Raw genomic sequence first — 72,089 nt, forward strand, 5'->3', positions numbered from 1 at the left:
GCTCTTGTGATTTCGAAGAATGGCTTGGGGAAAATGGTTTTATTTTGTGTGCATTCCATAGAATGACCTATTCTCCAGCACCTTTTCACAGTGTTTCCAGAGTGCATGTGCCGAAATAGTAACTGTTGCGAAACACCTTGATTTTTAACTGATATAGATAAGGATCTGCAGGCAGCATTCCGAGTATGTACTATGGTAGATCAAAATACCATGTTTACAATGAGAATGTACCGATCAACACACAATGATGTGAAGTGACACTTGAGCAGCCAGATAAAGATATTTAACACATAAACATTCTGCCTTGAGCTCCTATTCTGTTCTTTGTTTTTTGTTACTTGCAGGGGCGGATCCAGGAATTCTGTAAAGGGGGGGGGGGGGGGGCGTAACTAATATTTCTGGTGCCACTCCGGGTTTCATTTCATTTTTTCTTTTTATTTCTTTTGTTTTTTTACAGATAAATAAAAGAGAGAATAAATAAAATGAGAGAAATAAACGCTCTTGTTATTTGGAAGAATGGCTTGGGGAAAATGGTTTTATTTTGTGTGCATTCCATAGAATGACCTATTCTCCAGCACCTTTTCACAGTGTTTCCAGAGTGCATGTGCAATTATGTGAGCCGAAATAGTAACTGTTGCGAAACGCCTTGATTTTTAACTGATATAGATAAGGATCTGCAGGCAGCATTCCGAGTATGTACTATGGTAGATCAAAATACCATGTTTACAATGAGAATGTACCGATCAACACACAATGATGTGAAGTGACACTTGAGCAGCCAGATAAAGATATTTAACACATAAACATTCTGCCTTGAGCTCCTATTCTGTTCTTTGTTTTTTGTTACTTGCAGGGGCGGATCCAGGAATTCTGTAAAGGGGGGGGGGGGGGGCGTAACTAATATTTCTGGTGCCACTCCGGGTTTCATTTCATTTTTTCTTTTTATTTCTTTTGTTTTTTTACAGATAAATAAAAGGGGGCGTGCGCCTCTTGCGCCCCCTCTTGATCCGCCACTGCTTGCAACATTGATTTATTTGGTTGTCATCACCAAAAGGAGTGGCAGAACGGGAGGGGGATGCAGCATTCAACCCTCCTTTTAGGCCTTCAAAATTAACATAGAAAAAATAGCAATAATGATGAAAAGAAATCAAAACAGAACACATTACTCTCTTTAAGGTTTTGTCCGTAAAAGTTCCGCCGCCTCTGATAAGTGTCGCAAATTATCATTGTGCGTGTTTATACAGGAGCCTCTCGCATCGGCGCGGATGAGCCGGTATTTTACCTCCCGCATGAGCGCTTATTTCTCGTGTTTATACAGAAGTCAAAATACCGGCTCATGCGAGCCGATGCGAGCGGACCTCAGCTGAACCGGACCTCTCGAATTTTGGGGTCAAGCATAGGTCACGTTCGCAGTGCAGTTTATTGCATGATGGGAAAAAAAGAAAAAATCAAAATCAAGATAGCGCCGGCCAAGTCATCAGGACCACCAAGCTTGAAGGTCATTCTTGTAACGTTCCTCTTGACAACCACCCGGCCAAATGATCAATTGAAAAAATAAACAACGAAAATAATGGCGCAAACAAAAATGAAAGAATGGGACTGATTCTGCGGCGATCGATTAATATCGATCATGACAGATATTAAAATACACGCTTTCCGGTTACCTCTCGAATTTCGGTCGTCTGTATAAACACACAGCAAAATACGCGAGGCTCCTCTCGCATCGGCCACCTCAAAAGGTGGCGGACGGAGCCTCTCGCATGAGCCTGCATTTGGCGGCGTATGCCGGCATACGCCGTGTTTATACAGAGCAAAATTCGAGAGGTCCGCTCGCATGAGCCGGCATGAGCGCGTATTTTGCTTCTCTGTATAAACACGCTCATTGTCTCTTTAATTGGCAAGTTTCTAACCCTTTCTTTGAACGATCTTTCTACAGCTTGTGAATGGTCCCAACCCGAATCTTGTCTGCCCAATGGACAGGCCGTCATGGAGACATATGGCTTCTCAGTGGTACGTAACCCCCCCCCCCCCCCCCCCCCCAACCACCACCACCCTCATCCCTACCAACAACACGAAACAACACTCTTAAAACATCCGAGTCAGAACTGACCCGGAACTGGGTCCGTTGAGGTCACACACCGTTTCGGGTTAAAAATGACTTGGAATTTGGTCATGAAGACCCCGGAATGGGATCACCCTGACCCAATTCATGACTCTGAATGGGTCATATCTGACCCCATTCCTTGTCATTTCTGACCCGGAACGGTGTGTGACCCCAACGGACCCAGTTCCGGGTCAGTTCTGACTCGGATGTTTTAAGAGTGAAGCAACTCATTTTTTTTTTCTTGATTGATTGTTGTTCAAATCTAACAGTTGAAACAGATAAATGAATAATTAAAATATCCTTATTAAATATCATTCCACTAAAATGAAAAGCGAATACGAGCAGGCGATATTTATGCATATACGCAAACATAGGATCCCGAGTTCTTGCCGTTCAAAGGACAAATTAGTAACTCTAAATAAAGCAGAAATACTGGAGACCATCATCATGATAGACGCTTGACGAGGACTATTGCCTCATGAGAAACAGTATGAGAAACAATCGACTGAGCATAGAACAGACATACAAACTAAACGAAAGACAAGATGAAAAAGCCGCGTTAACAAATCTAGAGTGGTGATTAAAAGATAATTATTGTATATCACGTGTTCCACTCTTAACCGTTCATTTCAAATTGGCTGTCCAGGTATAATTTTTCGACCTCTAAAAGGGCACGTTATTACCTCCTTCGACTCTGCTTATGTAATTCATCATTAGTATATTTTCTTTGGATTCGAAAACCTATAAACTTATCAATCGTATGCGTGGCTTTGTTCTTGCGATTTTTTTTTTGCACAATATTAATGCAGGAACTAGTATAGTAGCACATTTTTAACCTTTGAGTCAAGCTGACGAGATTATGTTTTTGATAAGTCATTTCATACGTTATGACGAGTATAGTTTCAGGGTTGAAAGGGAAAGAAAACGGTGCTCATAGGATCTTTACGATCTCATGTTGAAAGGAAATCACACATCAACCGATTTTTGCGTTGATGTATTGTGTTGGAATAAAAATATATAGGGAATCGTGTTGGATTTTTTTTTTCATTTTAAGTTTAAATGCCTGTATCTATTTTTAGCTGTTGATACTTTTTTTTTGATAGATAGTCAGCGACTGACTTGACTGCATATATATATATATATATATATATACATATATATGTATATATATATATATATATATACGAGAAAGAGATAGAAATATCCAAATCGTTGAAATCTGCATACTCCTACACGCGGAGGAGATATTCACAGAACACCAACAAAAGTATACCAACAAAAAGAAAAGTGTGTATACAAGGCTACAACCACAAGAAGATATCTGTGTATATGAAGCAATACATGAGATTGACAATTGTGTATATAAGGCTGCAACCTTAAGAAGATATCTACACGCAATATATCAGTAAATTTGGTTCCATGTTTATGTATAAACAATATTTCGTCTAAACTGCAAAGATGGCCAGCATTCAAAATATTATGTAGTTTCATATTCATTAGACAAGTCATTATCGTTATTATTCTCTTTTATGATGTTCTCACACCATGATTATCTTTCTTTTTCCCACAGTCGGACTACACAACGGATTTCCTCTTGATCTCAGGACAGGTCATCGCTTATAACGCCCTCACGCTGACCATTCTCAAGATGAAGATGAAATACAAGTGGTCCGGCTGAGAACAAAAGCTTTAATCAGAGGGCTTGGAGATATTTGGACCTTATCTATACCTCACGTCAGATAACATCTCTCCATACATTTTTCTCCTAACAGAGAGAGAGAGAGAAAGAGAAGAGGGAGAGAACGAAGAAGAGACAGAACGATATTCTTGGGCAACGATAAAGTTTTTTTAGTCTTTTGTTTGTTGATAGAATGGGTGGAGTATATAGAATGATGTGTATTATTCCGAAGGTTCGTTAATCTGTAAATGAAATAAGATTCATTATTCGGAAGATTCGTGTTTCCAAAATACACAAAATCCGTTTGCTAGCACCTATATAGATGTTCGTTAATCTGAAAATGAAACAGAGTTTTTAAAATTCCCTACATATCTGTTCCGTAATTTCGAAGTTTCGTTATTCCCAAGGTTACGCTTGGGTGTTGTTAATCCGAAAAGAAAAGAAGGTGCGTACTGATAATAGCTAACGAATATTCGGAATTACGAACCTTATTCCGTTTTCGAATTAAAGTCACCTCGGATTAACCAGTGATAACGTACCCGTTTTTTGTTAGTTAGTTACTTAGTTTGTTTGTTTTTGGATTCAAGGACGTTTGGAATGATCAACTTTATTCACTTTTCAGATAAACGAACCTTCTGAATGACGAACCTTTTGGAATATCGAACCTTCGAAATAACGAACTGTTATCGCGGTAGATAGGGTCCTTTAAGACTAAGAGGAGGAAGTTTCGTTCACTCTTTTAAGTTAATTGTTCTTAGCGTGTTTGTTGACAGTCTCGTTCTCGTAGTAGTTACTGGGGTGTAACTATCTGGGAAAATGCTTTAAAGGTAGGGGATACCTTTTACAGACCTCCCAAAATGCAGCAAAACATTAAATATGAACCTCAGGGGACTTGTTTAGGCCGCTGCTGAGAAATTTGGAAGTCAACAGTTATCTACAATTTGAATAATGCACAAAACTCAACTACTCAGTAGTTCTGTGTGTCAGCCACACTTAAGCCTTTTTGTTGCAGTCTTCTGTATTTCTTATCTATAAACACAAATCTAAAAGTATAAGAGCTGATGTAATAACATATAGTGTGTGGCAAGAATGTACATAGAAATTTTTGTAAGTTTTGATGAACTTTCTTCGCAAAATATACATGATGGACACACATGCAGTGCATGGGTCTGCAAAGGTAGCCTAGCAATGTACTGGAATTTACGGTGAGCCCCGAAAAAAAATCAATTCAAAATCTAACGGTCAATAAAAGTGTACTAAATGTTACCCTCCACTTTAAATACTTTATGGGAGTTTCTAAAATGATACTCTCTTCAACATACCATTGTATTTATACAACTCTTCATTTAAGGCATGCAAATGGGATTCCCTACCTTTAAAAGGTGACTCTCTTCGGTAACTGGTATTCTCGAAAGTGCTGATTAGGGATATGTAATTGTCCGTTGGAGAGACTTTACCAAGAGGATGAATATGTCATATCACTTGGTGGAATCAACCGGAGATGGTAACCTGACATATTTCTTCAACTTCAACCTTGAGGACACAAAAGTGGTAACGAAAATTTCATGTATACAATGTAAACCTTGCATAATAATCAAAGTTACAGGGTACACTTAAATCAGTCTATGGAGAATGTGATATTCACATTTGAAGCTTATTGAAAAAAAAAGATACGAAGGAAAATATAAAACAGCATTAATCATGCTGACTGTGAGGTAGCTACTCAGAAAAGAAGTCAGCACATACACACGCATGTATACATGTATGAAACATACATGCAAAATCCCTCAAATCAAAATGACTACAAAAACTCGGACTTTCTCTGTGAGTATCATGCTATTCCCAAGTACGCAACAAATGTTTTTGCTGCCCAGTTTGTCTGATAACACCACCAACAAATAAAGATCAATGGGTTCGAAAGAAATGAATTTTCTGCTTTAAGGATTTCCAACACAACTTACCCTAAATTGACTTACTTCGAAGGCATGTAAAAATCAAGTATGCATAGCTATCTACATTTTTAACGTTACATGAATTACCTAGATATAGTCTGTATCATTACAATAATATTTGTAAAAAGTGTGTTATTTTCTTTTTTTCTCAAATTTTCCCTTCAATGTGTAAAAGAGAAAGTCTGAGATATGCAAATTGCATCAGGTCACGTGTGTATCATACCCGTGTATACCCGTGAGAAGCAGGAAAGAAAAGAAAAGTATGTGAATTCAAAAATTGGAACACTGTGTTTCAGTTTTATGTGTATAATGTACATGACAACTTGACCGTTACATAGAGACTGTATTAGTGACCATATTTATCTTCATTGATGTTATGTGTATGTTATTGTGCAGGAAAATGACTAGCTTGAATTGCTAGCAGCACATTTTCGTTGTATCATTTCATTATGATCATCAGCATTACATTTGCGTTTTTATAATGTAAAGCACAGCAAAATATTCCAGTCAGGTTATCTTAGAAAAATAAACCTTCGAAGTGCACTACCAATTGACACCTGTTGTGACTCATTCTTCCTTTTGTCTGAACCTAATACCTTACACCATGCAGAAAAGTCGGATAAGTACACTTTTCAGGATTGTTTATATATCTGTACGTCAAGATCATTCAGCAAACAAATTTTGTTAAGAATATTTGCTCAAACATAACAGCATGGACAAATTTGTATCTGAGTGGAACTTATAAAAGCGTGACATCACGAAAATTACCATTTTAAAGGTAACTCGATTATACATGTATAGTTATATAACCGACTAACAAGACACTTTGTAGGAACCTATTAGCTCTCTTATGTACAAAACTGCAATCACTCGTATAGGAAAATGAACAGTAAACTGTGACCGTATGAACGCATTTGAACTGTTGAAAAGAATCGATTTCAAAGAAATTTTTCTCGCGGTAATGAATGAAGTGAACATTATGATTTTGCCACTTGCGTTGGGTCGTGAATAAATGACGACTAGCAGATTGTCTGCCAGATGCAGACATAAATGCCGAATATTAAACAAGCAGTTTCATTTACGTGATATGTTGTAGTGTCTTCTTTTTCCAGAAATCTTGTTCAAGTGACTGGTACCTATATTTGAAATTTTCTAGGTTTGTGTGATTTCGTTTTATATTGATAAATATCAGTGAGTCACCAGATGGTATTTCATGTCCTCTTACGCAGTGCAAACATCTCTATAACAGAGCAATCTTTTCAGTGTTATTAACTGCTGCTATATAAGCCCACTGCACGGTCCGTTCTTTGAATCAGTGCAGATGTTATTAAAAGTACAACATTGATGACTTATTCTTTTTGAGCAATTAGAATTATCATCTTGAGATTAGCTTCCTTCCAGATTTAGTGATCACTTCTATGTTGATCTATCGCTTTTAGCAGTTTAATACCTAGTTTAAATGCGGATTAGTAATGTAAATTGTAAACCTTTACACATGAATAAAAGTTAAACAGTTACATTATGTTTATTATCACGACCAATGCTCGATTAATCATGCCTTTCTGAATACAAATGTGACATATGCATTCTATAAGTTATCTGCACATGGACAATATGTGGTATGTGTGATACCACCTCTCTGTAGTCCATTATCTCTATATTATGATATTTACATAATTCATTATACACGCGGATATATATTTTTATGCACACAAGCACACACATACACAAACACACAAAAAAAACAGCATAAAGGAGGAAGTTAAAATTCGCCCATTTCTCCGCTTTCCTTCTTCTTCTTCGTCTTTCTTTTTTTTTGTGGTGAAACATTCGTAGTGAAATTTAGTGAAATAGGCCTTTAAGTCTAGTCTTAGTAATAGACCACATACACACGAGGGAAATTAATCAGTTATATACTTGCTAATGTTCCCTTGTTTTTTTCTTCACTTTCAGACATTCACTGTCGATGGCGCTTTTTTATTTGATTGATTCCGTGTACTCGTGCTTGTCACTCTCACTGAGCTAGAGTGCCCAAAACAATATAAATTTACTTACCCGGGATTTTAAATATTAAAACTACAGTGACCAAATAGGAAAGGTTAAACGAGTCAAATAAAAACTGAGCATACGGCCTTTAATTTGGAGTAGTCCTAGCATTACCTGTCATTTGATCAGAACCCTAAAAACCCGGTCTCTATGATAACTATAAATTTAACAAGACGTGAAGTACACAATTCAAATTTAATGCCCTACATGGAACCGCAGTATTAATTGGAGCGCAGTAATTGATTTTCATTTCCCTTTTGCATATAGTTTTTCGGCACGTGTTCATGAAACTTTTGAGTCTATTAAAATTGCAATCGAACAAGAACTGTTTGCGAACCTCGGCGATAGATAGATGATTTTTAGTTGCACTTTATTCTTGTTGACATCCTTCACAACGGACTCTCATTTGAAACCGCCTTTAATTAATTATAGAAGAGTCGTGTACGAATGTCTGTTTCTTTCCTCTCGTCGAGGAGCATTAATTTTTATGCACTTTTTTTTTCTCACCTCGAGAGAGAAATCGTAGGCGCCCTGTCGGTCACGAGAAAAGTAGACAAGGGCGGGAATCGTATCTTTCACTTCAAAACGGACAGTAATATCAGGCTGAAAGTGGCATACCTTATCGAGTCCTTCCCTAGGCTTGCCATCATAATACAGAGGACGTCTTCTCACCTGTTTCAGAGACGCAATTCTTCAACATCATGAACATGGTAAGTTAATGTGCCTTTAAGAATATACGGGAACCAGATTTACTATACATTCCCTTTATCTGTCTATTGTATACGCATATCAGATTTATACGCCTATCAAATTTAGAGGACAATAGTATAGGTTAAAGCTGTTTTCTTATCTAGTGCTGAAAATATGCTAACCTATTATTACTATCATTATTATTATTATAATTATTATTATTATTATTATTATTATTATTATTATCATTATTATTATCATTATTATTATTATTGTTATTTTGCTGCCCTCTTATGGGCGCTATATAGCTGTCCAAACAAGAAATCAGCTTGGATGACATTTAAACGGCACTGTTGAGAAAATAATACTACATCTTTGAGTGATATTCCTCTGTTCTGAGCATAAGTTTAATGTATTAGATAATTTACTTCAGCCCCGGTAAATCGGATAAGTTAGGTTATAGGTCTTTTTGTCTTAGTTTCTTTGTTTCATCCATTTTCAATGCTTACCAGTCTATCAATCATATAATTTCTTGTATTACGTGTGGGGGGAATGCAGCCTACAAGCTCAGCTTTTTAGCATTCCTCCCCATTTCCAACATTTTCCTATACCTACAAGTTTTCTGTAAATTTATCCTTTACTTTGTATGATGAAATTTATGCACTGTATTCAATTTTTGTAATATATTTATATGTTTTTGTTGGAAATGAAAAATAAATGAATGAATGAATGAATCATTCATTTCAACAGTCAGGAATCCCATCAGGTTTCCTTCTTTATTAAGCTTGATATCTCTTTTACCTTATTATTTCCGATGACGTCAGTGTGTCTTCAGACACCATTGTCCTGCGTAATCCGATAAGGAAAAGAAAGGTAAGATTGTAAAATAATGAGATGATACATAGCGTTACTGGCAGTGACTGGTAAATCAATTAGAAACCAACCTGATGCTAGAAAACCTTCAAGAACAATGACAGGTATTAAAATAGTGTCTCAATCTATGCCTACCAGAGCTTCTACTTGAATCCAAGGATGACGTAGCAATGATAATAATTATATGCCCATAATATTCATTCATTTCTCCGTTTTAGAAGCTGGGATTTGTAAGGGTTTGATATTCAATCAAAGGATCACCAAGATTGAGGATTATTGAAGTGATACAAAATAAGATGATCGGGCAACAGTCTCATGATTCTTACTCCTGGCAGTGGCGGATCCAGAGGAGGGCTCCCCTCTTTATTTTGTTTTAAATAAAAGAAATAAAAAAGAACAACTCGGGGAGGGGGGCATGTGCCACCCCTTCAATATTGTAAAGGCGCCTCCCCTTTACGCAATTCCTGGATCCGCCCCCTCGTGAATTCCTTCTGATAAGACAAGAAGTCTATATTGCTTCTTCGTTCTTGCTTTTAGTTTCCTCATTTCAATTTGTGTGCAAGTTACACTAAGATTTCTTTCTTGATTTATAAATGCTGATCACCGTTGAAAGGTCACGCGAAGCGTTGCAATCCTTATTACTCACTGCATACTCACGTCACTCTCCCAATAACGGGATATTATTCATCAGAACAAGCTTTCTTTTGTGTATTGCAGTCACCTCACATTGTCAGAGTGTGCGTGCTGGTTGCCATAGTGATAACCGTCGACGTAAAATGGGGTGAGTTTAATTAGAACATCAGGCTTTTGAATTTTTTTTTTCATACACCACTTTAAAGCTTCATGAAAAATGCAAGCAAAATACGAGCGTTGGTCATCAAGGCGAATGAATAGTGTAATAGTTCAATTCAATTACTTGGTTTTAGCGGTGTGGCAGATATAATGGAATCTGTCATTTAAGCAGACAGAGGTTATCAATTATTCAATGTAGAGATATAATTTGGTCCATTATCATGTGTGACGTGGTCATATTTGAGATGAACTTTTCCTCCCTAGGTGGAAAGAAAACGTTTTCAGGAAAGACAGGTCAAAAAAATTTGGACGAATTAAAGATTTCTTGGGTCGATGAGATGAACAAAAATTCTTCCCATTGTTGTTCAAATCTCAGCGAAATCTAATTCATTGCTCTTTAAAGGAATAGATACTGACTTAATTAAGTTTAAAAAGTAATTTCAAGTAGTTTCAGTAGAAGTTTAACTTATGATGTGTTGTAGCTTCTTAAATTTATTAGTATTTTCGACTGTTCCATCAAGTTTTCTTATACATGAGTTGAGAAAAGTTGAAATGATTAATTGATACTCTTTATATGGTGTTGTCAATGAGCGACGAATCTTCAGCCGAAAGTGTATGCAACAAAAGTTGAACATTATTAAGAAGAAAAGATACTTATTACATTAACAAAAAATACCGTCACTTCTATATCAATACAATTCTTTCTATACACGTGATTGCTTTTATAGTTGCCAAGATTGCAACTGTTATTTATTCTGCTGCTTCTTGTGTACATCCACCTGCACCGCTTTTTCAAAATTAACATCTAATAACATTGAAGTATTAACCTCTCTATTCCCGTTTCTTGTCATACGCGTGTCCTTTCCTTTGCGTCAAAATTCCACAAAACCCCTTAGTGTTTGGTGAATGCAGACAAAACTACAACCTGAACTACACTCTGCCGATCTACATCAGATGTGAAGTTACCAACGTCAGTGGCATGGACGTGCAGCTTATTCCTAAATTCACGCGCCCTGAAGGTCTTGGAGCCAGAACCTGCCACGAAAGGAGAAGGGGCGGTATGCCGCGTGGGTACCGGGTCTGCCGCATGCCGGGTAACGGCTTTGTCTTGTGCCTATTAATTTGTTCGCTGACTTGCTCTCTCGCACGTTTGACTGATTTGATAAATGACTGACTGATTAAGACATTCGGTTTTCTCACTGTTTTAAGTGCAGCATAAAACGATGGTACAGACGTTCTTTTAATACTACCGGTAATTAATTGATTACAAGTAATTTATTTAAGTCCTTTCCTTATGAGTTTTGGAGTTGCAACAATGGACGAAAGACGAAATACGAAAGACACCTAAAATACGGAGAAAAAGAACGTGAAAGAGACTAAATCTAGAACAACCACAGGCGGAAGGAATGCAGAAAATTCAAGACAAGGTAATGAAAAGGATAACGTCTCCTGCCTACGATTTGTGCATATTGTACACAAAATAATGGTGCGTTGTAGTTTGGTATTAGCTGAACAGATGCAAAGCAAAATGTATCGACATAAATGTTTAGAATGAACACAGCAGTAACAATGAGCAATGCACAAAGAATTTAGCTGGATATCAAAATGAATAACTCGGTACTATACAGTTAACACAGAGAAACACTTAACTCTCTCTTCAGAATCGCTGAAAGTCACGTCACTTCGTCAGTGTCGACTGGTTAAACAAACGGAAACATTGCTGCTCAAACATTGTGTGTTCTATTTAAGAACGCTAGTTTTGTAAAAACCTGCATTAATGAATTATAAAGGTACATTTTCTTTCAATGTGTCGTTTAGATTGTTTCTGGAATCCGTGTATTAACGGCTTCTGTGAGGAGACAATATCTGGTTACACCTGTCACTGTCCACCGGGGTTCACAGGGGTGCACTGTGAAACCAGTGAGTATAATCTCTCCCTCTCTCTCTCTCTCTCTCTCTCTCTCTCTCTTGTGCCTGCAGGGGCCGCGGATTGTGTTCCAGGGATAGGGTGATCATGACCAATGGTAGCCCAATCACAGGTCAATGCATACGGAGAGAATCTACGGACGAAACCTTTGGAAATTCCCCGATTTTCTTTTCGTTTTTTGACCAGCAAAAAAAAAAAGAAGAACAAATAACAAAACAAAACAAAACCCCTGTTACGTGGTGCTTTACTACTATCAGAGAAGTGGGTCTGGTAGTTGCAAGCAAATATTGATAATAAAGCGTGAATTTGGCTCGCAACCCAATAAAATATTTTTTTTTGTCTTTTCTCATACAGGTGTCATAAGAATTACTTTTTATTTCATCTGTGAAATAGTATCTGTGAGACTAATAGTTTGAATGGTTAAGCTTATTCAGTAAACCTCCACCAGCAATCATTATTGTTATCATAATCTCTTCTTCTTCTTCTTCTTCTTCTTCTTCTTTTTCTTCTTCTTCTTTGTTTTCTGCAGCAGCTCATCGGCCTGCAACACAACTCTCGGTGTTAACAGCGATAAGAAGCAGTCACTCCAATCCATTCCAGCAAACATCAACGACTCCCAATAGTCCACCCGACAAGGTAACCATTTCCGCCGATACACATGCGCCAAATGAAGAGACTGGTATGAACACACCAACACTGGGTTCAGCAGGCGTTGGTAGTACCACGTCCGTGGGTGCAAACACCATCGATACGAATCCTAATGAATGGTCTGCTGGAGACAACGGAGCAGTGGGAGAGGTTCCCATAGACATGATAGATTTCATTAAGCTAATGAGCCGACAGTCCAGCACAGCACAAGACCGGTACTCGATAACCGAATATACAGACACCAACGATCCTGTGCAATCAACACCAGGAATCGATATCAGTTCCTCTTTACCGATACAAAGCAGTGCTACAGACCCACCTGTCGATACGAGGAGTCAAACAGATAGTAGTATCGGTACGGACTCCTCCACGATTTCCACAACAGCCGATACAGTCCCATCCGCGCAGACGACTACCAATGTTACTGCGCCTGCGCAAACATCGCTGACGTCAAATGCTTCATTGGCTGAATTGGGTAGATACATCAATAAGTCTGTGTCTATTTGATTGTTTTTGCACTGATTAGATAGTTCTTATGAGAAATATGCCTAAAGATAACATTTTGTCAGATGAAAACTCGTCATTCCTAAGCAATAGATCAGTGACAAAAAAGCGAAAAATTGTCCGGATGAAAATTTGTGATATAAGATGGTTTCCTTTACGTCATTGTCAAATCATATGACCTCTGGCGCATAGCAACCTGTTTTATTGGTTTGTGTGTACCCAGGGAATTCGTTTTAGAGATTGATGTGTAAAGGTGTCTTGTCATAAGAAGGTTTTGCACAGAGTAGGAAGAAGGAGAAGAAGCAGATGAAGGATAAAGAGAGAGAGAGAGAGAGAGGATGTCATTTTTTTTTAAAGAATCATTGAATGATTTACAAGGCCGTTGTAACAGTATAAGACCCACATTTAGGTGCCGCTTCCCTGTTTCATCAATAGCCCATACACATAATGTTTAATATTCGAGATGATAAAAACAATCAGTTTCTCAGTTTTCACTTCGTTGATGCATTTTGTCTCATTCACACACTTGATTGCCAATATCACTCTCTACCAGTGTCTACAGAAGAAGGAAATGTACCAATCAATCATGTGTGTTTGTTTTGATTGCACACGCTTTTCTTGTTTACAGGAATAGTGAAATACAAATGCAAGAAACGTACCTACGACAAGGCGCTGGAATTCTGTCAGCAGCGCAGGTTTATTCTGCCCGTAAACACGTCCCAAATGGCGACCGTGATCACCGCGATGGACACCGCCTGCCGCAACTATAGTGGGCCAATCTGGTTGGACTGTACGTGCTGCTGGTCGGATGCGGGGAATCCCCTGGCCAATTCCAGGGGTTTGCTGGTATCAGAGTGGCGATGCGGAGCGAACTCTAGTATTCCCCTCTACTGCTTTGGCTTGGACGTGACAACAGGTAAGACAACTTTGTTTGTTTGTTTGATTTTTTTTTTTTTTTTTTTTGGGGGGGGGGGGGGGGTAAGATTGTTATTTCAATCTTTTTCATCACCATTGTCGTGCATCTGACTCGGTATCCAGGACTGGTATCTGTTCGAAGGTGACTTCAAATTCCGCTTTAGTGATTCGCTACCATGTTACAAGGAACTCTGGTAATATACCAAAGCGTGCAAAATATTTGATCTGAATCGATATAATTATTGTCATCATTACCATTATCATTGTTATCGCTACTGTTGTTGTTGTAAGTAACAGTAGAAGTAGTGGTATTGGTAATAGTATAATAGTATTATTATTAGTTGTTATCACTGATGTGATTACCAATACCATGATAATTCATCTATGTTAACAGTAGTAATAGTAATAGTAATAGTATCAGTAATAATAGTAGTGGTGATGATAATGGAAGTAGATTTACGTATGGCGGTAGAATCATTATGATTATCATAATCATTATCATCATAGTCATTACCACAGTCCTTGTATTCACCAATATGGGATGTTTAAAGGGGCGATACATGTAATATTGGTTGAGATGAGAATTAAGCTTTTATTTTTTTGCCAGATATTTAGAAACCACTTTGTGATATGTTAAAGAGCGTACCATTCTAAGAGGAATTTGAAGTTTATTTGATCAAAATCGGTTTTGGGATGACTGAGATATTCAAAAAACAAAGTAAAGCAAAGCTTTCCTAACAAAAGGTGGGTCCCACCTTTTATTAGGATCACTTCGTTTTGGATATCTATGCCATTTCAAAACCAATTTTCATCAAACCAACTTGGAATTCTTCTCAGAATTATATGCTCTTTCACATTTCATCAGAGGTTTCTCAAAAAATCTTTTATCTAATATATATATATATGATATATATACATATACATATACATATATATATACACACACACACACACACACACATATATATATATATATATATATATATATATATATATATATCATAAACAAACATCAGAAACCTGAAGTATCATTCCATCCGAAACTATACCATCCCTTTAAAGCATTCTATAGATCGCAACTATTAATTGACTTTCTCACTCAGTACAGTTACTCCATTCCAAGTTCTTTCCAAGCGTTTCTTCTCTCTGTCTATTGCGCCATGTGTACTCGATGTCACCAACCATAATTAAGTCAAACAGTACGCTATTCTTGATTCATGTAAGCTTTCATTTTTCACATTATCCTGTTTCTCAGCGTTTGATCCGAGCTTCTCATCGGGCCGCTGCCTTACTGTGAGGTACAGCAACGGAATAGAGCTGGTTCGCGAAGGGTGCTCAAACGGCACAAAAAGACGCGTGGTGTGTGTGTGAACACGTTGGGACTCTACTGCTGCAGTACCCATGACACTTCGTTTCAACAAACGGACTACGGCATTTAAGATCTTAAAATACCAATAGCGAAAATATTACACTTGGAAATAATAATGTCTTTTATTTTCACTCTCATTATATCGATATAGTGAACACGTTTATCTATATACATTTTGGGTAGAATTTTCGTGGACTTTACTGATATTTCGACTTGTACGAGATCGTCCTGAGCGAGACTGACTGTAATTATTATGTGTGTTATAAACGTATGCTATCCATGTGAACGAGGACATGAAAGAGGCATGCATAACTGAATTTAACGTGGACTTGCAGAATAAAAGACAAAATAAATGGATTACTATTTGTATTCAGTGGTAAAATGAGATTAAGAATCATGAACAATGTTCATGTAATAAAGGTTGTAGATTAAAATGATGATAATCATATGGAGTTATGTTTCTAATTTGACAATAGGAAGGTTTGCGTGTCATTCTCATATTGAGTTGTCCATATTAAGTGTCCAATGTGTGCGTTCGGATGTGTGTTTGTATGAATGTGTGTGGATATTTGAATATCTCAATTTCGTACACCTTCCAGTAGGCGTTTGTAGGCAAGTATGTACATGTATATTATCCACACACACACACGCGCGCGCGCGCGCGCGCACATACACACACATACACACTGTGTATTGTGTATTATATGTTTGTATGTACATATAAAATAGCGTGCATACATACATAATTATGTAATTCTAACACAATTGAGATATTATCTATATCACTCATGACAAGTTTACATTCGCAACTCGATGTCGGTGTACACAAACTTATGGGACACACCTCGTAGAGTAAATAATATCTTTTTAAGATATCAAATTGTAGATAGTTTTTGCATTATTTTGACAATTTATTCCACAAAGAGACCAATATAAACAATTCATTCTATTTCAGGTGAAATTTGTACAAGTCTTAAACCCTATCAGCTAGAAATTTTGCTGTTGTGAGAGTAGCCGGGAGATAAAACGGCTCATAGACTAAAACAACACGCCTTTGACTTTGATTTTGATTTTTTCTTGTGAAAGAATCGCATAAATATGAACGAGCAATATGCCTCTTACAGCTGAATAGTTACTCTGAAAGACGCCCTGAATAGAATGAATGAATCCCATTTGAAAGTCAAACAACGATACCGTATTGTCTCATTCCGAAAATCCAAGCTTTACCTCCAAGGACGAAAGTCGCATGAGACGGCAATATATTGCTACACGTTATTGCTAAAGAGTAAAACTTATCAAGGGCTTTCTTTGCGCAGTCATGTATAGTTCTGTTAATCATCGTCAAACAGATGGGATACGTTGTTTCACCTTTACAGCATATTGCTAAATAGAATTTTCTGTTGAATTCTGAAAGACTTTAAACTCGCTTTATACGTTATAAGCCAGTTTTGGGCTAGCTCGTGTGCACATGGGTACGAATGAACTTCCTTTCTTTTTCAGAGTTGGTAAGGCACATCATTCGTTTTCAAAGTGACAAAATGCATCAGCTAGCCCATTGTGTATATATATCAAATTATTCATCAGCTATTTTCAAAGGATGAACTTGTGCAGACCAAAAAAACAACAACAAACAAACAAACAAAAAAACCACCTTTTCTGCTCATGCACAAGATGGAACACCGAACTGACTTATTTTAAATCCTGTGTTCACCTTATTACACACTCTAGATGTGCAAAGCCTCTCAAACTTCAGTAGTCCTTCTGTATTGACGGACAATAATCAAACAATAATTAAACTTAGCAAACAATAATTTCATTTATTAAATATCGTACTGAAGGATAGGTGGCAGGAAGTTGATAGTCTACCCCTACGCACCTTGATCACAGATTTTTTTTATTTTTTTTTCGTTTTGCTGCTGTTTTTCCGTGCTGGAAAGAACACAGAGTCTCACAGTGTGAGAATCACAGTGTGAACACAGTGTGAACACAGTGTGAACACATTGTGAACACAGTGTGAAATCTCTTCACACTGTTAAATTCGAGTGTTTAACAGTCTGAACACAACACGAGCCGTCAATTCCGTGTGAAACAAAGCATTACTATGTGAACACTCCGTGAAAACCACAACACAGTGTGAAATCATTTTAACAATGTTGGAGCGTTTCACATACTAGTAGTTGACTATAATTATGAACACACTGTGAACACACTGTGTTCTTTCCAGTAGGGTTAAGTCCAAGATTGTCTGACCTAAGGAAATGTCAAAACCTGAGTGAAATTCCTCCGTGACACTGAATGCTTGTCGACTCCTTGTCCAAGGATTTCTTACAGCTGTTTCTCATTGTGGCCTATTTGGCAACGCAGAAGCAGTTAAAGAGCCTCTTTTTCTCTGTTTTAATACATGCTTTAATACCACAATGAAGGTGGAAGGTAAATGCGAGTATGTGTTAATCATCGTCAAACAGATGGGATACGTTGTTTCACCTTTACAGCATATTGCTAAATAGAATTTTCTGTTGAATTCTGAAAGACTTTAAACTCGCTTTATACGTTATAAGCCAGTTTTGGGCTAGCTCGTGTGCACATGGGTACGAATGAACTTCCTTTCTTTTTCAGAGTTGGTAAGGCACATCATTCGTTTTCAAAGTGACAAAATGCATCAGCTAGCCCGTTGTGTATATATATCAAATTATTCATCAGCTATTTTCAAAGGATGAACTTGTGCAGACCAAAAAAACAACAACAAACAAACAAACAAAAAAACCACCTTTTCTGCTCATGCACAAGATGGAACACCGAACTGACTTATTTTAAATCCTGTGTTCACCTTATTACACACTCTAGATGTGCAAAGCCTCTCAAACTTCAGTAGTCCTTCTGTATTGACGGACAATAATCAAACAATAATTAAACTTAGCAAACAATAATTTCATTTATTAAATATCGTACTGAAGGATAGGTGGCAGGAAGTTGATAGTCTACCCCTACGCACCTTGATCACAGATTTTTTTTTTTTTCGTTTTTCTGCTGTTTTTCCGTGCTGGAAAGAACACAGAATCTCACAGTGTGAGAATCACAGTGTGAACACAGTGTGAACACAGTGTGAACACATTGTGAACACAGTGTGAAATCTCTTCACACTGTTAAATTCGAGTGTTTAACAGTCTGAACACAACACGAGCCGTCAATTCCGTGTGAAACAAAGCATTACTATGTGAACACTCCGTGAAAACCACAACACAGTGTGAAATCATTTTAACAATGTTGGAGCGTTTCACATACTAGTAGTTGACTATAATTATGAACACACTGTGAACACACTGTGTTCTTTCCAGTAGGGTTAAGTCCAAGATTGTCTGACCTAAGGAAATATCAAAACCTGAGTGAAATTCCTCCGTGACACTGAATGCTTGTCGACTCCTTGTCCTAGGATTTCTTGCAGCTGTTTCTCATTATGGCCTATTATTGGCAACGAGTTATTGGCAGTTAAAGGGGATGGCTAGTAACAGATCAGTGGGAATCAGGTGGAATGCTGGAGGATGATTGTTCAAATCCTTGTGGGATTCATTTAAGAGTACATTATATGTCTATTATTGTGTGAAAATTATTTGCTTCAGAATGGTTTCATATTCACGTAATGTGCAGTTTAATGTTTCCAGGTTAGCGTGCCTGGTCAGTGACGAGGCATTAATCTGCACATTACTTGAATATGAGACCGTTCTGAAGCAAATAATTTTCACACAACAGGAGATATATAATGTACTCTTAAATGAATCCCACAAGGATTGGAACAATCATCCCTCAGCATTCCCACTGATTCCCACTGATCGGTTACTAGCCATCCCCTTTAAAGAGCCTCTTTTTCTCTGTTATATAGTTGCTTTTATACCACAATGAAAGTGGAAGGTAAATGCGAGTATGTCCGATTCAGAAACGTCATAAGATGGACTGTTTATGGTGTAGCAATACGCTAAAGAATGGTATTAACTAAATCAGACCTCGACTGTAGTGAATGTAAAAGATGATATCACCATATACTTAATCTACATAACTTCACAACGTTTATAACAAAGCTTTCCATTCTAGAGATGTCATTTGTAAATATATTATACGCAGTTTGACTATAGTAGCTGATCAAGATAACATACAACTCTAAATCTTCATAACAAATTCCAACTTTACTTCTCGACATAAAGTTCCATTTTGAAAATGAAAGACTAAGAAAGATATCTAAGACATGTATGTAATACATAACATTATATCAGCAACCACTATAAAGTTCGACTCCAGATTGCTTCTTGCATAGTTTATAAGAGAGGAAAAAATTCAGCCCCTTAATTATTCGTTAAAGTAGGGTCTACTTCCGGTCCTACAGAATTTAGAGATGGGAGTGGGGTGTTGAAGGAGAATTGGCAGAAGACACTACCTCCCCACCCCACCCCACACACACCCTTTTGTTCTCTTTAGACCAGATCTTCTCAGCCAGTGGGCCCCGAGATCCCGCAGGAGGGCCGCCATGTCTTCCCATAATAAATATAAACAAGGTTTGTATTGATCTACACATGTAACTGAGCCTCCAGAAACTTAGCAGGAGCCAAAGTGGACCTCCGGCTGTAAAAGGTTGAGAAGCGCGGCTTTTTTAGACCGTTCCGGCCTAACAGCAAATTCGCCATTAGTGCGGTGACCCATCCGCGCATGCGTATGCTGAATGCATGATTGCGGCCGCGGCGGGCGCCAGCCGGTCGAATTATTAATTATATACAAATGATGCACAGGATAGAGCGTGTTAGTGAAGGTGCGAAATAATCCTGTGCATCATTTGTTTTATAAAATGGGTCGAAAACTAACAGCATTATTCACGTACCTTTGTGGGTCAATACCAGTCAGCTACATGTAGCACTCGCTCAAAAGTCAAGATGTCCGAAGATGTTCGTCCCAAACATTTACGCATGTCGCATTCGGAAATCTCGCACATAGGTACTGTACGTACGTATAAGAGTATACGTACGCCATACGTGTTATGCACAAGAAAGACCGCCGGCTGTTGTGGCAGCCCGAACTAGAAGTTGTTTACAGGATTGACAGCGCGTATAGTAGCGCGTGACGCACTTGTAACAACTGATTGAGTGCGCACTGCTAGTGTAAACATTGTGACGTACGTCAGGCCGTGCATTTACTGAGAAATTAATGCACGCACACGTGACTCATTTCAGCGCTTCCAATTGGCTACATTCTTGAACCCATTTTATAATGCATTCTACTACGCCTACGCGCATGGGACACAGCAGTAATGGCTGATTATGCTGCCAGGTGGAATTGGTCTATACCATCTCCGCGGGGTCGTGCTTGAGCTCGTGTTCGAGGAAGAGTTGGACCCACTCCAGCAGGCGGAGTTTCCGGGGGACCTTCAGCTGAGCCCAGCCCCCGCTCGATGATTCCAGGAGGTGGACCCTGAAGTCGGAGAAGGCCTGGCTGTCGACGAAGAAGACCCGAGGCGGACCCAACTCGTTCGACTCTCGGCAGGAGTCGTAAGCACTCGCTGCGCTTCGGAGATTTGCGTCGAATTCGGCGGTAAACTGCACGAGACATGAATTATTAGATTGATTAATATCTACTAAGATTTATAACGAGTGAGAGATAGATAAGTACATGTAAACACTTTGCATGAATATATATATATATTTTTTCACACACATATATTTGATATATGCCCTATGTATAAGAGAGTGGAGTCGAGCTCTGTTTCGAGCTCACTATCCTACGACTTAGTATATATGTATAACTGTATATATATATATATATATAATATGTATAATGATATAATATGTATATATACATGTATATAAATACATATATATACAACACTATACGCAGAGAATCTTTCAGGGCCCTGTTTCATAAAGCTGTTCGTAAAGTTACGAACAACTTACGAGCGACTGGTGATGTGCTATACTTATCAGAATTTCCATAATTTAGCACAAGAACAAATTACCAGTCGCTCGTAAGTCGTTCGTAACTCTACGAACAGCTTTATGAAACACCCCCCTGGATTGATGAGCTTTATTAAAGACCCTCTACCTAAACGGAATCAATACGGAATCATAATACCACCTCTTCACATCACCTCATCCACCACAATCAATGGTCAGAAATTGATATTTATGGGCAATTGTAAGTATGTATGTATGTAAATATATTATGTGTTGTAGCTGATTATTTGAATTATTGGGAAGTATTGAGTAGATGTTGGATGAATGTGTATTATATAGATACAGATGAGTAGAGATAATTCAAATGTGAGTATATAATAGATATTTTATTGTTTGTGATGGTTAGAATATTGTTTAGTTAGATAGGAATTGAGAATTTTAAGTAGCGATTTAAGTAAATGTATGTAGATATAAAATATGTAATGTATTAATGTATATGTATTATTGGGAAGGTTGAATTGTTGTTAAAGTAATGTGGGTGTATGTAAGTAGGTATTTGGATTAATAGATCTATGTGTATGAATAATTTATGTACGCGGATGTGTATGTATGTATGTATCATAAGAAGTGTATTAATATGTAGAAATTGTAATTGTAAATTGGAAGTTTTTCTTATATTGTCGGATGGTTAAAAAACTGAGCATTGGTAGTTTATGATTGATCAAATGAGAACGAGCTTCAGTACAGAAAGCCCCCCCCCCCCCCCCCCCCACACACACACACAAACACATATAAGGTACACCCGGTCATAACTTTTGCACAGACAACATCACAAGACCGCACTCAGCACCAATACAGTAAGTTTTGTTCCGAGATTGTATTTAGTAATAGTATATTCGGTTTTTTTTTTTGGTTAAAAATGTGTTGTTATTGTGTATGTTTTGTATCTATTGGTAGGTTGATTATATTTTGGAATGTATAATATCAAAGGTTAGTTAAGTTTAGTATGATTTTATATCTAGGTTGATTTTGCGCATACGTTGTCGTCATTGACTGTGTAGATCCTGAAGAAGGGCATTTCGCCCGAAAGCTTGATTATTAAGGGGTGCAACCCAACATCAGCCACGTCTATGTGCACGTTTTGCTGCCAACATATTAACCGTCCTTGTACCGCCTCGCCATGTTCTGGTTAAATCCTTTGCTGTAACTATTATATATATATATATATATATATATATATATATATACATATATTATATATATATATATATATATATATATATGTGTGTGTGTGTCTGTGCGCGCGCGTGTTTGTCTATTTCTCACTCTGTCTCTCACTGTTCTTAATAATTATGTACAACATACATTATGACACTATGTTTGTTATAATAACATTATGGCTATTTATACAACACCTCAGAATGATGTCGAATTGTGATTGGCCAAGAACATGTCACATGACATTCAATAGAAAATACCTATCAAACTCATTGAGAGTGACAGCCATACAATAGGCCCCTGGCATGGGCCTATAGCACGGCTCGGAGGTACTATAGCACGGCTTCGCGGGGGGCTACTAATGCATGGCCGCTCACAGAGTTCTGTGGCTCACACCCGTAGCAAAGCGCCAGCAAACTACATTGTACAGTGTACGTGCTGGCCGGCTGCGCTGCGCTGCCGGTAAGTCTCACAGACCAGGCGCGGCGGAGTACTGCAACGTTAACGTGTACGCGCAGTTACTTTACCTAGCTAGTTGCATGTATCGCGGCCTGTATACACCTAGCGGTACTGCTGTGTTTTTACTTTTGACTCTGATCTGCTACGTGGACCACAGTGATCCCAACATCAAGACTTCATTTCAAGTTGAGAAACCGTAATTTGATTATTTTTCTGTGTTTTTATACAAAATCATTTTCGGAAATAGACAAAGTCTAGACCTACTACTAGATCTACCGACATCTCAGATCAACCTAACAGTCAGGCCTAACTCGATCTAACGTTAGCGTAGAATGGGTATAGACCCTGCGGAGTTCGTGATTCCTGTGACTGTGTGGTCGAATCATGACGAGTGTTTGAAAGCAGTACACAGGGTGGTTTACAATTCTCTGCCTAATTGTTACATTTATTTTTGGGCCTTCCTGAGTTGGCGGTCACTAATTTTGTATTGTGATTGTGGACAAGGTGTTGTATAAAACGAATAATTTATGATTTTGTTCGTGCATTGGGGCACGTAATACCGCACTCGGCGCGAGATTCGCCACTGGTCTATTCAACGCGGCGCTACGCGCCTTGTTGAATAGACCAGTGGCTCATCTCGCGCCTCGTGCGATATTCGTGCCCTATGCACTCACAACTCATAAATTATTCGTATAATGATTTATGGTATGATGATATCAGCAAACGCACCTAATCAAAGTAATTATTTCAGTGTAAGCGGTTCACCCACCAAGTGAACTGTGAAGGAGTTGATCTCATAGTATTACCAACTAACATATTATCATTACGTGTTTGCGTTACTGGCAGCACGCCATCCATATCATGGTAAGTAGATAGCATCAACTGCATGCTTTGCTGGAATGTTCAAGTTGCCTCGACTGAAGGTTGTCAAAGTTATCCAACGGAACAGTGAACGCTTTGTCAAAATCAGACAAAAACAACTCACTAATTTTAGAACAAACCCTGTTGAAACAGATGTAAACTTTGATATTGGAAGGGGTGATGATCATCTTCCTTTCCTAATAAGTCTGTCAATGATCTTTGCAAGAAGTATGAATGAAGAAATACCTACTTTAGAATGTCTTGAACAGTCTTTGAAAGTCTTTCAAACGGAACAGTGGACTCTTCATCTAAAACCAGACAATAATAACTGTCGTGGAATTTAAAACAACCTCCGACCTGCTGAAACAGATCTACTTATAATATTGGAAGGGGTAATGATGTATTCTCTTCATAAATCAGTCAGTGATCTATGCAAGGAAATTGAATTAAGAAACACCTACTTTGGGATGTCTGTAACCTTTAAGAAATCATAAGAGTTTTGAATTTACAACTAAAGAATAATTTGATGCAGTTAGGCTTTTTGTTTCAGTGTCATTTAGAAAATAAGACCAATGATGAATGTTTATATGCAGATAAATGGAAGACCTTTCACGCAATATCACCGTTTATACCTCGGCATCATACTACAGGCGTACTTCACGGCAAAGCCAAATTTGACAAAATTTGCATGAAGTGAAAATCTGAAGTCTTAAAAGGTTGCATTTACCTGTTGCAAACGTCACGAACTTTTACATGGTTAAAGAAAAATGTCTGTCAACATTTGTGTGAAATCTTACTGTAAAATGCCTCAAGGGTTTTTGAAAAGAAATGAAAGATTAACCTTAAGTTCCTCGACAATACGTTCTCTCTTGTCCCGAGAACAACGCTCGATTCTTTATTTATTTACTTATTTTTATTTATTATTACTATTTCTTTTTTTTTTTTTTGGGGGGGGGGGGGGGGCAAATAGATTCACTGGAAATTCATAGTATTCTTCCCCCCCCCCCATTATAAAGAACTTGGCAGTTTTATCACACTGAGGAAAGGACTGAACTGCCTACCTCTGCAATACATCAGCTTATGAAAGGAATCTAAATCTAATGTTCAGGATTGCAAGAGGAACAAACGAACTTTTACACAACAACATCATAAACCACAAGCTCACCTGTTTGCATTGATCTGCGCGCGTACCGAATTCTGACCCTTTGGACACAGCGAGCTCAACGAATATGACGTAGTACATACTATGTGAAGGGGTTTTCTCATCTGCAATAAAAGAAAGGGAAACCCATATTCTGTAATAAGGAACACACACAAAAACTCAATACAACATTTGATGACTGCTTGACATACTAGTACCAGTATCCCTCGATTTCCATGGATAAAGAGCGCCACCATATTACAACATGTTGATCGGAAGTCCGTTTTTGCCAAAACGACATACATTTCGTAATAAAAATGCTCAGTTTGAAATGAAACGCTACGAAGAAAGTTGCAGAATTAAACAAAACCTGCTTTTGTTTTGCTTGTCATTGACCGTGAATACAAAAGCAATGAAAAACAAAAGATATCAAGGAAACTCCTAAAAGAAACAGTTAAGACGGACCAAGTAGCCTACAACAAACAGAAAACAACATTGCAATGATTTCTCTACGTGTGTCCTTCAAATAAGTGTCGGTATAGCTGCAGCTTTAATGATCGAACGATATTGATTGAGTATTTCTTGTTAGATAAATAGAACTAAAAATACTGGAAGTACAGGCTTACTCATAGCTTCATCCACCAGAGCCCCATCGGCGCAGACGTATTCAACCAGTTGAACGCCCTCAACGTTGTCTACTGTTTCCTGTAGTGCCCTGGTGACTGCCACCTCTGATGTCTTCTCTGATCTTAGGTTCATCAGCTCACCGATTCTGTGTATTCAATGGACAAAGTTTTACAACGAGTGGATAGTAGATTAAAATGGTGACACTGGTCCTGCAGCAATTGCTCCGGTCTTATTTCCTCCAGGGACTTAGGGTTAGGGTCGGGGTTGTGATGGGGTTTTAAATTTAGTTCGATGTGAGGATTAGGATAAGGGTAAGGGTTACGTTTGTGTGTAGGTTTTATATTTGGTTTAACGTGCAAATATTTCATAGCCGCATTGCCTCAATAACCACAGGAGCAAATGACATGGAGCCCATTGAAATATATTGCTCAAGTCAGGATCATATTGCACGAATTGAACACGAGTGCAGCACAGGTGAAAAGATACAGCAACAAGTAATGTTTTCTATCCTGTATGTCACATGGAGATAAAAGCCAGACGAGTGCTGTAAGTCCTATATGATAGCAATCAACCAGAATATTGAGAAGGATATTTGGCATAAACGGTATCATCACTTCCAAAGGAAAGCCATTTATGCGGAAGTCGTATTGAAATTCAACAGAAACAAATATGGGTAAAACTATATAACACCGTTCAATACCATAACAAACACAACAAAATATCTTCGCTTATTCATAACAGAAATAAATTATACAAGTGTGTGTCTTTGAAAAAGAGCTGGAGTGAAATCCCACATTTTAGATGTATAGTGCACTCCCGTTATAACGAACACGGTTATAACGAAATTCCGGTTACAACGAAGTGAAGATTCAGGGCGCAACTTATGTTGTCCACGCACTGTGTTTTCATAGTTTATTTGTTCGGTTATAACGAAAGAAAACTGCCTGTCCCGAGGACTTCGTTACGACGGGAGTCCACTGTACCTGTACTGGAACTGAAAGACTGGAGACTGGTTGAAGAAGCCGGTGATCTTGACGACATCGCCGAGCCTGTAGCGATAGAGTCCGTCCTTGTTGGTGATCACGAGTTCGTAACACTCTCCCTTCCGGACTTCTCCCATCAACAGAGTACCCGGACACTTCTCGTCGCTGCGCGGTCAACCGGAATGAAAATAGGAAACGACAAAAGACAAAATTACAAAGAATATACTACAATGCAATAATGCTCATTATAAAGATAACATTGGTAATATACGTAATAAGCATAACACTTTTATACTACTGCAGGTATTCTCAATCTGCTACTAATGATTTATCTCGATGTTAACATACGTTTCTTCTTTAATTGGAGCGGGATGAAGTACACAGTGATACAAAATACATAGCGACGTCACATGATGACTAAATTTTGTGTTTTCTAGTTGTCTGGGTTGAATCATTGAGGAATATCTGTCCAGAATGACTTGTAGCGAGAAATATCTGGAGATCGTTGTCCGGGAAGAAACATATCACTTTAGGAGAGAGAGAGAGAGAGAGAGAGAGAGGGGGGGGGGGGGGGAGGGGGAGGAGTGATGTCAAGTGATTTTCAGAAGGGAACTGATTCCTACCAATAATACCGATAATCGGCTGGTATGAACTCATAGAACGGTTCATCTTGGATGCAACTTTTGGTGACAATAATCATTAAGGCACTATGTCCAAAATGATTTGTAACAAGAAGTATCTAGAGATCATTGTCCGCGTAGACTCATATCACTACTAGGAGAGAGAGAGAGAGAGAGAGAGGGAGCGGGGAGGGAAGGAGTGAAGGGAATATTGGTTCCTACCAATAATCGGCTGGTATAAACTCGTAGAACGGTCCGTCTGGGATACACATATACTTTGTCTGACCGTCATCCGGGAATTCACAGGCGAAACCAATCAATCCCTCCGTACTGACGTAGTACCCCGAGAAGATCTTACGGTCTGGGAGGAAACACATCATGGAATGATTTTACAATTTATCTAACTTCTAACTTGCATTTCGTTCAAATATGCCTCAACTTCTTTATAATTGATTAGTTAGTGGGATACAAACATACCCGAGTCTGCCAATGGTTGTTTTATCATGGCTTTTACTCAAAGACTCTAAGTAACGGGTGATTATTTACTTCGATTAATATTTATGTGTTAATCAGCTCAGTTTATGTGTAAAACAACTCGACAAAGAATCGTTGTGTATTGAAAGTAATTTGTTAAGTGTATTTTCCGATAATATTGTAAAGCGCATTAAGGAACATTCATTTGATATATGCGGTATAAAAATGTCATTATTATCATTATTACTTTCATTATTATTATTGATTTGAACTCATGCATGTCATATTACGTACAATCTTACATGTAACACTACATAATAGACTGTGTCATATAATATGAACCTGTATAAAGAGGAAACTTTTATGTCATACAGTATGTCTTTACTTTAACGTATAATAGGCATATTCTTTTGTCTTGTGTATAACGCATAATGTACGGGAAGGTGTTATAACTAATTACTAGCACTTGGTTACTTAATGTTGATTCACATTCCAACTTAAGTCTGAAAATCAATCATGAGAAGGAATGTGTTGTAGTAACTTCTAAATTTGGTTATCTAATCGTCCAATCATACAATTCAAATTCAATTCAAATGATATATTTTATTTCCAATAACACATGTTATCGATACAGATTCGACAACAAAACAAAACGTGCAATGTATTACAATAAAAAGAATATACATATATGAAACTAATTATTCAAAATGATTGCGTTAATGGAAAAGAGGGACCAACGTAGAAGACAAGCTTTTAGGAATGTGGGCCACTCAATACAGGTAGACCACAGAACCTGAAACTTTTCCATCTCTATTTTTTCGCTTCACAACCACCACGGAGGAGGCAGCATTAATCTCTTTTCTTAAGATAACGTTTCCTTTCACGTTATTGATAACAAATAGTTTTTAATCAAATGAACCGAACAGTAATATTTCCTAACTCATGCAAATTACGGCATATCGCTTCTTTCAGCGAAATGCAATTTAGTTGCCAAAAAAAGTTGATTTAAGTGAATCAAATATCTACACACCATCTACACAGCCGTTTTGATCTTTTGGAGTCCATGTTTTTCTTTTGCTTATGTCTCAATGAAAACCATTTTAAAAATAGCTTTGCTATTTGTGAGTATGGATGATGTAGCAACCTCGTGCAATGTGACAATTTCTGTCTGTGGTGAGATCATACAAAGAGAGAATTTCTGTTAGTACGTGACCAAACACATCTAAAGGCTTTGAAGTATTTGCCTCTGCATCACGCACATCATCAGTTGACGCTCTTGATCATCATTATCACATCAAATCTTGATTCTTAATGTTCGTTTGCATTCCATATGTCAATGAAATCTCAAGAATTATAAATATCATACATGTGTCCTTGTGTTATGCTAATGTGTGCCCTTCTGTCTGTCTGTCTGTTTACGTGTAAATTTAGAATGATACGCAGGAAATGATGACTATAAGAAGGTGACTTACCGCCAATGTAATATTTTAATCGTCGAGTGAAGGTCTGCATTGATCCACTGGTAATTCCATACAAAGCTATCAGACGAGGCCACAGTCTCGGCACTATGTTCTCGAATCCCATCCGAAATTGTCGCTCCACTTCGTTGGCCCGGTCGGGCATTTTCACCAGGCGTCCACTCAGTTCTTCTCTTTCTTTGGCCGAGAGGCCTCCAGGTTGTCGGACAGGGTGCCGTGCCGGATGTCGTTGACCAGCATGTTCCAGGAAATCTCCAGAAAGCGAACGAAGATGTAGATAGTCGATGCGAACGGTGCCCAGATCGAGCCCAGCTGTTCGTCTCGCAAAGCAAAGAGGGCGTGGACGTACATGGCCGTCGGCTCATGGCCGATGTCGAATCCAACGAGGGGCGTGGTGAACATCAATTCCTTGACGTCGTCCCCGATGACGAAGGTTGTAAGAGGCCCAGTGGGAATGCCTCCCTTGGAGATACTGGTTCGTGAGGCCGTCAGCAGCGAAGCGTTCATCTGCAGCGTTAGAGAGTTTGCCACGCCGTGCCGACTCCGTAGCACGTTCGTAATAACTGTCGCGCTCGTTGTCAATTCCTCCAAACACTCATCACTGATTGGGAACTGTTTGGAAATGCCAGTCGTGCCAGAGGTTTTCCCCAGAATGCTTGGTTTATTGTGCGTCATCACTCCGATCTCGCCATTGGCAACACGCTTAATATATCCCGAGTAATCCTTGTACGTAGTCAGCGGATGGCGGCGCATAAAATCCTCCACAGAGCGAATGAATTTGAACTGCCGCGCTCGGCCGTAGATCGTATTTTCGTTTGCGCGAATTCTTTGCAGGAGCACAGCTGTCTGCTCCTCGGTGCACCTGTGCGTCAATTTCTCGAAAGTCCTCCACCTTCGCCTCCACGTCACTTTGTAATACCAGAAGAGGGCATACTTCAGCATAATCGTGCTAACTGGAATGAGCTGACTGCATGGAAAGCTGGCGATGTGGAACGACATGCAAGCCAGTCCTAACGACATGCCGATACCCCATCCTGCAATGGTAAACAAGATCGATCACCTTTGGAAGTGACTGAATCTTACAGACATTGAGGAATACAAGTTAAGATATCTTCATGCGTAATTGTTTCGTAACTGTATCTACGCTTTGTATTGATTGGAAGAAACAATCCCAGAAATACTTCTGATAAGAAAAAAAAAACCCACATCTTTTGACTTTAATGCCATGCCTTCTCACAAGTTTACTTTGAACTGGCCTGCGGTCACACGAACGAATCATTCTACAGTAGTTGATCGACTACAACGGAGAGGAACCAGTGTGACGATTTTACGACTTGCAAATATGTTTGCATTAATGGTAGGCCTACCCTTAGATTCCATGTTCAAACTATGACCCGAAGTTACATATCGATTTATGGCATGTACAGCACCGTAAAGAAATCCCCCTCTATCACAAACTTGACTCTGCTTCTCCATTCTTTCCATAAAACCCCTTCTCTTCTGGTATGGCCTCTTGTCCACAAAAGAGCTGCTCTCCTATAAGATAAATCCAGGAAGGTGGGAAGAAACCTCCCTGATAAATCGCAGCTCATGCCTTTTCCCAGTTGGTGATCTGTCACTTGGTCCATTCCCACATCATCCAACAGCCATTTAGTCTCTGCCCGTTATGGTTTAATCCCGTTTGGTCTACAACCAGTTCGTCGATTGACCATTTAGTCCAATTGCCACTTAGCCTCATTACCAGTTGGTCTACTTCCAGATGGGATTTATGGCCCATTTCGTCGAATACCCACATTACATTAGACAACAAAGTGGGAACAATCCAAGGAGACAAACTTTGCAATTAGACCATCTGGTCATTACATGAAATAATAAATAGCCAAACTGGACATTTAAAGACCAAGTAAGGCTTAAACAAAACAGGTATTAGACCAAGGATTAGACCAAACGGGAATTAGACGAAATTGATAGTAGACCAAATGAGTTTAGCTGTAGTGATGTCAAAGCTACGGGGAACGAACGGGCGGCAATGGGTTACTACCTTTTTTTTATTTTTTCACGAGTATGTAATCTCATTTAAGGTTTTTTACGTGCTTTATTCCGTAGTGAATAGATGTTGCATTTTAGGAATGCTGTAAATCAACCAAGTGAAGCAGCTTTTTATTTGCAATGGTAAGACTACTGTTTGTTTACATAATCCTGTTGAAGCCAAACGGGTGGTTGCGTTAGATGAATGTCCGTCATGACTTGCATTGGCATTGCGGCCGTCAAATTATGAGTTTTCACATTGATTTTTGTGATCGACATCATTCAATAATCATAGAGCACGTGGTTTAAACTTTGGTAAAACAAAAAGTTAACCATGGTTTAATAACCACTGTTCTTATGCTATCATACAAGGTTCCCTGGTTAGAAATTCTAGAATATGGTTTTTCTGCACTCTATATCTGATCAGCATGAAACTACGGTTGAAACCATTGTTAAAATAACCACTTTTTCAACCGTGGGTAAACAAAAGTTAAACCACGGTTTTATAACCACTGTTCTTATGAGCTATCATACAACCATGGTGAAAATCATGGCTTTTTAACCGCCTCTTCACTATCATGAAACCACGGTTCGGAGAACCAATCAATGTTTCATAACCATCCAGTGGCGTATCTAGGGAAAACGGCGCCCGGGGCAAGCACGAAAATTGCGCCCCTAATTTCTGAGAAAGTGTTCAACCCCAACCCCATCCCGGTAGGGACTTTAAACCAAATCCACATGATGCTTTTTCAAGCATTTAAAAGGGATCTTTTGAGGATGATTTAAATGTAATGAATTTTGATAGATTTTGGCGAGCGAGCGCAGCGAGCGAGCCGAAAATTTTTGTATTTCAGCTTACAAAACATGGAATTCTTGTCATTTTTTGCTTACCTAATCTTACTATTCTAATCAAGATATAGTAACAGCCTTATAGATAACGATTTATACCAACAAACTGAGGACTTTAAAAAATACTCTAAATTAGTGCGCGCGAGTGAGCTGCAATTTGTATATGGCTGTCCTCGTCATCATCACGTATTGTTCTTATCTTTTTTATATAAATTTTGGCGAGCGAGCACAGCGAGCGAGCCAAAATTTTTGTATTTCAGCTTACAAAACATGGAATTCTTGTCATTCTTTGCTTATTAAATCTCACAATTATAGTGACGACCTTATATAGATAACGATTTATACCAACAAACTGAGGACTTGAAAAAATACTCTAAATTAGTACAAGCGAGTGAGCCGAAATTTGTATATTTCTGCGTCATCATTACGTTTTTTTCTTATCTTTTTTTTTTTTTTTTTTGCGCCCCCCTTAACCGTATGTTCGAAACCGTTGGCGTCGTCTTTTGATCCAATCGGCGATCGCTTCAGAACGAATGAAATTGCAGTCGCTGCTCGGTGTAACATTTTGCCTGCTAAATATAAAATGACATGTGTGAACACAATAGACACTGTCATTTTGTCATCATCACGTTTAGTTCTTACCTTCTTTTTTTACATAAATTTTGGCGAGCGAGCCGAAAATTTTTGTATTTCAGCTCACAGAACATGTAACTTTTGTGTGAACACAATAAACATTGTCATTTTGTCCGCGTCATCATGTTTTGTTTTTATCTTGTTTGATTTGGATTTCTGCCCCCCCCCCCCCCCCCCCCCCATTCTCCCTCCCCCCTTCCGGGCGAGTTTTTTTGTTCCCTTCTTCTTCTTTTTTTTTTTTTTCTTCTTCTTCGTTTTTTTCTTTTTTTCTTCTTCTTCTTCGTTTTTTTTTGCGCCCCCAAGGAGTGGCGCCCGGGGCACGTGCCCCCCTTGCCCCCCCCCCTAGATACGCCACTGTAACCATCCTTTGCACATCACACTATGATAAAACCATGGTTCAAATCCTGGTGTAGCTATGACCATCGTTTTCCTTGCTAAAATGGAATTTGAACGATTGTTTAAAACCGTTGTTTTCACACTTTCGTTAAACCACTGTTAAAGTCATGGTTATATAGCCTAACCATCATTTTTTAACTATGATAAAACCATGGTTAATATCATGGTTAATAGCCATCGTTTTCAACCTTTGTAAAACGAAAGTTTAACCAAGGTATTATAACTAGTGTTTTTGTGCTATCATAAAACCATGATGAAATCATGGTTTTACAACGATGGTTTTCAACCTTAGTAGAACGAGAGTTACACCATGGTTTCCTAACCATTGTTTTTATACTATTGTGAAACCATGGTTACAACCATTGTTATATCATTGTTATTTTTACCAAAATAGAACGATAGTCTTGTTGTGGTTTTCTCGCCATTGTTTTTTTTAATTTCTTAAAACTGTGGTATAACGATGATTTTTTAACCATGGTTTTAAAACACTTTCATTAAACCACTGTTAGAGCCATGGTTATATAACCATCATTTTTTAACTATGATAAAACCATGGTTAATATCATGGTTAATACCCATCATTTTTAACCTTTGTAAAACGAAAGTTTAACCAAGGTATTATAACTAGTGTTTTTGTGCTATCATAATACCATGGTTAAAATCATGGTTTTATTACTATCTTTTTTACACTATCATAAAACCATGAAGAAATCATGGTTTAATAACGATGGTTTTCAACCTTGGTAGAACGAGAGTTACACCATGGTTTCCTAACCATTGTTTTTATACTATTGTGAAACCATGGTTACAACCATTGTTATATTATTATGTTATTTTTACCAAAGTAGAACGATGGTTTTGTCGTGGTTTTCTCACCATTGTTTTTTTAATTTCTTAAAACTGTGGTATAACAATGATTTTTTCACCATGGTTTTAAAACCATCGTAGAATGAAAGTTTTATCATGTTATCATAACTATGGTATTTTAACAATGGTATTACCACACTTCCGCCACACATTTACCATGGATATGAATTAAAAATCATGGACTACCATCGATCCATTGTAAAACCGTCCATAACCATGGTTATACCATGGTTACGGTTGTAAAACCATGTTGTTTTTTTTTTATAAAAGTGGTGATAGACGAACTGGAAAGTAGACCATCTGATAGTAGACCAAGTGGTAATAAGCCTCAAGTCCCAGTTCACCCTGGATGGCGGGACCCGTAAATATTAACTGCAAATGCCAGTAGTGCACTCCCATTATAACGAACACGCCTATAACGAAATCCTGGTTAGAACGAATTAAAAATTCAGGCCGCAACATTATCCGCTCTACTTTGTTATTGTTTACTTGTTCGGTTATTACGAAATTTTGATATAACGAAAGAAAACCTCCAGCCCTATTGAGGACAATTCGTTGTAACGGAGGTCCACTGTACTAATACTCGATGATTGTGGCAATCGACAACCAACGTTCGGTGACAACTATCTATATTCATGCCCTGCGCCATTATCACCAAAGAGAAACATATCTTCCCCATGGTACTTACCGATCACCACCTGCGTAGAGTAATGTTGGAATCGCCCGCTTGTAACCAAGACAGCTGCTTGGCCGAGGCCAAGAAATACGCAAACTATTCCTGTGAATAAAACAGCTTTTTGCCCCCTCATCTTGGCGGCAAACTTCCGGCACACTTCGGGCAAATGCATAGTGACACAATATCTACATTTCGCTCCGGAGCACCTGAGAGGTATATGTCTCCCACACTTCCAGTCCCTGCTCGGTAATTTCTCCTACATGCCGCAAAGGTTTGCCGACGGATTTTTTGGTTGGAAAATGACAAATCTTGCCGAGAGTGTTATTGATAATGATGAAGACCTTCCACAGAGTTCAAACGCAATTACGACGTACTGTTGACTGACTGTAGCAGACTATAACTAGAGAAGAGCAGTGTGGCTTCACATCGCGGGTCATCCGTATCCCACCCACCCATCCCCGATACACGCCCGTGGACTTTGGACTCCCGTGGCTTCAAATATGTTTGTCTTCGTGTACGCCAGCCCATGTACGTTCGCCGGCAGTTCTCCTCCCGAGCCTCTGGACCGTGCGCGTCTGTTGAACCCACCCTCTATTCAAAAGTACTATCGTTGTCTCTGTATTGTGTATTCATATCACGCACTGAACTGTGATGGCATGCAAAAATGTATGATATATTGGGGAAAAAGTCTAAGGTAAATCAAAGGATCGATTAAAGACAGGACGGGACAAAAACAGTTTTTTAAAGTTTGACCACTTTGCGAAATGTTACTTCTAACAGCTTGTCCTGCTTCCAAACAAGGAATAACATGAGAAACAGATTTCAGGTATCTCTGGGTCAAAAGTGACCTCTGTCCACCGATTTTCAGTGACCACACCCATAAAATACACAAATTCAGTGACAAAAACAGGAAGAGGAGCCCTTTAATATTACATAGAAGGGATATAATCCCGAATAGAAGTAAAGTTAATTGCAAAAGTTAATATTCACTAGACAAAGTCGAAAAGAATCTATTGAATATGCGAATGATACGGAAAAAGAAATATAATATCCTAGTTAAGAGTGTAGGAAAACATTTAATGTTCTCAAACAGAATAACAAAAAGAAGAGAAAAGAAAAGATATTTTGTTGCCCAGAAATTTCAAGCCCTATGCATTGGTTTTTCATCTTTGTCACCGGTTCTTGAATGCTGATTTGGAAATGGTCCAAGTCTTCCAGGAAAGTTAAGATGAATAAATTATATCAAGCACAGTTCATGAAATAAAAAGAATAAAAAATGATATTCTACAAGGTAGTCTACTCAGACTTTGATAACGAATTAACATTTTCTATACCAACATTTTCACTGATTTGTTGATATTATGATAATCCTAGTAACAACATTTTCGTTCGTTTCGTTTGACATTGATTCGCATTGAATGGCACTAACATAAATTAATATACTAATAATTATTTATTACATGAATCATTATAAATGATGCAAATATAACGAATGGCTGGACAATTGAGAGCTCAGAGTTATCGAGAAATAACTTTATGAACCCCCCCCCCCCCATAACTTCTTGGGGGAAAGTCTGTCCAAAGCACACCGTGATGTGGATTTCAGTATATGCTGAGAAGGTATGTACGCAGGTAAATGGCACTTGTGACGGTTTGAAAGCAATTGGATAATTCAATCAAAACTTAGGAATTCCTGACGCCTCGCTTGGCTGCATCTCTCTGAAAAGTCCAATGTTTTGGTGTTCCCAAATGTGCCAATATCAGCGATTTACGTGCTTGATATAATTGTATGATACGCCCACATGACATATATTTTTTTATCGTATTGTAAGTTGTCATCATAAATGACATTAAGTGAAATTAAAAAAAAAGATACATCATGAACAGATCATCTTTTACAGGATTTTGTCATGCAATATTACTTTTAGTGCTGCAGTGGTAGACAAACGTAGCAATTATGTTTAATCACAAGAAAAAAAAAACAAATCAACTAGTAATGACAATTTCGTATATACCAGTTAGGTATGGACAAAGTATATTTGAATTTTGAGCCTTTACCGACACTTTAGCACGAAGAAAAACAAAAACACTTACAGAGAAATGACAGTGCAAGTGTATCTTTGTTATTGCATTTGACGTATGATATTCTACTTCACATAACGTTTTCAAAAGAACATGGGCGTCACCAGGGGGGAGGGGGGGTGCGTTGGGTGCGAACGCACCCCCTTCAGGCCCTAAAAAAATCGCCACTTCAGTCTGCGAGCGACTTCAACGCCGGACGCTAAATAACAAATCTTGTTTTTTATTGTTTTATTTTTTTCATTTTGCACCATGCAGGGACAAAAAAATTCGTGGGCAAAAAAAAAAAAAAAATCGCACCCTGGGTTCTGGCAGCACTGATTTTAGACATACCTACTAGTATTCTACAGTGTTTACTATTTATCGACCGTACTGTACATCCGTACGGTACGGAGCACGTACACGTTTGCATGTACGTGTGCTACTTAGAAGTATGTGGGGTCTATGTACAGCACGTTACTTCTAACCAATCCATATTGATAATGCGAACCTTAGCCTCATAAAAAAAGAACGGAGGAGCAAGTATATCATTTTGCCCTCCCCCTCCCGTGATTCCAGAGACGAGAAGATTTTCTTGCTTTTTTGACAGAAAAAAAAAGTTGCCCCCATAAAAACATTGGAGGGGTAAGCATATCATGATTTTGCCCCTCCCCCATAATCAATAATTCCCAAGATGAGAAGATTTTTCTTTTTTGCTTTATGACAGAAAAAAAAAGTTGTCCCTATAATATTGGAGGGGCAAGCGCACCATTTGCCCCACCTCACATAATCATAATTCCCGAGATGAAAAGATTTTCTTGCTTTTTTGTTAGAAATCTGTCCAATTATTTCATCCAAAGTGTGCACCAGGTGGCAGGTTGCTGAATTTCAATTCTAAAAAAGCAAAGTCTCCCTGGTGTGGGAGGGGGATACCCCTTCCCACACCCTCCCCCGTTCGGTCTATTTTCCATGGACTTAATACATCTATAGATTGACAGATTTACAAATGTTTCATCGAAAGTGTGCACCAGATCTGTCACTTAACTTTATAAAAATTCAAAAGTTCCGTCGTGGGAGAAGGGATATTAGCTCCTTTCAATTAACCCTTTCCCACTGGCATAGCAAAGGGAGGGGGGGGGGGATGGAAATGTCGCCCCCCCCCCCCCGATTTTGACCGGGGATTTGGAAGGCGAAAAAAATATATAATCGAATATGGGAGAGGTATCTTGCCACCCTCCCATTGCCTTGTCCCTTCTATAGACTTAGTATACTATGGGGAATGACAATTTCCGAATTTTCCACAAAAAGTGTGCTTCAGATCGCTTTATTTCAATTCTAAAAACTCAAAAGATCCGTCGAGCGGGAGGGAGTATCCCCTCCCACATCCTCCCCCTAAATTCGTGTACCTCACTATACTTTGAACATACACAGAAGTGATGCACACTCGGAATAAGAGCCATTGACACCTCAATGAAAAAAAAACCAACTATTTGTTTAAATTATTATTTTTGGGAGGGGGCTGGAAAAAATTTCAGGTCTGAAAATACAAAATCACCTTCTTGTGAGAGGAGAAATGCCCCTTATATACACCCTCGTGTGCATGCTTTTTCTGTTTGATTGCTTAAGAGACAACGTTCATAATATTCATTGTAAGAATTGATACAAGAAGTTCATTTAAATTATACCATTTTATAGGCAAATTGTTCAATAATAATTTACATCAAAATGTACTACTAGCTTAAACAAGTGGGACTGTTTCAAGTTGATAAAACACGCAAAAACCTGCATCAAATTGCACCATTTACAACATCAAAATGCAAAAAGTTCTCACCATGGGAGGGGGACACCCCCTCCCACACCCTCCTCCCTCGGTCATGCCGCTCGCTCCTGCTTGGTCGTGTTCATGATATTCATATAAATATTAAAACAGGACGTTTATTGGGATGATACTATTTTATAGACAAATTGTTCAATAATAATCTACATCAAAATGTGTGCTGCTACCTTAAACAAGTGGGACTGTTTCAAGTCGATAAAACAAACAAATACATGCATCAAATTGCGCCATTTACAACATCAAAATGCAAAAAGTTCTCACCGTGGGAGGGGGGACAACCCCCTCCCACCCCCCCCCCCCCCTCGTTCGCTCCGCTTGCTCGGGCTCGGTCGCGTTCATGACATCTGTGTGAGAATTAATACAAGAAGCTTATTTAAATGATATCATATGGGCACATTGTTCAATAACAATTTACATCAAAATGTACTGCTACCTTAAACAAGTGGGACTGTTTCAAGTCGAGGCAAATACATGCATCACATTGCACCATTTACAACGTCAAAATGCAAAAAGTTCTCACCGTGGGAGGGGGACAACCCCCTCCCACACCCTCCCCCTCGCTCGCTCCGCTTGCTCGGGCCCGGTCACGTTCATGAAATCAGTGTAAGAATTAATACAAGAAGCTTATTTAAATGATATCATATGGACACATTGTTCAATAACAATTTACATCATTATGTTTGCTACCTTAAACAAGTGGGACTGTTTCAAGTCGATAAAACACGCAAAAACCTGCATCAAATTGCACCATTTACAACATCAAAACGCAAAAGTTCTCACCATGGGAGGGGGGCACCCTCTCCCACACCCTCCCCCCTCGCTCACGCCGCTCGCTCCTGCTTGGTCGTGTTCATGATATTCATATAAATATTAAAACAGGACGTTTATATGGATGATACTATTTTACAGACAAATTGTTCAATAATAATCTACATCAAAATAAGTAGTACCTTAACCGAGTGGAACTGTTTCAAGTCGATAAAACAAGCAAAAACATGCACAAAATTGCACCATTTACAACATCAAAATGCAAAAAGTTCTCACTATGGGAGGGGGACACCCCCTCCCACACCAGTCCCCCCCCCCTTGCTCACTCCGTCGCATACTATTAAAACACCCAACCCCCCACCCCAATAAAAAAGATGAAATCCTAGCTACGCCGATGCCCTTTCCCCGCTTGATTTCCCTTAAAAACACTAAAAGTCTGGGGATTGAGAGCTTTCTAAATTCCAAATGTCTGTCCAAAAAACTCGTTACATTAAATGTCAAAACGCACCCCCTTGAAAAAAAGCTGGTGACGCCCCTGCAGAGCCATCTATGATGCAAAGGCGAGGTTTATATTGTTAGCTTATAGTATCAACTTGAAATGAGGAAAACTAAGCAGGGGCGTCACCAGCTTTTTTCCAAGGAGGGTGCGTTTTGGACACTTAAGAGACCTTTGAGATTTTTTTTAAATCAGATTTATTGGTTCCTGTGTCATCATGTACATTTACATAAATCTTACTCAACACTATACATTGTTCATAATGTGATTGTATACATACACGAATCTTCGCTATGAAGGACTATGCGGGGGGTACGATTATGTGACGGTGTGAGATCCTCGGCGAGGGAGGGACATTTTGACATTTTACAGTCCCAAAACTGCCGTTTGCAGGTGCTGGTATATTTTTTCGCTTTGGAAATTAGGGGGGGCACTGGGCCCAACTGCTGCCTGCTGCAATTACTGGCAGTAACATCAGGAGAATGGCATAACGATTAAATGCGAGCGAGCGAAGCGAGCGAGCTTGAACATTTTTGACATATTTTAGTCCCCAACTGCCATTTGTAGCTATATTTTTCGCTTTGGAAATTAAGGGGGGCACTGGGCGCAACTGCTGGAAATTACTGGCAGCAACATCAGGAGAATAACATAACAATTACATGCGACCGAGCGGAGCGAGTGAGCTTGAACATTTGGACATTTTATAGTCCAAAAACTGCCGTTTGGTACCTATATTTTTTCGCTTTGGAAATTAAGAGGAGGGGCTCAATGGGGCGCAACTGCTGCCAATTATTGGCAATAACATAAGGAGAATGGCATAACGATTGAATGCGAGCGAGTGAAGCGAGCTAGCTTGAAAATTGTGACATTTTACAGTCAAAAAACTGCCGCTCGTAGCTATATTTTTTCGCTTTGGAAATTAAGGGGGAGGGGGCGCACCGGACGCAACTGCCGGCAATTATTGCAGTAACATCAGGAGAATGGCATAACGATTAAATGCGAGTGAGCGAAAGCGAGCGAGATTGAAAATTTTGACATATGTTAGTCCCAAAACTGCCATTTGTAGCTATATTTTTCGCTTTGGAAATTAAGGGGGGCACTGGGCGCAACTGCTGGAAATTACTGGCAGCAACATCAGGATAATGACATAACAATTAAATGGCGAGCGAGCTTGAACATTTTGACATTTTACAGTCCAAAAACTGCCGTTTGGTACCTATATTTTTTCGCTTTGGAAATTAAGGGGGGGGCCGCAACGGGCGCAACTGCTGCCAATTATTGGCAATAACATAAGGAGAATGGCATAACGATTGAATGCGAACGAGTGAAGCGAGTGAGCTTGAAAATTGTGACATTTTACAGTCAAAAACTGCCGCTCGTAGCTATATTTTTTCGCTTTGGAAATTAAGGGGGGGGGGGGGGGGGGCGCACCGGACGCAACTGCTGGCAATTACTGGCAGTAACATCAGGAGAATGGCATAGTTGTAATGCGAGCGAGCGAAGCGAGCGAGATTGAAAATTTTGACATATTTTAGTCCCCCAAACTGCCATTTGTAGCTATATTTTTCGCTTTGGAAATTAAGGGGGGCACTGGGCGCAACTGCTGGAAATTACTGGCAGCAACATCAGGAGAATAACATAACAATTAAATGCGAGCGAGCTTGAAAATTTTGACATTTACAGTCCAAAAACTGCCGTTTGGTACCTATATTTTTTAGGTTTGAAAATTAAGGGGAGGGGGTGCAACGGGAACAACTGCTGCCAATTATTGGCAATAGCATAAGGAGAATGGTATAACGATTGAATGCGAGCGAGTGAAGCGAGCGAGCTTGAAAAATTGTGACATTTTACAGTCAAAAAACTGCCCGCTCGTATTAGCTTTATTTTTTCGCTTTGGAAATTAAGGGGGGGCACCGGACGCAACTACTTTATAGCAATTACTGGCTGTAACATCATTACAATGGCATAACGATTAAATGCGAGCGAGCTTGAAAATTTTGACATTTCTACAATCTAAAAACTGCCGTTTGTAGCTATGTTTTTTCGCTTTGGAAATTAAGGGGGCGCACCGGGAGCAACTACAATTTGTACTAGCAATTACTGGCAGTAACATCAGTAGAATGGCATAGTGACTAAATGCGAGCGAGCGGAGCGAGCGAGCTAGAAAATTTTATCATTTTACAGTCCCAAAACTGCCGTTTGTATAGCTATATTTTTTTTCGCTTTGGAAATTAAGAGGGGGTGGGGACGCCCGGTGCGTCCCCCTCCCTGGATCCGCCACTGGTATATAGTCAATGATGTCGGTTTATGTTCATGATTGGGGGGGGGGGGGGGGGGGGGGGGGGAGGGGGGATGACCATCGAGGGGGGGCGTCGAAGTGACCAAGCAGCTGAAAGATGTCCAAAATCTGCACTTTAGAGCATCCCCTAATTGTTTGTGTGTTTAGTGTGTGTGTGCTGTATGTGTTTTATATACATGTACATGGGGAAAGTTAGGAAACAACCTTTGTAAGAGGTCAAGTCTTATTATTGCCAATGCAAGGCATTTTAATATAGACTAGTATGTAAAACAACACTGCAAAATTAATGATCTAGCTTTGATACACTGCGCACATCCTGATTATATTCAGAATGCCAACCAGGAATCACGCTGAATCAGTATCTTTTGTCGGCTCCGGGCTTTTTGAACAATGTTTCACACTATACGCCTCTTAAATTATGGTTAAAAGAAATCTTAGAAAAATATCTTATTTCGTGATCACCTTTTCATGTCGATTTCAAAAGCAGTTTACTATCCCTTAAATTACGGTTTTGGTAAGTTTTTTTTGTTTCGTTGTTGTTGTTGTTTTACCAGCGGGATGGGGGGGGGGGGGGCACTTGCCCCCCATGCCGCCCCCCTCCCCCCCCCCCCCCCCCCCCCCCCCCCCCCCGTATAGTTACGCCACTGAGTATCCCCCTCTCACGCGACGGAGCTTTTGCATTTTCAGAATTGAAATTCAATAATCCGTTGCACAATGAGTGAAATACCGTACGGATACAGTACGGTCGATAGATAGTAAACACTGTAAAGGAACATCAGTGCTGCCAGAGCCCGGGTGCGATTTGTGTGTGTGTGTGTGTGTGTTTGTTTTGTTTTGTTTTTGTCCCTGGTGAAAAATAAAAAAAAATGATAAAAATAATAATAAAAAACAATTATATTTAGCGTCCGGCGTTGAGGTTGCTCGCAGACTGATTTTTTTTTTTTTTTTTTTTTTTTTTTTTTTTTTAGGGTCTGAAGGGGGGTGCGTTCGCACCCAGCGCACCCCCCCTGGTGACGCCCATGCTAAGAGAGCACATGCTCTACAAGCTGAATCTAAACATGCACATAGATTTCAGCAAGACCAACCAAATAGCTAAATGTCGATTCCTCTCCCTCCAACATCCAATTTCACTAAAGAGTATAATTGACTTATATCAAATATATGTTAATTTTGGTCTAATGTCTATTTTCAATAACCGCTGGAATACGCTAGCTTTACCAGTGTTTTTCCCAAAACTAACTCACTATTAAAGAAAAGAAGAAAGATGTATTCATTTCATAATGCATCTAAACATGCCTCTGTCTGTCTGTCTATTTTTCTTTCTTGTCACTGCTAGTGCCATATAATTATCAAGATATTAACAAACCAGCAAAAAAAAAAGTAAAATCAATGAACATTAAGTATGACAGTGACCAAAATTGACAAAGAAACGCTTGACATTTCATTGATTAAGACTGTTGTAATGCCACGTTATTTCAGTGAAGTGATTTCAATAATCCCCAAACTTCCAGAAGCCGTCCTGATTGAATGTTTGCCATTTCCAACTTTAAGTCATGCTATTCACGTATGCAAACCCTTCGCGCACGCACTGATGTATCAACGTGGGTGAGGATAATGTTCTGTCCTTCCGTTAGTATCGCCAAATATCCTGGAGTCTTCGATTGCTCGTCACACGCTGGAGGGAGACGATATGAAAGAATAATGATGCTCAAGAGAATAACAATGTTATAGACACCAGGGGCAGGTGCTTCTTCAGCAAAGCGAAACTGCTCGTGCATGGGATTCATTATTCCAAACTACCCGGCATTACCCCGTCTTCTCACTTCCTTGGCAGGATCGTGAGGGATACGGCAGTGAACATTACAAATTTGAACCAATATCATTTAGGGCCTGCAGCGGCCGTTGCCATATAAAACTGAACGGTGTCATCAGTCACCACGTCAATAAGAAGAACGTACCTAACAGACATGACAGGCGATCATTATAAAACTCACTTATATTGTAAGAAAAGCTCGAAATGAAAAACAAGGAGTGAATTAACAGGGAATTTACCTTAAATTTTTGAATGCAGAGAATGTAGAAACATCAATGGCACTAAATCATCAGTGAAGTTTGAGGAGAAATCGGAGAATTCATTGAAATATTATGATTTTTTTTAAAATTTTAATGAAATGATCTCGTTTTTAAGGTTTGGGTAAATCTAGAATATTTGAACATAACTATACTATCATGCTATTTTCGTAGAAGTTGATGAAAGAACATTTGACCTACCTCTTAAAGGGATGGTACAGTATTGGTGGAGATGAGAATTGGGCTCTTTACTTTTTGCGAGATACCAAGAAACACTTATGATATAATAGAGAGCATATCATTTTTAGAGGAATTCAAAGTTATTTGATGAAAATCGGGTTTGGAATGACTGAAACATCCAAAAACAAAGTAAAACAAAGCGATCGTAATAAAGTGTGGGTCCAACACTTTATTAGAGTCACTCTTTTTCGGATATCTCAGCTATTTTAAAACCAATTTTCATCAAATGAATGTTGAATTCCTCATAGAATTACAAGCTCTTTCATATTTCATAAGAGGTTTCTTATTATCTCACAAAAAAATGTTAGAAACCTGAAATTAGGTCTCAACCAAAAACTATACGATCCCTTTAAAGTGGCAAGGGGATAATAATGATACTTTGACATAATTATGTCAAAAGAAATGTATGTAGTTTATAAAAATACTGCTGCTGCCCAGCGATGGCGGCACCGCATTTTATAAATAGGCCTACATAACTGTTGAGCAATCATAATTGTCCGATTTCTTTCGTCCGCCACCCAATATATGTGACGTCATGACTTTTTGTTTGTCTGGCTTCATTTCTTTAATACAACGCAGCGGGAACATGTAGACCTATAGTATTTGAGCTAGATTTGTGGCTATGCAAAGACCACGTAACGATGAAGGTTGACTATTTTCATTCTTACTACACACGCAGGCCTACTTGTTATTCAGTTTTTCTCGACCAGACTTGATTATAAAGCGAGGACATAAGAGTTGGGTGGGGAACTCAAAGCAAACACAACTCTGTGTCCCGATATAATACGAGGAATCAATCAATAGAGTAACAAAGAAGGATATTGCAACTCAAAATCATACATAAGCAGCGATGTGGAAACACACACATACACACACATATAAACACACGCACGCACGCACGCAAACACACACACGAGATACACACACACACACACGCACACAGATATTATACATTACTTGAGCACTATATTCACGGAACGACTTTAAATGAGACAAACGCCGGGCAAGAATGCTAAATGAGCACGTTGGATTTACACTCTTTGCTTTCAAGGAGGTCACGAGTTCGAGTCTTATTTGATGTATATGTGGCGGTTGAAGGGTGATAAAGACGATGTGTTCTAAGAAATGTGCTATCGTACGCCAGAGGCAAGACGTGTTAAATAACCCATGCACGTCAAACATATCAATTGTAAATATCTCCTTTAACACAAATATACAATAGCCATGTACATATGAATTTGTGTGTGTGCGCGTATGTGTCACACACACACATACACACACGCACACACACACACACATGAAATAACGCATGCATTTTTTTTAATGTATTTTTCATGGACATGGCCAATAAACATTTACCTCGAAAGATTGAGTTCCATTGAATGCTACTGAAATGGGGGGGGGGGGGGGGGGGGGGGGGTGGAATCATGACAAATTCTCACCTGGCATAGCTGCGAATTCATCGCAATCAAGACGGAATATGCCCGAGTCTTCGGGATACCTGCACAGCCAGTCGCCTGATCTCTCCGCTGATTCCCAGGACGTTCCGTTCGGACTTTGCTTTGGTGTCCAGCAACAAGTGCAGTCCAGCCAGATCAGTTTGTCGCTGCCGCATTTATCATTCACCGCTTCGGCCAGCCCAGCGAGGAAGGAGTGACCAAGGGCAGAGGGAGCATGCCAGCTCTCCACCGCCGACACGAGGCCTGCGCGTCCGGGTAGGTCTTGGTCCTGCAGCTGATGGCTACCGGGTTGAAGCTGGCGACTGAGGGACACAAAATCCAGAACGGAAAGGACGATACGTCTCTGGTGCTCTGTCTTATCTTTCTCCTCAAGTTCACGCACATCCAATTTGTACACGCGAAAATCTCTCTCATCTCTACATAAAATATTATATGAATTCAATGAATGCAGATTTTAAAGAAAATCTAGCGAGAGTTAATCGGAAAATTATAAGACGTCACAATTGACTATATTTGCTATATATTCCTTCACTGAGAAAAGTGAACATAAATTGAATTGAATTGAATATAGATAGAACATATAGAAATAGAACATACTAGTAAATATAATATACAGAATCACTCTTGACTTGTATGTGTAACACAAAATTGTAGCAAAACAATTAACACAAACTTAAATGTTTTGTTGTTAAAATTAATCATTCACAAATTAGATTGAAAGTGCTTTTAAGTGCTTACCGTACCCCGCCCATCGCACAGATTACACCGCACAAATTAGGAAATCCATCCTCGAACACTAAATTGAATGTTTTTATCGAAATTTGAACGTTGTAGCCGTTGTAGAACGTTGATCTGGATGCCTAAACTAGAATTTGAATCGTTTGACCCAACTCAGTCCACTGATTCAAAAGCAAAAGCAAAAACAAACTACAAACAAAATATAAGAATATAAGAATATATATATATATATATATATATATATATATATATATAGCATACATACTTATGATACAGGCGGCAGTGCATGACAAAAGTTTTATAAAATGGGTTCAAGAATGTAACCAATAGGAAGCGCTGAAATGAGTTACGTGTGCTTCCTTTATTCTAGTCCCATTGCACTGCGTGTTAAATCCTATTGCCGATCGTCTGTGCGCGCGGCGGCTCCTTTGAATTGCATGCATACGCGCTGTCAGTCCTGTAAACAACTTCTAGTTCGGGCTGCCGGTGTAGCGGCAGATAGCGTTCCGCGGCGTTTTTTGTTCTAAAACAGTATCCGCCGGCAGTTATCGTTTCAATCGGCAGTTATCGTTCCGACATGGGCTGAAATCTGCCGCGATTAGTTACGGCAGATACTGTACAGCGGCGGATTTTGTACGTACAGGCTACTACGTTGTAATAGCGTTGCTTAACCTGCCGCGTGCACGTGATCTTCGTCAGGGACTGTCAAAAGAGTTCCGCGCTGCGCGGATTAGGTTCCAAGTGGCTACTGTATTGCTACCAATAGTTGCGCGAGCTTTACGGCAGCCATTTTAGTAAGCAAAATGCTGCATGAATCGTCACGAGATGGAGTGAATTCTGCCTCCCTATGAATACACAACAGGGACTTATGCCTCTCTTTGAATACGCTACAGGGACTCACGGTTGACATTTTTATAATCTGTTGACATTTTTATAATCTGCGGACATTTTAGTAGGCAAAGTGCTGCATTCACCGAGGCATGATACCTGCACCATGTGCACTGGAGTGAATTCTGCCTCCCTTTCATTTTCTCGTTTGAGGGGGAGCCGAGGGGAGGAGGGGAGGGGGGGGGGAGGTAGGGGGAGGGATCATAATGCTATTCAAAAGCAGCATTTCTGCCTCCTTATGGAATAGAATTAAAGATCGCTCTTTATTTTTTTCATTTGTAATCTTTACAGTTATAAAGCTATATAAAAGAAATACACCTGTGTTCATAAAAGCGTTCTTATCCCATTTGTATTTTTCTCTCTCCCTACAGATCTCATCACAATTTTGTACAAGGCACCCTTTAGGTTTCAATAAATCTGAGACTTGCTCTTCAGCCATGTGAAATTGTCCCAAAGTTATATCAATCGAGATATCTAATGCACAATTGTGGACAGCCCCCAAATTACTATTTTTCAATAATATGTGAAGAAATTTGGAAGCTTTATGTGACTTTGCACAAACTCTCCTTGGTATTTGACTTAGAGTTTGCTCCTCACATTTTCACTGCCCAAAAATCTCCAAACGAGGAGATCTTTTCTCATGCATGGCCGCTTCCTACCTTTTATTATATTTATGCAAATGTGCAGTTAGCTAATACATAGAAATATTGATCTAAATTGCTGAATATAGTTCCCCCATATGTAAAACTTGAATTCTTCACTTTACAAGTGGCTTTCTAAATCAACATTTTGTGACCACTTTGTGTTAGGATAACAGTAAGAAGAGCAGAGAAAAATCTGGGATAGCCATGAGTGTCCAATCCACACCTTTTATTTAGAATCTGTCTTTTCTTTTTCTAAAACTTCTCTTTTGATGTCGAAATTAATATTTGGCAATCTTATACACACTGAACGATTTCATCTTCATTTAATAGACAAATAGAAGAAGGTTGATGTTTCAGGGCCATCTTTTTTTCTTTAATAAAAACAGATGCGCAATTAAAAAAAAAACAGATTCAATGATAAATTGAAATCCACTACTCATTTGAGATTTTGTGCAAGTCAAAGATGATTTAGAACTCATAATCTTTTCAACAGTAGGTCCATTATATATACATTGTTTGTCATACCAAGATTGTAATTAATGGAGGAAACCTTTTAGAGCATCAATTTTCAATTCAGTGGCATAGTGTACTCTAATTTCGCAAGAAGTTATAGTCTTTTCATCTGTAAGACGTGTCATCATGTGGGATAATGGCCAATGGACTTAGTTGAGTCGGAAAGGGGGGTTACCATGCACCCTATACATATACTTTTTAAATCTACTTCATCTAGACCAATTTTGTGCGTAGATTTCAAAAATGCTATGTTAACAGGTCAAAGCGTGTCCCATAGTGGTCAACAATCCGTTTTCATGGTAACGCATGGTGAAAATGTCAGTATCTCATAAAAATACATGTAACCTTTGATGAAATTGTTCAATTATCATGGCTTTGGTCTCAAATTAAAGAAAAGGAAGTACCATGGAGGTACAATCATCATTGCCCAAACCGCGGAAGAGAACTCTTACTTCCAGAAAACAGATCGCGGTTGGTGCAGACAGCTACAGTGCCAAATGATTTGTACACGCGTACACACACACACACACACACACAGGGATACGGCGCAGAACTCAGTAGACGTATTCGACGAAAATCGAGGCTTTTCCTGCTTGCGTAATGAATATTTATAAGATAATTTCTCGCATGGCTACGAAAAAAAAAGATACGTGCGGACCAGAGCTAGCTGCTCCACATCAACCACGGAATACCGGTCTGGAGTGTAAGTGGAGGCAGCGAAACAGCAGCAGCGAGGGGTGGAAGCAGCAAATATAGATGTATTGTACGTGAAACTCGAAATGGAAGCAGCGAACAAGCAGGGGCGCATTGGCAGAAGCAGCGAAAAGAAGAAACCACAGTGAGAAGCAACGATATTAACGATACCTGCGCTTCAGAACAGTATCCGCCAGTGTTAGGACACGATCTGCCGGCGGATACTGTTTGAGAGCAAAAAACGCCGCGGAACGCTATCTGCCGCTACACCGGCGGATACTGTTTTAGAACAAAAAACGCCGCGGAACGCTATCTGCCGCTACACCGGCCTTTCTTCCCTTGTGCATGCATAACATGTGTGGCGTACGTATACTCTACTTACGTACACTTTGTACAGTACAGTAGACCATGCGTTGTGGGACCGGACTCGTACATGGAGTCATTTTGAAGGGCAAATCCAACTATTTAGCAGGTTAATTCTCACGCCGTTTTCAGAGTATATTGTCTAATAGGCCTATATGAGGAGTCTATATCAAGTCTTTAAGGTAAAGGGTGCATATTCTATGTAAAATATTTCATGCGGGAACTTAAGTGTCCGAAAACCCAACCCCCCATCATACTTATACTGTATGTGCGGGATTTCCGAGTGCGACGTGCGTAAATGTTTGGGACGAACATCTTCGGACGTCTTGACCCACAAAGGTACGTGAAAAACGCTGAAAAATGCTGCTAGTTTTCGAATTTTCGACCCATTTTATAAAACAAATGATGAACAGGATTATTTCGTGGCGTTAGTGGAGGCGTAGCTCACTCGAGGGTATTTACAATTGTGAAACATGCACGACTATACGCCTGCGCCTCGTGCATGTTGCACCATTGTCAATACTCTCGAGTGCGCCGCACCTTCACTAACGCACTCTTTCCTGTGCATCATTAGTATATTATAAAATGGGTTCAAGAATGTAGCCAATAGGAAGCGCTGAAATGAGTCACATGTGCTTTGGTTACTCGGTCCCATTGCACTGCGTGTGAAATCCTATTGCCGATCGTCTGTGCGCGCGGCGGCTCCTTTGAATTGCATGCATACGCGCTGTCAATCCTGTAAACAACTTCTAGTTCGGGCTGCCGGCCTTGTGTACAGCCGGCCGGCCTTTCTTCCCTTGCGCATAACATGTGTGGCGTACGTTCACTCTATCTACTATGAACGTACACTTTGTACAGTACAGTAGACCAAGCGACCACGCTGAAAAATGCTTTTAGTTTTCGAATTTTCGACCCATTTTATAAAACAAATGATGCACAGGATTATTTCGTGGCGTTAGTGGAGGCGTAGCTCACTCTCGGGTATTTACAATGTAGAGCAACATGCACTCGGCTTCGCCTCGTGCATGTTTCACAATTGTAAATACCCTCGAGTGCACCACGCCTACACTAACGCACTCTATCCTGTGCATCATTTGTATAATAGTGCACGCAAAATATAACGATTGCAGACGATAACCCACTATCGATTTGATATCGGTTTTTGCTCCCTCATTTTAATCATCGAGTACTGAATCCCGCACCTCATCGATGCGATTGCGCCACAACCGCGATATGCTTTGCTCGATATCATCGTTATTCTCGATTCTCGCTGGCTATGCCAGCAACTTATCTGTTTGGGACTAGACTTTCAGCGGTAGATTTAAACATTAAAGCTGAAATGAACAGGTTAGCTACTTTTACAGAGGCTAATCTATATAAACAGTATCTTAGACAATATTAGGACACAAAGGATGCCATAATTTACGTCCTACGAATTTTGGACTCCTACTGTTCTGAAAAAGGAATCAACCCAACGGATACTGAGCAAGTCAACCCAAGATTTGTGCCGCTTTCTCCGTACATTCTACGCGGAAGTGCGCCGTGGAAATGGGTAGCGTGTGTACGGTATTATACGCTAAGCGCTCTTTGATCACGCTACGCTATGAACTTTTACTACGACATTTACAACACACACTCGGAATCCACTTGTGCAGCAATGGTGACTTCAATGATGACTGGCACGAGCCTTGTGTTTAAATCCAGTAGATCCCTAATCCTGCAAAACATCATCTAGTCCTGGTCCTGGACCCACAGTGCAGTAAGTAAACTTAGGGCGTCTAACGTGTTACTGTTAGATCCATGGTAGACCCATTGTAGGGTCAAGTGTTAACTAACGTTAGCTCTGTCGCTCGTAAGTGACGTAGTATAACGTTAGGCCAGGGCCCCTAGCCCCTAGACCTAACCTATCGTATTGCCTAGAAATCGTTAGATATAACCACGTAGACCCTAGACTCTATAGTTAAATTTGGATCTTCAGGATTTTGTCTACACAGGTTCAAAGAAACTGGTATTATTGCTTGTCTAGACACGTGTAGAGTCTTAAATGATTTAGGCTTTCGTATTTTTTCAATCTATCTTGCCTGGGTATGTATGCTATTTTATATAACACATAGTGCATGACATCTTATTGCACTAAAAGTACCAAGCACCTCCAAATTCTGAATTTGCCCTCAGGCAATTATATTCAATTCGGCCTGCGGCCTCATTGAATATAACTGGCCTTCGGGGCAAATTCAGAATTTGTCAGTGCTTATATTGATAGTGCATTCAGCCTCATGCACTATATATATAATATATATATGGGTCAGAATTTTGAACGATGTACAATTGAGCCAAAACAGGGCAAAATTTAAAAAGTAGGAAATTCTCCAAATTATTCATCTTACCTAAAAGAGTATAACTCAAGCTTTAATATGAACCCAATTATACTAGGATTTTCCCAGAGGAACAAGTTTTTATTCACCGCTGAAGTTCACCATGTCCAGAGCAGCGAACGTCCGTGAGGAATAGTACTGCACATACACTTGAATACCATTTAACATAGTTTGCAAAGATCTGATTCAGTTCAAAATCCTAACGAAATATCTTTAGGGACACGTGTACGTGCTTGCAGAATATTAAGCTTGTACTCTTAACCTGTACGTAATGGTAGACAACTGATGATTTAACTAAATTCGTCGTTTCTGTTGAAATATTGCTCTTCCGCTAAACACTTTCTCTACTTTACGCGCATTTTACAGAAACTCAATATTTTGACCTCTTATTTCGCTATTCCATACTTTAATCCTCACTCCCAAATAATAACAAACCTTTTTAAGATGTATCTGATCTAGGCAGTCTCTATAACTCTTCAAACATAGCATATTTTGCGTCACGGAGGTTCGCATGTAGCTCACGGACGTTCGGAACAAACAAGATGCAGCTCTCTTGAGTTGGAAACGCATTCTACTCACAACAAACAGCAATTTCATGTCGAGAACAAACTCCTCTGCAAAATCCTGAATAGATATTACCAATTCTCAATTACATAAGCTTGTTTATCTTCTCATACTGAGGTATCAAAGAAAACAATTTTTCCATCTCTCGTAAATGAATGTACAAACGTACGTGTAATCTCAGTGACGTAGTCCATCCTTGAGAACGAATATATTTATCAAAACTTCGTTATCATGAAGTAAAGATTCAGGTCCTAAATTTGTTATCTTAAGTCTACAATGCAAAATTTTGCTTATAACGAACATGGTCACAGCTAAAATTATGACAAAGAATTAACATAAAAAGACAACAGAAATGTGCTCCGTTATAGAAATACGAAGTTTAGCTGGGGAGGGCAAACGAACACGTTGGGAAGAAATCCCTCTATGTTTGCTCCTTGTGTTACACACTGTTACCGAGGAGAATTTGTATTATTATATTAGTCAGAAATGATAATAGGTTCGATACTGCGATGTTTCGTCATAACAAGACACAATAAGTCCATATAACTTGGATGGATGTTTGTGACTTCGATATCATACATTATGGTTTGTTATAACAAACATTTTGTAGCGCGTCATTTCGAAGGCTCGTTATTCATACAGTTTGTCAATACGAAACTTGATAGAGTTCGTATAATTATGAAGCTTTTTTATTCGGTAAATGATAGGAATCTCCGAAGGTTAATCGAAAGGTTTATTAATTGGAACATGAAAAATCGTGTTCGCTTATCCAAATGTGGAGAAACAAATTAACAACTAAAATCCTCCAAATTTCAAAACCTCATAATAACCGTTTTCACCTAAACGAATATCAGGCCCTCTCCACTTTTACAAGAACGGACCTAAAAATAATGATCCTTGATATTTATTTTTCGGACTAACAAACTATCGGAATAAGACAATTTTTAATAACAAACCTCCTTAATTAACTAAAAAACTTTTTTTTTTTCATTTTCGGAATAACAAACCTTTGGACATCGGAGGAACGAATCTTAGGAAGAGCGAACGTATCAAAGTGCAACCTTAAACCTATTCTTAATCATTACTTTGTTTAACATGTGTTTTCAAAGTAAGCACAAAAGCACAAACAAATTGACGATCTCTCTGTCTCTTAAATGTAAAATGAAAATAAAAATCTTGGAAAAAATTACAAATGAATATTGCTTTTCATTGATGAGTATAAAACAACACCATGTGATGATAAGCGGAGGATTTGTGTGTTTTCATCAGACAATAATTCTATACTGCATGATTTTTGTTCGCTTGTGACGGCATTTCGATGAATAAAAAACATAAACAAACAAACAAAAACTTCTCCAGAGGAATTTGGTATAACGGGAGTGCACTGGCAATTCTTTTCTCTGTGTGTTGGAGCTCGTTCCCTTCTCTGTTTCTCAGTCATTTTCATTCAACTGCTTCCACGTCCTTTTGAAACTTTTCCGTTTCTTATTCAACACATGCTCATTACAGACTTCTTCCGTCATTATCCTGAATGTGATTGCGTAGCACTTTTCGGATTTGTTTTGTTTTGTTTTGTTGTGTTTTTGTTTTCTATTTGGTCGCAGCATGTTCAGGCTATTGAGGGAATGAGATAAAAATCGTCATGAAGAGAAAAATAAGAATGAATTAAGGCATTTAATATCATGACAATTACAGCGAACGTCCGTTATGGAGACCAAAACTGGATGTGTTCTGTTTGAGACGGCAGCTACCATACTCAAAAGATAAACACTTAGAGCACCTGTCACTAAAAAGTGGCACTGATCCTCTTTCTCCTACTATGTAATCCACTGACTTATTCAACCAACGAACATCCGTGAAAAAAACGTTTTCCGTTTGTTATTACAGGTAAATTGAGTGCTGAACGCTATTCACTTTCGGGTATGAGCGGATCGGTGATTTGGTAATATTTTCAACTAACATTAATCTTATGTGCAGTGATATATTAGTAATTGTCAGAAATTTCCTTTCTCGGACAGAACGTCCGTGAGCGAAACTTTCAGAACCTGTAACAGTACAAATTGTCTCCAGAACCTCATTAGAAAGAAATTTAAACGCACAGAAATTAAAGATTACGCAAAATTTCATTTTCCTATAACTTTGTTTTAAGTGTTTAGCTGTTTTTTGTATAATTAGAGAAAAAACAAGCGTAAAATTGTGAGTAAATTTTCAGTTGCTTGTTCATCATGATCACATAACGCCTTAAAAATTCTGAAACTACTGATCTAAACTCATTTCCTACTTTGTAAAACTTTATTTGTCGCTATTCGAGCCAAAAGTTTTAAAGAATACAGGACACTTTCGGGACAAGTTATCCCTATCGGAGGGATTGCATACGTCACGGACGTTCGCTGGAATTGTCACGGACGTTCGTTCTACTACTAGGGTCATGTTCCAGGACGGATAACTAATCGGCAGAGATTACCAAGCCTTCCTAACTCTTTCAAAAAATTGAAAATGTATTGTCAATGCAAATTATAAGAAATTTGACATCCTTACAACATATGTATTGCTCAAAGGGGGATCAGGAGGTAAATTTTCAGAGAAAATATTAATTATTTGCTTGGTTTTTGGTGAATTGCATGGTCCAAAAACTGCGGACGAACCTCAGTCCGCTCCAAAAATGGCATGCAGCTCCTCGGCTAGAGAGCCAAAGGTAAAATGCACCTTCGCCATCAAAGCAAGATGGTGTCCCACTCGAAAACGTTTTAATCATCACGGACGTTCTTTTTTTCTTAGAGGTTCGTCTAAAATTATAATTTCGGTTCCTATTTGACAAAGGATGGACAGAAACTCAAAACAAACATATTATCGTGTTGCTAGATCTTAGTTGATTACGACCCAGAACAATATCGCCAATAACGTTTCATGGGCTACGATCTTTATTAGAAAATAGCGGAGGCACGTCCGTGACGAAAACTGAGTATAATTTTGCATAAAAGAATATTACGTCCCATGTACAGCCAGCAGACGTACAATTTTTGCAGGATATGTTCATTAGGTGGAACACCAAATTTTCGTATACGTTACAGTTGGGACAACAAAGTAGAATTTGCAGCAGCGATAGAAATAAAAGAATCACGGACGTTCGTCTGTTTAGGACTTTGATATTTCAATTGTTCTCTGTGATTTTATACGTGCTCATAAAGTTCTTATAATTTTGTGGTACATACCCATGATATGTCAGATCCAGAACATGGTCAGATATTAGATGCCACGTACCATTAAAAATGCACATCATTAGTTTGAAAAACAAAAATTATTGTCAAAATAGCGTTTTTAGCGTATTTTTACGCTTTAAGTCCATGTCAAATGAAAAATATCAGGCAAAAGTCAACCAAACCATATATTTCCTGAAAGGAAATTTACCAATCTTTGAGATGACATGAAAAAATCTGGTTTCTTAGATCATCCTGGCGTGTTCTAAGGGAAAGAATGTCATAAGGTACGAAAATTGGCAATTGTACATCGTTCAAAATTCTCACCCATATATATAATATTTATATTTTTTCTATGTCATATGGCTGAATTGTAAGAGATTGGTAAGGCAAACCTATATTTTTTTCAAGCAATTGACTTGCAATTGGTAATATCACACGTAAACTTGTTTTAAAGATTCCATCTAACACAACAAAAATCGACAGTTCTGCTATATGCCTGCTAGTACACATCGAGAACCATGTGTTGGCTTTAAAATGTTTAAGATGGCGCTTAAAGGTCCTGTTTACCTTTGGGAGCAGTGATTTAGAAAATGTTAAAGATATCGCTTTTGATGCATATGTGTAGGTCAGTTGTATCACAAAACATCCTACCATCGATAAGTTTTTGCAACATAGCCTAAAATATCAGGGGATATCACTATTTTTCTCATAAAACCATAACTGTAGACAGTTTAGTCCAGAAACATTTTTATTATAACTATTGTTCACATTTTGTATATTTAATAACATTTAACATCGATTATATAACCCACTGTACTTGGTTCAAATTTTTACATTGGTTGTTTCTATCTTTAACTCACATTTTAGAGCTACAGTGTATTTCGAAGTACTAATGTTGGGTTTTTGTTTCATCTGCAAATGGTAAATTATGCCTTTAAGCCGTTTTTCCATCAAAGACTTCTCATTATCGTATAGCTTACACATTGACATCTTGCATAGGAACCGATGAGGTCTGTAGCATTGTGTATCATCCCATTGTCCACCTAGATGCATGTTGATCACAACACAATGCTCTTTATCCCAGTTGTTCGGTTCTCCACCGGCCCAGTTACTGTAGCCTCCCTATACAACAAGGCAATATGTGACATTAAAGGGACTGTACAGTACTGGTTGAGGTGGGGATTCATGTTTTGAACATTCCTAAAAGTGAGATAGTGAGAAACCTCTTATGACATACGAAAGAGCATGTTATTTTAAGAAGGTTCCCATGTTTATTTGATGAAAATCGGTTTTGAAATGGCTGAGATATCCAAAAAAGTGATAATAATAAAGGTGACAGGGCATGCCTTTTATTAAGATCTCTTTGTTTCACCTTGTTTTTGGATGTCAGCCATTTCAAAACCGACTTTCATCAAATAAACTTTTGATACCCCTTAGAATTGCATGCTCCTTGAAATCTCGTAGAGTGGTTTCTGAATATCTTGCAAAACGTTAAAAGCTTAATCCTCACCTCAACCAGAACTGTACACACCATTTAAGACATTACACGCATAATGTACAATAATGGTAATGACGGTAATGGTGGCAACAATGATGATATTAGATGATTTGTGGTGCACAAAACCCAGTGTGTGGCGTATTCTGCAGACAAAATAAGAGATTGAACGCTATATGAAGTAAAGGAAGCACCCCTTCTCCCCACCCCCCCCCAAAAAAAAAACCAACCCACAAACAAACATATTGCATACATACATATACAACAAAGACATGAATAATGAATAAGAGACAATAAAGAAACGGCTTTTAGACAACTTTTGAAATTAATTTGATGAAAGTCATTTTTCCCCTTTGGACTGAAAATAAGTTATTCCATAAGGTGTGACAGGCGTGGGCAAAAACTTGTGTGGCCCACGTTGATGCGAATTTAGAAATTACAAGAAAGGTAGAGTTAAAAGAGCAAAGAAAGGATGTAAAGGTATAAGAACGGAATATGAAATACACGACAGATTCGATGAGTATCCTATAGTAACGGAACAAGCTTCGCTTTCATCCCCAGTTGAAGAATTTTATCTAACGAGCTTACTTCATTGTTGTTATGTTGAAATATTTGCTGATAAAAAAAAAGATATGAGCCAATACGGAATATTAACAACTTTAAGAGTAATCCTAGTTTGAAATTGGAGTCAAACTTTTGATCTCCATACAGAATATTTACCTCCGAGCTGCTACGCTTGTCCCTTGTCTTGCTTGTTATGTTATTAGTGAGGTTAGTGACAAATATTATTTCGATCTATTTGAGGAAGAACTCGCTTTAAGTGTTGGGGGGGGGGGGAATGCACCCTACAAGCCCAGCTTTTTAGCATTCCTCCCCATTTCCAACATTTTCGTATACTTACAATTTTTCTGTAAACTTATCCTTTATTTTGTATTATGATAAGATTTATGTAGGCTACTTGTATTTAATTTCTGTGATACATTTATATGTTTTTGTTGTAAATGAAAATTAAATGAATGAATGAAAAAAATGAATGTAAGATGTATAGAAAATGAAAGGCGCTTAGCCCATTTTTCCATTAAACTCTTCATTTTTAGGTCTTTTCGCTTGTTAAGCTCTGCTCAGTGGTTCTTAAAGGCAGACGAGGTTCACTTAAAATTTGCTTGTGTTACACACATTACACCTAAATGTAAAGCGTTGCTGTCATACAAAGCTTGTAATAGAAAGTCTCAATCTCTTCATCACATCTAACTAACCATCACACTAATTCGGAATCAGCAGGAATCAAGCGGAACCAGCCGGAATTAAGGATTTTTAAAATTCGCGCCACATTCGGGATAAGAATTTAAATTCTAACAGCTTGGTATAATAGGGACTGCTGTTCGAATACTTGGAATGCACTTCGAACCCTTCTCGAATTATTCTTGCACATTCCGACTGAATTAGCTCTCGAAAGCAGTTCGAATGTACTTGGAACGCTGTAGGAATATTCAGAATGCTATTAGAATGCGGTTAGAATTTCTAGAAAGCACTTCGAATGTCGCACAAACGCGGTTCGATTGCTGCACGAAGTCTGATGGTCGGAAAGCGAGTCGAATGCAATACAAACCCATTTCGAATGCGGTCAGAACGTTCCCGGAATGGCTACCAAATATAGGCCTACTTTGAATGTTCACGAATTCAAACAGAATGCAGCCCGAAAAAAATAGAATACACTTAGAATGTACTTAGAATGCAACACGAATTCCTCGTGTGTGCCAAGAATGCCGCCGAACTGGTCTCCGATAGCTTATAGAACCGGTGATTTTGACCAGTCTCAACCCGATCATCCTGGGACCATGTTGCTTTACTACAGATTGCTGTCCTCCAGCAAGACCTCCTTGAAAGAGAGAGTGTAGGCCAATTATCCCCTCGGCGTAACACCCTTCCTGTGACCCTAACCCTACTCCTAATCCTGAGCCTAATCCTATCTCTAACCAAACTCTAACTCCAAACCTAGCCCTAATTCTAATCTTTACTCTAACCATTTCACTAACAAGTATTTAACTGGGGGTAATTGTGTGAGCATTTGAACATTTGAGATATTTTGGCAGAATTTGAGGTGCAACACCTTTCCGATTGTCCCTCGAATGAGGTCAGATTGTTTCAAACGCTGTTAGAATGCCGTACGAATATTTAGAATGGCGTAGGAATATTTAGAATTCAATCATAGTCCCAATAGAATACCCTTCGAATGCATATCGATATTTTTCCACTTCGAATGCTCCTCAAATGTTTTAAGCATGGGTAAAACATTCGGGCTGGCCAAAAGAATGGGCCCGAATGTCTGGAACGCACTCAGAATATCGTCAGAATTTTTAGAATGCACTTTGAATATGCAGGAATGCAGGAAGAATGTTCATTCCAACGGCATTTCGGCTCACTCCGCCTCGAGTGTGACGGGGGTACCGACGGGCATTTAGTGTCCTTTGTCAGATTTTCCCGATTTATTTCATGTAGAGTCGCTTTAATCCAAACCAAGTGATAAAATGGGACAGCTCCGGATGGTCCATTCTAGTAAGAGTGATGAGAATGGGAATACTTTAAAGGGATGATATACATTTTTGTTGGCATGGCGGGTTCAGATATTAACTTTTTGCGAGATAATTAGAAACCATTCATGAAATATTATAGAGCATGTAATTCTAAGAGGAATTCATAGTTTAAATCAATGTTGATGTTGCTGATATATATATATATATATATATATATATATATATAAACAAAATAAATAAAGGGTAGGTCCCATCTTAATTAAGACCCCTTTTTATATCTAAGCCATTTAAAAACCATAACTGTCATTGAATAAACTTTGAATTCCTCTTAGAGTTGTACGCTCTCTAATATTTTATTAGCTGTTTCTTATATACCTAATAAAAATGTTGAGAACGTGAAGGCCCATCTCAACCAAAACTATACACTGTAAAAACATCGGTGTTAGATTTAACACCACGGGTGTTAAATCTAACACCGATCAAACTTCAATAAAGGACCACACCCACAGGTGTTAAAAATGCACTGTGATGGTGTTGAAAAGTCTTCACCTGACACTTCGTGGTGTTAATTTGACACTGTACCTGGTGTTATTTTGACACTGTACTGGTGTTGATTAAAAAATGACACCACATGGTGTTGATTTGATATTTGTTGGTGTTAATATCAATGGTCTAACACCCGTCCAGCTTCAATAAGAGACCACACCAGCTTGCGTTACTTTGGTGTAAATTTATTTTCACATTTTTTCAAAAATCTAGTATTTTAATGTAAAATTCTTGATCGTCTTGTTTAAATTAAAAATCAACAAGAAGTGCAGTTACTAAGAAACTCTTCAAAAAACAGTTTAAAATTTGGAAATGACACCCGGAGGTGTTAGGAGGTGTTAATTTGACACCATAAATGAGCACCGAAAATTTAACACCAGCTCGGTGTTCACTATTAACACCGGACTTATTGCAGTGTACGATCCCTCAAAGCCTCCTTGACTTCTAGCTGATATATCCATCAAAATTTTACACATACCGCCGATGTATCTGTTCCATCGCTCCAGACAAAACGCCCTTCCTCTTCTATGTCGTTCAATCCCAACCACACACCTCGGGTTAGGTTGTGGAGCAGCGCTGCATGGAAGAGATGATTATACAGCTTCATACTGAATGGACAGGCGTGCCTAGTATATAACATCATGAAAGGGGCATTCCAGACAATTTTCATAATTCCACATCATGTAGTACATAAATCAACAGCTCCATGTATAGATTTGTGGAATCTATTGTGGTTCTTGAGCAGAGAAACGATACTTTGCAAAACCTTAAACAAATTACACTGAACAAGGATGATGACATAGGAGGTTCACATATTTCAGAAATGTAGCAGTGTAGTTCCATTACAATACTGCTTACTTGCGCGTTCACCTGTGTATAATCTATGCATGCCTTCTTCTTTTGTTCTGCTCCCTTGAGCCCCATCTTATGCATTCTTATGGTGACCCTGCCATGTCATCATCCTTGTTCATTGCAATTTGTTATAAATTTTGAAAATATTCTTATTCTTTATCCCGATTATCATAAATTCTGAAACTCTGTCCTCAGTATAACTAATTGATAGTTATTCAAATGTAAAAATCTGAAAATCATCCGGAGGTCTCCTTTAAATCATCAATATGTAATATCCTAAATGTCAGGTGATATAGTCAGGGACCCTGATGCTGTCACCCTAAGAAAAATTGCTACAAGTGCACTTAACAAAAATTTATCCCCGGGACTGTGTTCAGTATGCTTGAAACTTGGCAGGGTTACCACAGACAACCAAGTAAACTGTGGTGAAAAAGTTTTTCCTGAAAATCTTAAATTCATATAAGATTAATACTTGTTACATAAGTACCATCACGGTCACCCGCATACTTCTTTTACGTGCTTTGTCTATGGGAGCGCAGGTGACTAGTTGCGGGCCCCTCCGCGCACAACTATTCTGCATCGTTCGCGTTTGACAACGATTATAGCTGCAAATTTCTGATATCTGTCACTGAACTTACGGTTCCATTGGAATTTTCAGCATTTTTCAGGTATGTGAGTGAAATTTCATAGAATTTCAGTAACGTAATGTGAATTAAACATGCATAAATATTAAAGGGGTTGGCTAGTAACTGATCAGTGGGAATCAATGGGAATGCTGGGGGATGATTGTTCCAATCCTTGTGGGATTCATTTAAGAGTACGTTATAAATCTATTGTTGGGTGAAAACTATTTGCTTCAGAATAGTCTCATATTCAAGTAATATGCAATTCAATGTTTCCATGTTAGCATGTGGTGTGGTCTTTCACAGAAAGTTCACATAGTAATAATCTGTTTCACACTGAGACTTATGATTCACAATGTCTGTATATTGTTGAATAGCTTAAATTTAACAGTGTGAAGAGACTTCATACTGTGTTCACAATGTGTTCACACTGTGATTTACATTATGTTTCACACTATTGGACACTGTGGTCATTTTTCCCCAGTGTAGAGCAGGGTTTGTATTCGAGATGTTTTGAGACCGGGATAAGCATCATATTGGCAAGTCTATGACCTACCATTTTGGATGAATTCCAGTTCTTGTAGGGACCCGACACTCAGAAGATAGGCAGTCTTGTTGACTAACATGGAGGCGCACTGTGTTCTTGCATTCGCCCAAGTTGCAAGAGTCTGGGGCAGGCTGTAGCACGTGTCATTGAATGTTATCCAGCCAGTAGTACATGACCCTTGCGCTGCGTAACATGGTTCAATATATAAACGAGTTGTAGACATCGAGGCCACTGTTTGACAGTCAATAAGGTAGGACAGCAGTACTGTAGGCTTTGACTCATAGTGTTTAAAGGGGAAGGCTAGTAATTGATCAGTGGGAATCAGTGGAAATGCTGGGAGATGATTGTTCCAATCCTTATGGGATTCATTCAAGAGTTCATTGTATATCTATTGTTGTGTGAAAATGATTTGCTTCAGAACGGTCTCATATTTAAGGTTATACACTGTGTCCTTCAGTGAAGAGGGAAGGAGAGGAGAATAAGATGGGTTCTTGACTTTTTGTAATCATCTTTTGTGTCTGATTTGAACGTGAGAAAATTATTGAAGAGTATTATGACAACTAAAGGTGTAATAAGTATACTTTTATCATGCGAAAATGACCATTTCTGAAGGACCAATTCTGTTCAAGAAAATTGCTCTTATTGATGATATAAGTGTTCATGTGTTAAGACAAAATGAACAAACTTTATGATTGCGAGAGCATGTTCTACAACTTTTATTCTTGCTAATGAAACAAGATAGTCATCATCATTAAGGTCAGTGTCTCATTCGCTTTTGTGTTAAATGGTGAAACCATATTACATGTATTCGAAAAATTATTTCCTGATCGATCGATTGATTGATTGATTGATTTATTCATTTATTTATTTTTTTATTTTTTTATTTTTTTTTTTTTTTGGGGGGGGGGGGTTATTTTGTGTATGTATGTATGTATGTGCGTAATTAATATATTTATTCGCACCGTCACAACAGGGTATTCCATGACAAGTTATACCTGTTCGTGTAACTTCGTGAGGCGTTCTCCTTTAATATTAGACATGTTAGATTACTGTAAAGCTGTCATGATCCATATTAATGCATCCGCGTATTTTTCATCTGACTGAAACAATTGTAGGCCCTATCTGAATTGAACTAGACTGGTTGATTGATAACTTCTTTGATTGATTAATTGATTGATTGATTGATTGATTGATTGATATGATATGGTGAGGAGAGGGAGAGAAACGAAGGGAGAAAGGAAGAGAGAGAGAGATGGAGGAGACATATACATAACATTATACATATACATATTTTGTTGCTTGTTGTGTTTGTGATGTAGTGTGTTTTTGTTATAGGTAGCTCACCACAAGTTCTGCTTTTTAGGTTCTGCCTTCCTTGTACAACTTTATGTATGTGATCTACAACATAAAAAAGATGGAAAATAAATGTTTTACAAACTTGAACTTAAAACTTGATTTCGCCCTTGGTGTATGCATCAACAAATTTTTGGTTTCTCTCTCTCTTCTCTCTCTCTTCCACTTTTCCCTGTTTGTTGTTTCTTTTTTTCACACTTTTGCTTTCTTTTTTTCTCTATTCCCCGCTTCCCCAGTTTCCCGCACTCTTTGTAGTTGTAAGTTTTCACCCCATTTTCCCCCTTTCCCTCAGAGGTATCCACATGTTACAAGCTTAGTCTTTTGAGTGGGTACCTCCACTTTTTTCTCCTCAGTGTGTATATATAGAGTGTATGTATCTTTATTTTACTGATCATGTAGACAAGAATATGTTGTTAATCCGGTCTGGTTATATATATTTACAACGAGTCGCATGTCAAGTTCATGATATTGTTTCTTATACATTCTGTTGAAGAAAGAAAGTGAAAATAAAGTTTGAATTTGAATTTGAATTTGAATACTTATATACATACAGATATTCATTTATATATAATTAAAGCACAGACAATGATGTCAGAGACATACCTGATGTCTCGCATATGTATGAATATAACATGTGACAGGAGACGTCATTCCACTTTCCGTCGGTGTGTTTGAGGAGTGCACAGTCCTCTCCTCCATCGTCGGGCTGATCCTTATACCAGTCCGGGATGAGAACCTGTTCAGAGATGCAGGTTGAGGAAGGCTTGGGGTTAGAATGAAACGGGTTAATGACATATCCTGAATGAGGATCATCTGATTGGGGATTTCATGGAAATATGTTCTTCTTTCACAATCACGAAAATTATTTTCTACCTTAGTGAGTACTTTGCCTCCTACTGGCGGCTTCTAAGGTACAAAATAATGTTCGTGATTGTGAAAGAAGAACATATTTCTAGGATAATGACGTATACCAGCCAGTCTGGAATAAGCACCTGCTGATTGGAGATAGTGGTGGAAGGCTTGGGGTTACGATGAAACAGAATGCTACAAATTCTATTGGCAATTGGTTGCTCAGAACCTCTCTGGTCGTATTTAAGGCATTTTATGTAGGGGGGGGGGGGGGGCGCTGTGGCATAGTGGATAAGACTCCCGATTCCCAGTCGGATGCACCCGAATTCGATTTCCGCCCAGTGCTACGTCCTTGGAAGAGACGTTTTTATCAACAATGTCCCTCTCGACCCAGGTATACAATGGGCACCTTGCAACGCTAGGCTAGGGTAATGATAATGGCAGGGCCCTCTGGCAGAGCAGTGGCAACACTGAAGAGGCTACCTTGGATAAAGAAGACCTTTTATCATTATCATTATTATTAGTGGAAAAGTGAGCAAAGAAAATGGGATTCCATCGGGATTGGCCATTCTGAGATTAGGTACAAAATAATAACTTCTAAGGTACAAAATAATTCCCGATGGAATCCCATTTTCTTTGCTCACTTTTCCACTAATAATTTATATTCTTTCTGGTCAGTTTATTCTGTCTTTATTTGTTATCATTATTATTGATACAATCACCAGAGGAAGATTTATTGGAGGACGGATTGGTTGTTGGAAGAGCGGGAACAATGAAACAGTTTTTCAGTTTGTCTTTAAGCTACGACAGAGTGATGGTCAATGGTATGAAAAACAAAATAATATTTAACGCTCCAAAAAAAGAAGAATGTCTGGGGTCCGTTTCATAACGTCATTATATAAAAGTATTTACATAAACCTAATCTCAGAATGGCCAAAGTCGCTCGTACGTAGCTATGAGAGACTTTCAAAGAGAAAAAATATCCAGTTAATGACGTCTCTCACTATATGATGTCTCTTATGAGCTAAAAAAAAAAAAAAAAAAAAATCTCTCATAAGACTTTCGGACCCCTGGTCCCACAATTACAAGAGTGTCATCAGAAAATTTGATCGAAAGTCGAAAAATGATAGCACAGTCACCAGCTTTTGTCTTACATTTGGGACAGATCCGTCGCTCCACACGAAATTCCCCTCTTCTTGTAGGTCGTTCAACCCTATCCAGTAGCAGCAAGTCGTGTCAGGAAGTAGCTCTAAACATTGAAAGTAAAAGCAATACAGTAGTCTACTCTCCTCTTAATCGGGTAGTGCCTAGCTGGCAGAGCATATACCCGATTAAGCGGAGAACCCGATTAACCGGAACTGTCACACATAATAATCACACACCTCTCTGCATCAGACACCGCACACGGTATGTCACTTCAAGGAGGTTTCAGAGATGGAGTTCCAACTGGCTGTAATTATTCAAACAGTTGTCACTTTTCTATTGACGTACAAACGAATTCCACAGGTGCATCTGTGCCTTTGGTGACGGGGTTTGATGCCGCCGTTTTGCTGAGCAATCTGAAGGTTCATTTTGAACGTTAACTTAATGTTGGCTATATTTTGCTTGTTTATCTGTTAAATGAAACGAAATCTCACTTAATGATGAAGCTCATTAAACAAAGGTCAATCCCTTCAAGAAATATGTGCAAAAGTGTAAATCAGAGCTGTATCATGTGAAAGTGTTTAAAACCGTACCCTCCCGGAAAGCCGGTTTTATCACTTTTCCACTTAATTCCTCCAAATAAAACTGATATGGAATAATCTTCGAGTATAATTCTATATTAATAGATAATATATCAGATTAGTGGCCGGGCACGGCCAGTCGAGTAATTTTCATTTTCATTTCATCATTTTTTTGCGCAATTTCTATTCGCGCATCCCCGTGTCTTTGCCATTATATATAAGTAGGGATGGCGAAAAGTAATTACCATCACAAAGACATATTTTCGTTAGAAAGTGGCTGATGATTATGCAATGAGACATGAGTCAATTGTCTTCCTATCTGCGCGGCAGGTCCAGTTTGCCACATGCTTCAAATACTTTCGAGTGGCGGCATCAAACGTGACTTCAAAGAAAATACGACAGTTGTGACTCCATTATCTTGAACCTCCTTATTTGGTCACTTACACCCACAGCTCATCTAAGGTCGCAAAATAGCCTTAGTTAGCGTCTGCAGGGTAATTTTGCAAACAATTTGTTTGCAACCCTGTGTCCTCATAAGGCCACAAGGACGCTTCTAAACATCTGTTATCTGTAACTGGATTTCCTATTTGAATATAGGCAACCATTAATTATACTTCAAAGAATTCTGCTGCCACCCCATTTTTTCATGGCGACTGTAAGTTTGTTTTAAAATAACGGCCTGAAGAAAAGTTAGAGTTTTAATGGGGTTATTTCATATTCTTCGTTTTTCTCCACAGCTAGCCATAACTTATGGGCACAAGTGAATTGTGTGTGGCGAGAGTGAATTGGTAGTGTGTGTGGTGCTGGTGCAAGGGTTCCTACACGGCATGCATAAATGCGTCTACTTGTATCAGTGATACGGCGCATTGGTCGTACACTCGACATTTAACTTGTTAAAACGTTAACCCAAGGAGGTTCAAGAGAATGGAGTCACAACTGTCTTATTTCCTTTGCTAGATGTTCGATGCCGCCGCTCAGAAATATTTGAAGCATTATGTGCCAAACAGGATCTGCCACGCAGATAGGAAGACAATTGACTCGTGTCTCATTGCATAATCACCAGCCACTTTCTAAGGAAGATATGTCTTTGTGATGATAATTACTTTTCGCTATCCCTTCTTATACAAGGTAGGTGGTACAGACACGAGGTTGCGCGAATAGAAATTGAGCAAAAAATGCTGAAATAAAGATGAAAATTACTCGACTGGGTATACCCGGGCACTAATCTGATATATATATATATATCAATAAAGAATTATACTTGAAGATTATTCCATATCAGTTTCATTTGTGGAAATTAAGCGGAAAAGTGATAAAACCAGCTTTCCAGGATGGCACTGTTTTAAACATTTTCACATGATACAGCTCTGATTTACACCTTTGCACGCATTTCTGGACGGGATTGACTTTTGTTTTACATGCTTTATCATTAAGTGAAATTTTATTTTATTTAATGAATGAATAAGCAAAATATGGCCAACAGTATGATAACGTTCAAAATGAATCTTCAGATTGCTCAGCAAGACGGCGGCTTCGAACATCGATCATCAAAGGCACAAGTGCACCTGTGGAATTCTTTTGTACATCGAATAGAAATCTGACAACTGTTTGAATAATTACAGCCAGTTGGAACTCCCATGTATAAAACCTCCTTGGTAATCGAAGTTCTCTATCGACTTTCAGTACTTAACAGTTTCTTCGCAATTTATAAACTTATTTACACAAATTTTAGAGGCTTTTTGCCGAAACGGTGGAAATAAATCAGGTTGATCTCGAAAATTCGTACACGTTCATCCGGAATGCCTACCCGATTATCCTGTAAATATAATATGCATCGGGAACTATTTTTCAGCTTGTAAGTCAATTAAGCGGAGTATGCGATTGAGCGGTACCCAATTAAGCAGTACATCCGATTAAGCAGAAAGTACTGTAAATTATAAAAAAAAAAATGTGCCAAAGAACTCAACGAATGCGTTGATAAGATTAGACTAACTTTCCAATGCATTAACGTTAGTCAGAGATCGTGGCACTTATTCAGAGCTGTTCAAATGATGCATGTTATAGATTTGACTGATGGCATGGGGCAAAAATGTCCTCGTAATCTATATTAAATTGCAGACACTCACAAACGTACACTCAAACAAGCAAGTTGTGTTATCTTTAACAACTGGGATACGCATTTCTCCTATAAGAAATATATAAAATGCTTGTGGCAAGTGTAAAATTTAAACTTACTATCATTGGAACCTATCAGATCTATGGGCTTACTACTAGCAGCTCATTAAATGACATTTCATATACGTCATTTCATAATGACGTTATTTCATAAGTGTGGTGGCTTGGTGACCTGCTATTACAACACACACACATACACACCCACACGCACACACACACACACACACACACACATGCATAAGTCATATGACCCACCGCTCTCCTAGGCTCATGTATACTTGACAAAAATTGGTGCAAGGTTATAAAGCGATGGATTTTTGGTAAATGACATTAATCGCCCAAGGTTGATTCCATTATAGGCCTATCTAGATAATAATGAATGTGTTTACATGCGCGTAAACACTGTGGAATACGTATACTTAGAGGAAATGGACGGCCGCAAAGCGTTCAAACGTGAGGAATCTAAATTACAGTCAGTCGTGTGTTCCTCCCCTGTGCCAATAACTCACTACTGCAATTTGAGTTTTTTAATGGCATTATAAAGATGCCGTTAATGATTGAGAGCCACTCTTAAATTACAATACTTATGCAATTCATCTACACCATCGACAAACCAAACCAAACGCAACACTCGTAAGATGGTTTCTTTGTAGTTGAAAGAGCAACTCTCACGTTGCTATGGAAACATGTGCTGACCTGTCACGAGAAACTCTCGTTCCTGTATCGAATGAATATTAGCCAAACCGGAACTATTTGACAATGACTCGCACAGCTCCAGCGCAGCTTGCCAATAAAGGTATTCCTCCGAGATGTAGTAGCAAGAGTCCTTGAACGGCGTCCACCCGTATTCACAACCATCCAGATCTGTTGAATTATAAACGGTCATTGGCGTTTGGCATGTAAAACGTTCGTCCAGTGCAGCTTGTCAAGAACCATAAAAGATAGAGGTAGAATTCTTGGGTGCACCTCACGAGACCGACACCTACGAGTCATACAGCCCACGAGTCATACAGCTCACAAGTCATACAGCCCATGAGTTATACAGCTCACGAGTCATACAGCCCATTACTTTGTTCGACACTAAGCTAACAAGGCCCACGAGACTGTACATTACTTTTTGAGGTGGGGATTCATGTTTTAAACATTCCTAGTAAGATAACGAGAAACCTCTTATGAAATATGAAAGAGCTTGTAATTTTAAGAAGGATTCAACGTTTATTTGATGAAAATTGGTTTTCAAATGGCTGAGATATCCCAAAAAGTGATAATAATAAAAGGCGACAGGCCACGCATTTTATTAGGATCTCTTTGTTTCACCTTGTTTTTGGATATCTCAGCCATTTCAAAACCGATTTTCATCAAATAAACTTTTGATATCCCTTAGAATTGCATACTCTTTTGACATCATATAGAGTGGTTTCTGAATATCTCGCAAAACGTTAAAAGCTAAATCCTCACCTCAACCAATACTGTACACGCCTTTTATTAAACTCCGTGTGGTATCTGTCATAATGACAAAAAATGAGAAAATAAATACAAAAGTAAGTTTGGTCAATTTTACAAATAGTCTTAGCAGCATAATGTCCTGTGCTAAAAAACAAACAAACACCCTAGTTACAGACTGTAAGATCTTATATTAATTGTGTGGCTGCAGCTTTTTAAGTGAAAGAATCTAGTTAAGCTCCATGGATCAGCATGGCATACATGAACCGAATCAAATGTTTTGTGTGTGTGTGTGTGTGTGTATGTGTGTGTGCTGGATGATCCAGCCATATGTTCCCTTCACATAATTTTATTCACTGGTGTTATACTATGACGACTTTTTTCTTGTACAACTCAATTACGATTTATTCTAATATGCTTTGAGGAGAATGTATACGAGTCAGTGGTAACGTGGGGAAGAATGTGTCACGGCTGCAACAAGTGTAAATATAGGAGTTATAGCATTCTATCGGATAGAAGTGTGCCAGAGGCAAAAAAAAAGAAAGAAAGAAAAGAAAATAGATCAATGCAAAGGAAACTAATACATCAGAAACATAAACAAATTTATGTCATCATAGGTAACTGCGTGAAGTAAAAATAACAATTTAACCTCTTCATTTTACAGTCTTCATAAATCTTCCCTTTTGACCAAGAAATCAATTAGATTAAGATGAAGAATTCTCACCAGTTATTGTTGTCTTGCATATTATCATGGCAACGAACAAGAGGTTACAGGTGATTTATTGTTAACGAAAAATACAATTTGGGACAATGATTTTGTGTAAAAATCAGCGAGAGCGTATATAGCAAGATAATGTCATTGCCTCCTATGTGCATGTATATGATGAAAGCATGGGAAACTTTAACATTCCATAACGTTCGCCTTTTTTTGTCCAATTTGGATAAAACTTATGTTGTTGTGTTCATGTAAGTGTACTGTATGAAACGACACTATAAAAACGAAGATTACGTTCATATTGTGTTACAATGTGGGATGCAGACAGAAATATGCCATTAAAAAGAGAGAACGTGACTAGGCTGAGATCAACGTGAGATTACGCCCAGCTTTATGCAATAAAAAGTCCTTTTTTTTGGGTTTACGTCAAAAGCGATTGCCAGAGTTCGTCCCTTCGCTATACATTTTCCGCCAGCGCCTTACTCTGTTACTGTAGCGCAGATTATGCTTAAAGGGACTATACAATGCAAATACATGTTGACAATGGTGATTCATCATAGTACCCTGATCATCCCTAATATGGTCAAAAGAATATGGAAACATTGTGTCAAGTGATTTATGAGAGTATTCTACATTTTTCCTCACATTATTAATGGACATATAACATCACTGGCAGAATGTTGGTTTAGAAAGGTTTTTGTGGGCGTGTCCAAGTAATCTGAAAAAAAAAAAAACTAGTAAAAAAAATATCATAGGATATTATTTCACGTATTAAAACATTGATATGGTCACATAAGTGATATTGAGGGTATCATGAATCAACAAATGTCAACGTACATTTATATTGCATATCGTTCCTATAACAAACCTGATGGCTCGTGTGTCAGATTGGATGATGGCGAGGTGGCATTCGTGACGGGGATCAGCGAAACCTCTCCATCGGTAGTATCTGATCCTTGCAGTACAATTTCTGTTGCCAAGACACTTAGAGAGATGTCTGTTTATTGAATTAAAGAAAAGCATTATCATGCCATTAACGTTATCAAGACGTTCCTGCATTTTATTTTTACATCCACGTGCCTTAAAGAGGTGGTATAGTTTTGATTGAGATTGGTATTCAGACTTTAACTTTTCGCGAGATAATTAGAAACCACTTATTATGAAGCATACTTTTCTTACAGGAAATGAAAGTTTATTTTATGAAAATAGGTTTTGAAGTGGCTGACATCTCCAAGAACAAACTAAAAAAAGATATATCATTTGTCCTGATAAAAAGTGGGACCCACCTT

General features: G+C 38.6%; 2 protein-coding genes across 2 annotated transcripts in view; one reads left to right on the top strand and one right to left on the bottom strand.

Moving 5' to 3' along the window:
* LOC139716065 (protein white-like) overlaps nt 1-3,782 on the top strand; it is a 23,353-nt gene extending 19,571 nt beyond the window's left edge. The window contains exons 16-17 of the mRNA XM_071627618.1: nt 1,937-2,010; nt 3,675-3,782. Of these exons, the coding sequence (XP_071483719.1) occupies nt 1,937-2,010; nt 3,675-3,782 (182 nt within the window). The remainder of the gene's footprint in view (nt 1-1,936; nt 2,011-3,674) is intronic.
* A 16,073-nt stretch (nt 3,783-19,855) lies between these two features.
* LOC139716012 (uncharacterized) lies at nt 19,856-46,718 on the bottom strand. The gene is given in 11 exon segments (XM_071627570.1): nt 19,856-19,867; nt 20,826-21,074; nt 25,132-25,232; nt 25,734-25,879; nt 26,718-26,882; nt 27,560-27,698; nt 29,284-29,481; nt 29,484-30,323; nt 34,751-34,894; nt 45,949-46,268; nt 46,705-46,718. Coding segments are annotated over 11 exon segments (2,328 nt in total).
* Between the last annotated feature and the right edge of the window lie 25,371 nt (nt 46,719-72,089).

The sequence above is a fragment of the Diadema antillarum genome, unplaced genomic scaffold, assembly GCF_040938485.1.
Source record: "Diadema antillarum isolate AM-2024a unplaced genomic scaffold, OU_Dant_1.0 scf00000060, whole genome shotgun sequence".
Taxonomy (NCBI): domain Eukaryota; kingdom Metazoa; phylum Echinodermata; class Echinoidea; order Diadematoida; family Diadematidae; genus Diadema; species Diadema antillarum.